The sequence below is a fragment of the Triticum aestivum genome, chromosome 7D (genome assembly GCF_018294505.1).
Source record: "Triticum aestivum cultivar Chinese Spring chromosome 7D, IWGSC CS RefSeq v2.1, whole genome shotgun sequence".
Classification (NCBI taxonomy): Eukaryota; Viridiplantae; Streptophyta; class Magnoliopsida; order Poales; family Poaceae; genus Triticum; species Triticum aestivum.
The window spans coordinates 522,226,081-522,294,882 of record NC_057814.1 but is presented as its reverse complement, the minus strand read 5'-3'; the positions used below and the strand labels follow the sequence as shown (position 1 = coordinate 522,294,882).

Below are 68,802 nucleotides of genomic sequence, written 5' to 3'. Positions count from 1 at the left end.
TTGGGATCATCCTCAGCTCCTGAGCCGGCACATGAGCCCGTCGCGAGAACCTCTGGCAACCATCACATTTACTGACCAAGTCCTCCGCATCAGCATGACCCGTCAGCCAATAAAAACCATGACGAAAAGCCTTGGCCACAAGGGATTTTGAGCCAGCATGATGGCCACAATCCCCTTCATGAATCTCACGCAAGATCTCTTGACCTTCCTCAGGGGAGACACAACACTGGAACGCTCTCGTAACACTGCGGCGATGCAGCTCACCATTGATAACAACCATTGACTTAGAACGCCGGGTTATTTGTCTAGCCAAAGTTTCATCCTCAGGTAAATCTCCCTGGGTCATGTAAGCCAGATAGGGCACTGTCCAGTCCGGGATGATGTGGAGAGCCGCCACCAGTCGTGCCTCCGGGTCAGGGACAGCCAAGTCTTCCTCTGTAGGCAACTTAATGGAAGGGTTATGCAGGACGTCCAGGAAAATATTAGGCGGCACCGGTTTTCGCTGAGAGCCCAGCCGGCTTAGAGCATCAGCCGCCTCGTTCTTCCTGCGATCGATGTGCTCTACTTGGTAACCTTGAAAGTGCCCAGCAATGGCATCAACTTCATGGCGATAAGCCGCCATGAGAGGGTCCTTGGAGTCCCACTTTCCTGATACTTGTTGAGCCACCAAGTCTGAGTCACCGAAGCACCTTACCCGGCTCAAGCTCATCTCCTTAGCCATCCGAAGACCGTGGAGCAAGGCCTCGTACTCAGCCGCATTGTTAGTGCAAGGAAACATCAACTGTAGCACATAATGGAACTTGTCACCCTTAGGGGAAGCCAACACGACTCCAGCCCCCGAGCCCTCCAATTGCCTGGACCCATCGAAGTGAATAGTCCAATATGTGTTATCCGGCTTTTGTTCGGGCACCTGTAGCTCTGTCCAATCGTTGATGAAATCCACTAAGGCTTGAGATTTAACAGCAGTGCGTGGTACATATTTCAGACCATGAGGTCCGAGCTCTATAGCCCACTTAGCCACTCTCCCTGTGGCCTCTCTGTTTTGAATGATATCTCCAAGGGGGGCAGAACTGACCACGGTGATAGGGTGACCCTGGAAATAATGCTTAAGCTTCCGGCTTGCCATGAACACACCATAAACAAGCTTCTGCCAATGTGGATACCGCTGTTTGGACTCGATGAGCACTTCGCTGACATAATAAACCGGCCGCTGAACCGGATGCTCTTTACCCTCTTCCTTGCGCTCCACCACCACAGCCACACTGACGGCTCGTGTGTTAGAAGCCACATACAGCAATAAAGGCTCCTTGTCAACCGGAGCAGCAAGGACTGGGGGCTCTGCCAGCTGCCTCTTCAAATCCTCAAAAGCAGTATTAGCTACATCATTCCAGACAAAGTCATCAGTTTTCTTCATCAACTGATATAATGGCATGGCCTTCTCACCCAAACGGCTTATAAACCGGCTTAAAGCAGCGATGCGACCCGCCAAGCGCTGGACGTCGTTTATACACGCCGGCTTAGCCAGGGAGGTGATGGCCTTGATCTTCTCCGGGTTAGCTTCAATGCCTCTGTTAGAAACCAAGAAACCCAAGAGCTTGCCTGCAGGAACACCAAAAACACACTTGGCCGGGTTAAGCATCATCTTGTAGACCCGGAGATTATCAAAGGTTTCCCTCAGATCATCTATCAAGGTTTCCTCCTTCCTGGATTTAACCACAATATCATCCACATAAGCATGAACATTGCGCTCAATCTGGTTATGAAGACAGTTCTGCACGCAACGCTGATAAGTCGCCTGTGCACTCTTGAGTCCAAAGGGCATAGACACATAGCAGAAGGCTCCAAAGGGAGTGATGAACGCCGTCTTCTCCTGGTCCTTAACTGCCATTTTAATCTGATGATATCCAGAATAAGCATCCAAGAAACTTAAGCGCTCACAACCCGCCGTAGCATCAATGATTTGATCAATACGGGGAAGGGCAAAAGGATCAGCCGGACACGCCTTGTTCAAGTCTGTGTAGTCCACACACATCCGCCAGGTGCCGTTCTTCTTGAGTACGAGCACCGGGTTAGCTAACCACTCTGGGTGAAAGACTTCAACAATAAACCCGGCCGCCAAGAGCCGGGCCACCTCTTCACCAATAGCTTTCCGCCTCTCCTCATTAAACCGCCGAAGGAATTGCCTGACCGGCTTAAATTTCGGATCAACATTGAGAGTGTGCTCAGCGAGTTCTCTAGGTACACCTGGCATGTCAGAAGGTTTCCATGCAAAAAATGTCCCTATTCTCACGGATGAACTCGATGAGCGCGCTTTCCTATTTTGGATCTAGATTGGCACTGATGCTAAACTGCTGAGATGAATCACCTGGAACGAAATCAACAAGTTTAGTCTCATCAGCCGACTTAAATTTCATTGCCGGCTCATGCTCCGTAGTCGGCTTTTTCAGAGAGGTCATATCTGTTGGGTCAACATTGTCCTTGTAAAATTTTAATTCCTCTGTTGCACAGACAGATTCTGCATAAGCTGCATCGCCTTCCTCACACTCCAAGGCCACCTTCCGGCTGCCATGAACCGTAATGGTCCCATTGAGACTCGGCATCTTGAGCTGTAAATACACGTAACACGGCCGTGCCATGAACTTGGCGTAAGCCGGTCGCCCGAATATGGCATGATACGGGCTTCTTATCTTGACCACCTCAAAGGTCATTTTTTCCACCCTGTAGTTGTGCTCGTCTCCAAAGGCCACTTCCAACTCGATCTTGCCGACTGGATAAGCCGACTTACCAGGTACCACACCATGGAAAATAGTGTTTGACTGGCTGAGGTTCTTATCAATCAACCCCATACGACGGAAAGTCTCATAATAGAGGATGTTGATGCTGCTGCCTCCATCCATGAGCACCTTAGTGAACTTATATCCTCCCACCTGAGGAGCCACCACCAAGGCCAAGTGACCCGGATTATCCACCCGGGGAGGGTGATCCTCCCTACTCCATACTATAGGCTGCTCAGACCATCGCAAATAGCGTGGAACCGCCGGCTCAACAGCATTCACAGCCCTCTTATGAAGCTTCTGATCTCGCTTACACAGACTGGTGGTAAATACATGATACTGTCCACCGCTTAGTTGCTTTGGATTGGTCTGATAACCCCCCTGCTGCTGCTGATGACCCTGACCAGACTGCTGATTAAAGCCCCCTTGACCGTTCTGAGGATTAGAATTTGAGCCGCCGCCCGGGCCATGAAAGCCGCCGGCGCCTGAGCCACCGCCCGGGCCATTGTTGCCGTTAAAGGCGTTGGAATTCTTAAAGGCCTTCATGATTGCACAATCCTTCCATAGATGAGTAGCTGGCTTCTCCCTAGAGCCATGCCTTGGACAGGGCTCATTCAACAGGTGCTCCAACGTCGGGCCTGACCCGCCGGCTCGGGGAGGGGGCCTCCCCTTGCGTCTCGGGCTAACACCCTGTGAGCTGGCGTTGGCCACAAACTCTAGGCTGCCGTCGGCCTTACGCTTGCCACCTCCTTGGTTCCCCGGGTTATGCTAAGGACCCTTGCCATTGTCGTTCTTCTTTCCCTTCCCTGTCCTTTCATCGTCTGAAGCGGGGTCCTTGGTACTATCAGAATCGGCGTACTTGACGAGAGCCGCCATCAGCGTACCCATATCATTGCAGTCGCGCTTAAGCCACCCGAGTTTCATCTTCAGGGGCAGAAAACGACAATTTTGCTCCAACATTAAGACTGCAGAGCCGGCATCCATCTTATCCGATGAATGTATGATCACTTTGACCCGACGAACCCAATGTGTCGTAGACTCACCCTCCTGTTGTTTATAGTTAGTCAAATCCACTATTGACATAGACTGCCTACAGGTGTCTTTGAAGTTTTGTATGAACCGGGCCTTCAGCTCAGCCCAAGATCCGATGGAATTCGGCGGTAGCCCTTTCAACCAAGTGCGGGCAGGCCCATCTAGCATCATGGTGAAGTACTTGGCCATCGCCGCTTCACTGACCTCCAGCAGTTCCATGGCCATCTCGTAACTTTCGATCCAGGCTCCGGGTTGTAAGTCAGCTGTGTAATTAGGCACCTTCCTAGGGCCTTTGAAGTCTTTGGGTAGACGTTCATTGCGGATAGCTGGCACTAAGCAAGGGACACCTCCAGTCCTTGTAGGGATACCCACGTCGACGGAAGTCGTCGGATAAGCCGGGGGGGTCTGGTAAGCCGTCAACTGAGGCACCTGCTCCGCCTCTTGCCGCGGTTCTCTGTCTTGGTCTGCTGCGTGAAAGGCTCCGTTATGAGACGGGCCATGGCCAGGGGGCGGGTCGGCGTCGGACATTACTTGAGCCGGTCGCTGAGGCCATGTGTCTGCTATAACTCGGACTCCGGCCTGGACGAGGGGTCGAGTGGATCCTGTCCCGGCTGTAAGAGTACGCCTCTTGCTGTGCCAGCGCTGTCTGAAGGAGTTCCCTGACCCGGCGGGTTTCAATAGCCGTTGGAGAGTCGCCGTCAATTGGGAGGGCCGCCAGCCGTGCTGCTGCGGCGACCATGTTCTCCAGCGGGTTAGCATAATGACCCGGTGGTATTGGCACATACTGAGGCGGGGCAGGGCTCACCCGGGGAGGCCCCATCACTTGTGGCTGAACAGGGGTCCCAGACCCGGGCACTATGATCCCTGGTGGGTTACTAGACCCTGCACCTGGTGTGTTGAAGAGGTTTCGAGGATCGTAGACCGGAGGGAGTCGAGATTGGGCCTTTTGGTGCCTCCTTCTCATGACCTCATTGGACGCGTTCTGATCCATCGTGAGCCGGAAGGACTGCGCCTGAATCAACTGAGTTTGGGCGTCGAGAGCCGCCCTCTCCGCAGCCATCCCGATCCCTTCCGCTGCCAGATCTTCCTTGGCTTTCACTAGATCTAACTTTAACTGCGCCACCTCCGCGTCATGCTGAGCTTGATCCGCCGGGTCAACCGCGGCGGTCAACAGGGCCGTCATCTTGTCTGTGAGATCCATCAGCACCTGAGCCGGCGAGGGCACCGGGTTTCCCGCCCCAGCAGCAGGGTTCTGAACAGGCTGCGCACCGGCCATGAAGATTCCAACCCGGCTCGGCGGCTCAAACGGGTCTGGAATACTGTCACCATCGAAACAACCCATGAGCCTGCCATCTTGAAGTTGATACAACGAGTTGGACTCATCTGTGGACGACTCGTCGTCAAAGCCGGCGGCCGTCTCATCACCGGGTCCATATCCATCAGAGAGCCCTCCATGGACACATCCCACAAAAGCATGCTTCAAGGCAGGCAGGGCCCGGGCGGGTCGTGCGCGCTGAGCCGTCTCGATGAGATCGGCGCAGAGATCCGGCTCGGGGCCCGGCTCACCAATCTTGCCAATGAAAACATGAATTCCGCCGAAGGGGACCCGGTATCCGTACTCAATTGAGCCGGCGTCGGGGCCCCAGTTTGCATCGTCGATGTAGAGCTTGCCGCGATGACTCTTGGTCATCCGGCCCACAACGTATCCCTTGAGCCCTTCGAAGCTGCCCTTCAAGAACTCAAATCCACCGTGCGTTGGCCCCACGGTGGGCGCCAACTGTCGTGGAATTGTCACGGCAGATGTCCTCAAACTAGGACTTAGTCGTGGAGCCATCGCCGCTAGGAAGCTTGAAGGGGTTAACGGGACAAGGAACACGAAGGTTTATACTGGTTCGGCCCCTTACGGTGAAGGTAAAAGCCTACGTCCAGTTGAGGTGGTATTGATTAGGGTTTCGATGACCAGGGAGCTTAACTGCTATGCCTGGCTCTCGACGAGATCTTTCTTACCCCTAAACCGCTGCCGGGTCGTCCCTTTATATAGAGAGGTTGACGCCCCGCAGCTTCTGAGAGTCCCGGCCGGCTCATAAGAGTGTCCGGCTCGGACTCTCAACTATTCTTGCCTTATACTACAAGTTCTACCTTAATGACGGTTGTAACTACGGGCCTTAAGCCATCTCCGGGTCTTAAGCCCATCTTTGGCCCACCGTCTTCAAGCTTGGCGCCGGGCTTCAGGTGATGATCCTTATGTGTAACCCGGGCCCGCCGGGCGGGTGACTCTAAGGGTTATATCCTCAACACCTTCCTTACCCATTAAGCTTTGCTAGTCTTGACACCCATGGTAATGGGATTGCTGAGTCCTCGTGGCTCACAGATTACTACGACAACAGTTGCAGGTACAGGTTTTGCGATGATCATGACGCAAGAGCGATGTTTCTTGTTTTGGAGTTCTTCTTCTGCTTCTTCTTCGATCAGGGGACAGGTTCCAGGTCGGCAGCCTGGGCTAGCAGGGTGGATGTCGTTTGAGCTTCTGTTTGTGTTCCATCCGTAGTCGGATGTTGATCTTATGTATGATGTATTGCTGTATTCTTGCGGCATGTGTATGCCTTGTATGTATCCCCATCTATTATGTAATGTTGATGTAATGATATCCACCTTGCAAAAGCGTGTCAATATGCGGTTCTATCCTTGGTGGGACCTTCGAGTCTCTTTAGGATAGTATCGCATATTGGGCGTGACAAACATCTACGCATAAACCTCGCTCGGATGCCACTGTTGGGAAACGTAGTAATTTCAAAAAAATTCCTACGCACACGCAGGATCATGGTGATGCATAGCAATGATAGGGGAGAGTGTTGTTCACTTACCCTTGTAGACCATAAGCGGAAGCGTTATGACAACGCGGTTGATGTAGTCGTACGTCTTCATGATCGACCGATCCTAGTACCAAACGTACGGCAGCTCCAGGATCCGCACACGTTCAGCTCGGTGACGTCCCACAAACTCACGATCCAGCAAAGTGTCGAGGGAGAGCTTCGTCAGCATGACGGCGTGATGACGGTGATGATGAAGCAACCGGCGCAGGGCTTCGCCTAAGCACTGCAACGATATGACCGAGGTGGAATATGGTGGAGGGGGGCACTGCACACGGCTTGGAACAATCAACTTGTGTGTTCTAGGGGTGCCCCCTGCCCCCGTATATAAAGGAGCAAGGGGGAGGCCAGCCGGCCCTTGTGGCGCGCCAGGAAAGGAGGAGTCCTCCTCCTAGTAGGAGTAGGACTCCCCTTTCCTACTCCTACTAGGAGGGGGAAAGGAAGGAGGAGAGGGAGAAGGAAAGGGGGGGCCTTCCGTAGTCCAATTCGGACCAGAGGGGGAGGGGGCGCGCGGCCTGCCCTGGCCGGCCCTCTCTCTCTCCACTAAGGCCCATGTGGCCCATTAGTTCTCCCGGGGGTTCCGGTAACCCTCCGGCACTCCGGTTTTCTCCGGAATCACCCGGAACACTTCTGTGTCCGAATATAGCCGTCCAATATATCAATCTTTATGTCTCGACCATTTAGAGACTCCTCGTCATGTCCGTGATCACATCCGGGACTCCGAACTATCTTCGGTACATCAAAACACATAAACTCATAATACCAATCGTCACCGAAGGTTAAGCGTGCGGACCCTACGGGTTCGAGAACTATGTAGACATGACCGAGACATGTCTCCGGTCAATAACCAGTAGCGGAACCTGGATGCTCATATTGGCTCCTACATATTCTACGAAGATCTTTATCGGTCAAACCGCATAACAACATACGTTGTTCCTTTTGTCATCGGTATGTTACTTGCCCGAGATTCGATCGTCGGTATCTTAATACCTAGTTCAATCTCGTTACCGGCAAGTCTCTTTACTCGTTCCGTAATGCATCATCCCGCAACTAACTCATTAGTCACATTGCTTGCAAGGCTTATAGTGATGTGCATTACCGAGAGGGCCCAGAGATACCTCTCCGACAATCGGAGTGACAAATCCAAATCTCGATCTATGCCAACTCAACAAGGACCATCGGAGGCACCTGTAGAGCACCTTTATAATCACCCAGTTACGTTGTGACGTTTGGTAGCACACAAAGTGTTCCTCCGGTATTCGGGAGTTGCATAATCTCATAGTCATAGGAACATGTATAAGTCCTGAAGAAAGCAATAGCAATGAAATTGTAACGATCATAATGCTAAGCTAACGAATGGGTCTTGTCCATCACATCATTCTCCTAATGATGTGATCCCGTTCATCAAATGACAACACATGTCTATGGTTAGGAAACATAACCATCTTTGATAAACGAGCTAGTCAAGTAGAGGCATACTAGGGACATTCTGTTTGTCTATGTATTCACACATGTACTAAGTTTCCGGTTAATACAATTCTAGCATGAATAATAAAAATTATCTTCTCGGTCATGTCTACATAGTTCTCGAACCCGTAGGGTCCGTCCGCACGCTTAACGTTCGATGACGATCGGTATTATGAGTTTATGTGTTTTGATGTACCGAAGGTTGTTCTGAGTCCCGGATGTGATCACGGACATGACGAGGAGTCTCGAAATGGTCAAGACATAAAGATCGATATATTGGAAGGCTATGTTTGGACACCGGAATGGTTTCGGATGAGTTCGGGCATTCTCCGGAATACTGGGAGGTTACCGGAACCCCCCGGGGGTTCAATGGGCCTTCATGGGCCTTAGTGGAAATAGAGGGCAGCAAGGGAAGTGTGGGGGCGCGCACCCCCTAGGCCCAAACCGAATTGGTTTAAGGCTTTGGGGGTCGGCCCCCTCTTTCCTTCTCCCCTCCTCCTCTTTCCTTCCCCTCCTAGTTGGACTAGGAAAGGGGGGACCTACTCCTAGTAGGAGTAGGATTCCCCCCTTGGGGCGCACCCTATGAGGCCGCCGGCCCCCTCCCCTTGCTCCTTTATATACGTGGCCAGGGGGCACCCCTAGAACACATAAGTTGGCAGTTGTCTTAGCCGTGTGCGGTGCCCCCCTCCACAGATTTCCACCTCGGTCATATCGTTGTAGTGCTTAGGCGAAGCCCTGCGTCGGTAACTTCATCATCACCGTCATCACGCCGTCGTGCTGAAGGAACTCTCCCTCGACCTCAGCTGGATCTAGAGTTCGTGGGACGTCACCGAGCTGAACGTGTGCAGACCGCGGAGGTGACGTACCTTCGGTGCTAGGATCGGCCGGATCGTCAAGACGTACGACTACATCAACCGCGTTGTCATAACGCTCACGCTTTCGGTCTACAAGGGTACGTAGACAACACTCTCCCCTCTCGTTGCTATGCATCACCTAGATAGATCTTGCGTGATCATAGAAATTTTTTGAAATTACTGCGTTCCCCAATAGGGTCCACCATGCAGCCGGAGGGGGTCTGTGTGGGCTGGTCATCTGGAGCCTGTGGGACTCCCCTTTGGTCCATCTTCTAGTTGTGGAAACTTTTTTTGGTTCATAAAAAAATCACACAAAAATTCAGCGCAATCCGACTCTGTGATTTTTTGACCTATATTTCAAAAGGCAATAGAAAATATGAACTGCCCTTTGACACTGGATTAATAGGCTAGTCCAAATAAAAATGAAATAAATTATTGCCAAAAGTATGTATAAATGATATAAATGTAGCATGAAACAAATAAAAAATACAATGCGTCGGAGTCACTCCACCTTCCCAGCGACACAACATCCATCGCTACCATAAAAAAACACCATCTCGCCCCGTCTCTGCAGTACCTACAACTTGCCCCTATCTCCTGGTTGGGCACACGACGCGATAGTAGAGAGAGGCCAGGTGTTGGTGTGGCTGAAGGGATTCAGGTGTGGGGTAGCTTGAAGGTGGAGTTATGGCGTGGTGGCGACAGGCCACCGGCGGTAGCAGAGGAAGCCGAGAAGAAGAAAAGGAGATAAGGAGATGAGCCGAGAGTGATTTTCTATGGCTGGCTTTGCTTTGGTCTTGAGAAGATAAGGTCAGCGAGATAACGATGGGGAGGCTGGAAAGCGATGACGCGTGGGACTACATGAAAAGCGAGTTGCTCGCGCAAAATGAGCGGCAAAAATCTTAGCCGCCCGTCAAGAGTCGTTTACCTTTTTAAATTTACTGTTTAAAACATGCGGATATGATAAGTACATGATCATCAGGTACGTATATATGGAAAACGAACATTTTTATGGCATTTTAGTTGATGCAAGGATGATGATATTTTTCATAAGCATAGCAATTTTCTGGCAAAAAATATACTAAGATGGATTTTGCCATTTCTTGCTCATTAAATTTGCCATCTCAAGAAATATTAATTGCTACTCCCTCCGTCCCAGCTAGTACAAAGTTGAGTCACTTATTTTAGGACGGAGGAAGTATAAAAAATGTTGATTTTGCTATGGTCACCTATCTGACGTTCGACGTTGGGTAGTTATCAGCATTCTAAAATACTCCCTCCGTTCCTAAATATAAGTCTTTGGAGAGATTCCATTATGGACCACATACGGAGCAAAATGAGTGAATCTATACTCTAAAATGCATTTAGATACATCTGTATGTTGTCCATAGTGAAAATCTCTGCAAAGACTTACATTTAGAAACAGAGGGAGTATATGTTACCTACTCTGTTTCATAATTTTTATCGTGGTTTTAGTTGTTTTCATGGTAATCAGATGTAACCTGCTAGATAGAAAAGGTCTGTGGCACCACTGATCCCATTTTCTATGTAGGCCCTTATACCTTGTCCCATATTACTATCGCGTGCCACCATCTCAGTCCCATACACTCGGGAAAAAGAGGCGGTGCGAACGTCGACGGCGGCAGAGCTCCGGCGAGCGGCGGCCGGCATTGTCCTTGCGATCCACGCGCTCACGGTAAAAATTTCATAACCCACGCCCTTCTGCTCCCCAGCAGCAGCGCGGCACCACAATTCACAAACCCCTACTCTACACCCCCAGAGCAGGCGGCGTCTTCCCCCTCCGCCTCCATGCCGTCCCCGTCCTCCTCCTCCTCCTCCCCACACCGGAAGCTCCTCTACTCCGTAATCCCGTCTCCCATCTCAAAATCCACCCCGGTTCCGCCCTTCTACTTCCTTCCTCACAGCTCGTCTCGCGTCTCCGTTTCAGTTGATTTGCTGGGCGGTGCAGCGGTGCCGGATGTCGGAGTCGCCGTGCCGGCTCGCAGTCTCCCTCAAGGGTCCCTCGGACCCCGCCGCGTCCTCGGCCCTGCGCGTCTCCGGTAACCTAGCAGCCCGAGGCACCGTTCCTTCCGCTTACATTTGGTTCGGTCCCCAATTGTGTGAACTGATGCAGTTTCGGACACTGGAGTCGGGAGCAAGCTGGAGGAGTTCCTGGAGCTGGATGCCCTGGCGCGCGAGACCCCCCTGGAGAAATGGGGTATGTGCTCACCTGCTCGTGCACAAGAATTTTGTTTCATGATGCTAATCTAATCAACTTGCATGAAAAGTTCGGTTCTAATGTATTGGAAATGTCCCTAGTTAGTAACAATGTCAGTAAGTTCTCTCCTAGGTTCCATCTTCAGTTATAGCCTGTCAGAGCATGCGTGAGAGATGTGTAGATGATCAGGTGCTCATGCGGTCATGCCATCAACATTAGTTTGTTAGACGCCACCTTTTCCTATAAAAATTATCACTACCTTTGAAATGAATTGACAGATGAGTCTAGAAATGAGCAGTGGCATCCACACTTCCAACTTTCAAAACAGTTTTCAGGTGTACCAACTGCGATGTGACATGTGATTTCTTTCAGATATTCATTTGGTTTAGTCTTGGCAATATTTCTTGTTCTTAGGTTCAGCTTTCTCTGTCTGACACAGCTTCTCTTTATCTGCAGATGGTACCCTCTTAATCACAACTACTGGTACGCTATCTGTTTCCTTGATGCATTACACTTCTTCACTGTTCCTTTTCACTTATACACCATTTCCTGCTGTATGTTAGAATCTCAGTTCTTTTGTGTACATTGGTGGTCAGTTGTTTTGTAAATACTGGTCGCACACGTTCTAAAATGGCTCCAAAAGGGAATGGAAGGGGCACAAATATGTTTGCAGAGAAGGTTTTATTTGGTTAGTGATATTGTGATATCAGGAAAGCCGCTGATGGGTTCTTGCCTTTCTCCATTTTGTAGGAATCAATGACAAAGCTATTTATCATTACCGATTTAATCTTCATGAGAACGCATCTTCAAGTACAAGATGCAGCAAGATGGCTACCACATACAAGAATAATGCAAAATTCAGGCAGGCCATCTCTTGTCAGTTTGATATCATCCATCATATACTGGGGTCAGTTGAATCATATATGCCTTTTGTCAAAGCAGTGGAACTGAAGTATGTCTTTGCCTTTCAAATGACGCTGATATTGATGACTTCATATTATGGCTGGTTGGTTTTGCACGCAAGGTATGTCTTGCTTAATGTTTATGTTTCTCTCTTTTTTACCACATTTATGGTCAATGTTAGCCAATAGTTTAGCCTTGTGATATGTAATCCCTGTCAATATTAGAATCCCGATCATGAATTTCTAATAAATACTTCCTGAAGAAAGTAACTCAAATATGGCATAATTGTTAACATGTGTGGTATTGTGATTAACATTTATTTCTTTGATGATGGCTCATATATTATCCGACTTACCCATTTTCACATTCACCTATGCAGGTACACGTGCTAAGAGCAGCTGTAAGTATTCTGTACTGCTATATTTTCACAACATATATTTATACATCATTTCATATGATTTCCTTGCCACTGTTAGTATCCATCTTCTCATCAATCACATCCCAATTCTTTTCCTTCCGCATTCCCTTTAATCTTAAGTCATTGCATCCACAACTCAAAGTGCCCAGTGCCTACATATCACAGTGACTATATGGATACATGTATATAGTAGCAGTAATAATGCTGTTTATTACCAAAATGCTGTTTATTATGGGCATGTTAAACTTTAGTCTTTCTTGTTCAAAGGACTATCTTACTCAAATTGCATTCTAGTTTATGAGTCATATGTGGTCTTTTATTTGTTGAAAATGTCATGTTCTATATGGTACAATGAGAAACACCAAAAGTACATAACCCTAGCATTAGGAGGTTCCTGTAGATGTAGAAAGTTCTCAACAGGCTTCAGGTGAAAAAGTATGGATACATTTGCCAAAATTCACATACGTTTGATCTTGGTAATGACAAGACATAATCAATGAAAATTGGATTGACCACACACAGATTTGTAAGGTGTATACTGATGTCCATGCTTTTTACATATGTGGAACCTGCTCATATGAAGATCTACTGATTTCTGCACTGAAACCAATATCCCTGCTGATTCAGTAGAGATATACTTATACCATTATTCCAGCAATGATTCCATTTTTTTCCAAGTATGTGTTCTTGTTTAACTGAAGAATAAGTTTATAATAGATAAGCATATGTGATGTCTTTAGCCTGACCTCTTGAGTGGTTGTGGCATACTTCCAGTTTTTATTGTTGAACATCCAGTAGGCATGAAATTGTAGCATCTCTCTGTTCTTGCCTCTTCCTTTCTTCTTAGCCTGGCCTCTTGATTGCTTGTTTGATTATCTTATGTGTACTTACTCAGAACTTAGCAATTGAGCTCTCTATTGAGCAAACAATAAGTTCTGGATCAAGAAATGTTCGTCTGCCAAATGAATCTGATGATACCCATCTTTCTATTGCCACATCAAGTATTGAGCAGCTAGTTTCTGGTCTTGAAGATTATGCACTCTCACATGGGAACACATGTGACAAGTGTGATGCATGTTGTATGAATAGGTAAAACTTTCACTGTTCAATTTGATATGGCTGCTAGACATATTTTCATGTAGGATGCCAACATTGTTTTGCTCAAACTGCCCATACATGATCCACAATTGGCATTCTGAAATCACCCTACTATTACCTAAACGCGTCTAGAGCAGAATTGTGCGATTTTTGTTCTTTTTCTCCTAAAAAGAGCATACCTCTGTTATATTCTGTTTGTAATTATTTTAAGACTCTTTCATCCTTTTTTCAGTTTCATAGTTAATATGTATATATGTGATATCTTGGCTTTCAGTAGTACTTATTTATCACTAGGGCACATCTTTATTTTTTTTTCTCGCACTTATATCTAGACTGAATGATATGCTTGGAGATCTTTCATTTGCTTTCTATTTGCATTTCGTAGTTGATCCACCTTGTTAACCAGATCACTCAGTTTCTTCATTGTGAATTCGTGCTCATGTACATTTTTTTTTCAGTGTCAGATAGAAATAGGAAAAACAATTGAGAATTGGTACTGAAAATTGTCTTACAGTAACTGATTCTTGCATGTATGTGTCAAACATATTTACAGTTGAAGGCATGGATATTTTTACACTGGAAGTCATCAAAACTTTGCGTTTGAGCTATATACTGATGTACGCCTTATCATTTTCAGTTGTGTATGAGAGAAAACCATTATGTTGGCCCATGTGACATTATTACAACTAGATGTATTATGAGCTATATACTGGATTATTACATTCGTTGCCCACACCCAAGCACGGTCACTTTCAGGCTTCTGCTATGCATGTGCTTGGCTCCTAATTCCAAGCTGTTATCTAGTCTGTAGTCATTATATTCAACCCCTGGCATACTAATGGATAGCACATGCATATTATATAATTCTGGTATGATGAATTCTTCATATTGCTGTTCTGACATATTAGACATAATCTCTAAGTTTATTCTTCTGCTTTCTGACTCTCATGTCAGAGATCGTCTGAAGGTTGGAACTGGATCTGCCAAGAATTCAGACAGAAGAAGAGATAAAGGGCTACTTGTTGAAATAGCCATAATGGTTGCGCATACTGCATCTGATTTGAGTTGTTGGATGGTTAATTGTTCATCTACTCAGGTTTACATCAAACCATTGAGTTACAGAATCTGTCTTTGCAGTTACATACTTGCATTTTACTACTCATATGATTCAACCGAGCTCATTGCTTCTGACGGATGGTGAATGGTCTATTGCAGGTTTTGCATTTTCAAGACTTCGTACCCTGCCCCATTTCACAGTCATCCTTCAATGTGCTCATGAGTATGGACTGGCAAAGCTTCGGTTTCAAGTTAAAAGGAGGTTTCATGGATGACGAAGGAAATGCTGTGCTTGAGTGGGATAACCTGACATTTGCTCGTGTTGATATTGCCATTCACACTTACCATGGAATATATCCAGCTCTCGTTTTGCGCATACTTTCATTTTCTATTGGTTGTTTGGGCGTGGATATTCAGCATGGGTTTTTCCCAATTGTTTTTCTCCAGTTATCCTTGACTTGCTTTAGCTACAGTACAAGAATGGCAGAGATCTGAACCAGATAAATATGTTGTGAGGAAGGCACTTAAGCTTGCATTGCATAACCTGAAAGCAAATCATGCAGGAGAGTTTATCAGTTGTCATGGAAAGAAGGTATGTGTTACTGTACATGTTTTCTGCTAACCAGCATATTTGTGAAGACTTTGTTGTGAATTGACTCCCCTTTCCATGAAAATAAGCGTAAGCACCAGTCTGGTTCATCTTGATAATGAGCTCTGTAAAATAGAACCACAACTTCCAAGTATGTCCTCAGCTACTCTTGCAGTAGGTATCACCAGGACATGGTTGGAAGTTTGGTTGGTTTACAGTGGCAGCTAACTACACTTCCTTTCATACTGATCCATTTCATTCATCCCCGAAAGAAATTGTTAATGCCATTCCAGTTCATCTTGGTAGTGAGCTCTGTATCATATTTACAGGCTACCTACAACTTCCTAGTACTGTTCACTAACCACTTCTGTTTGCTGCACCTTGCTACCTGAACTGACGACAAGCAAAGCATTGTGGTAACGCGCTGTTCATGCCATTCCAGATCCTCGAGTACGTCCCCGACCTCGCGCAGTCGATCGCCGGCCTGATCTCGTCGTCCAACGACCGGGAGTTCCGAGACGAATGCGCCGCGCTCCTCGGGCTGGGCTCCGGTCAAGACGTCTCGGAAGGGGCGGTCAGGTCCTGCATCGGCGACAGGATGGCCCGCATCATAGAGATGGGCGACGGCAAGGAGAAGGCCGAGGACGGCGCGCCGCCCTACCTGTTCGAGTGCGAGAAGCTGGATGAAGACAGCCCGCTGCTCGACGAGGAAGATGGAGACGACGACATGATTTTTGATTTCTAGCATCGTAGTCAACTAGGAGTATGATACGACAGCCGTGCTAGATAAGTTTATGTACGCTGACAAGCGTCGTTGCTTCCTTCTCCCGTAAATGTATAAACATCACATATATGTCGTACGAGATGTTACCATATTTTGTATGAATTTGGTTAAATTCAAACAGATTTGACCTAGATCCAAGCTAAAATTTGGTACAAATTTCCCATTGTTTTAGATGGAAAAACACGGGAACCTTCCCAGAAATTCCACGGAGATTATTCCCCCGTGGGACTGGGAGGGCAGCGGTGCACGGATGCGTGTGGGTGTGCCCGAGCCGAACCCGCGTTTCGCTTTACAGCATGTGAAGGCTCCGCTCGCGCACCGCTTGACCGGTCCTCCTCCCACACCCACGCACGCACGGAACCCAGCCCACCCCACCGACCGGCTCGCCCCCATCCCCCAGAAATCCCCAACCCAGGCGGCGAGCGACGACCATGGAGCCCGTCGGCGGCGGCGGCGGGGGCGCGTCCTCGGCGGCGGAGCGGTACCGCGCGGAGGCGGCGCGGGCGTTCCAGCACTACCTGGACCGGGCGGCGCCGCACACGGCGGGGCGGTGGGCGGGCACGCTGCTGGCCGCCGCCGTCTACGCGCTGCGGGTCTACTACGTCCAGGGCTTCTACGTCGTCTCCTACGGCCTCGGCATCTACCTCCTCAACCTCCTCATCGGCTTCCTCTCCCCCATGGTCGACCCGGAGCTGGAGGCGCTCGACCAGGCCGGCCCCGCGCTCCCCACCCGCGGCAACGACGAGTTCAAGCCCTTCATCCGCCGCCTCCCCGAGTTCAAGTTCTGGTAGTATATCCATCTCTTCTGCTGCCCCCTTCTCGTCTCCGGTCCCCTTTGATTCGATTGCGTGAAATTGGTGCTGAATTCGAGATCAGATGCAGTACCCTTCTCGAGACCCAGATTTGATCGAACAGCTCGCTTTTTTTTTTCCGGCAGTTTCGCAAGATTCGCCTGCCAGCAAGTGGGCTCACCAACAACCCATTTGTAAATGGGTGGATAGCTGGAACATTTATACAGCCTTGCTAATTCATGTGCCTTGCCAGCTCCTACGTTAGATGTGGTACACCCATTTTGTTGACCTGCTTGAGGGTTTTCCTTTCATAGTCGGAGCCACTTGCTGACAAAGTTTTCCAGTGCAATTGCTTAGGATTGCATATACTCTAGGTGAACTCTTGCACTTCTGTGCAATTGAACTTTTGTAGTGCAGCGACCTAAGGTTGCATATTCTGGAAAGGATATGTTGCGTTTTCTAGGTGAGCTCTTGCGCTTTTGTGCAAGTTCCATCTTGTTAACTGCTGTTGCTTCCCTATGAAGAGCTGTTAACCTTCCACTTTGTAAAGAAAAAGAACTCCTTGTTAAGTCATTGTAGTGTTCTTTCGGTGGTAGTCTCAGCGTTGTATGCATGGTTCAGAAGTTCAGATGGGATTCTACAATCAATCTCTTTCCAATTTGCAAGTAGTATATGTTAACTGCTCTGCCGCATTGCTTTTCTAGAGATTGTGATGTTCTTTCAGTGGTATTTATTCTGCTGTTGTATGGTTCAGAAGCTCAGATGGGATCGCACAGACAATCTCTTTCCAGTTACTTTGCTCACGTGCTACAGATTAAGTTCACAAACTGCTTCTGTAGCATCACTGCTTTTCCCCAGCAAGCTCAATGGAAACATACATTAGCTGCTTTTGGAGCACATGAAGTAACGTTTTTTCTATGGAATAACTATGTTGATGGTATGGAATAGGCACTAGTTTGAAAAGATTTTGTTTTCTGGTGTCTATGGGTTCGCGGCCTTTGTCCGTCTGTTATGCTGTGTGCAGTGCAAATGTACAAAAACTACACTAACCTACTGCTGCTCTTTTCAGGTATGCCATCACAAAAGCCTTCTGTGTTGCTTTTGTCATGACATTCTTCTCGGTATTTGATGTTCCAGTCTTCTGGCCAATACTACTCTGCTATTGGATTGTGCTCTTTGTCCTGACAATGAAGCGGCAGATTTTACATATGGTCAAATACAAGTATGTCCCATTCAGCATGGGGAAGCAGGTACGAGTTTGCTGCTAGTTGGAAGTTAATTAGTTTCTTCAGCTGCTTTAAACTTAAGTAGACCGTGCTTTCTGCAATATCTGCAAAGTTGTTTCCATGCCCGGTCAGTCATTACATGTTTAATGCCGATTGATCATTGATGCACAGTTGCCAGTGTCACTTGTACTACTTGGTGCCGTGAGGCAGTCAGAATAGAACCCTGTGAATGCTTCCCGATTGAATTTTCCATTTACTTTGATCTGGAGTAAACTATACTCCCTCCGTAAACTAATATAAGAGCGTTTAGATCACTACTTTAGTTTACAGAGGGAGTATATGTTTAGGAGCTCAGGAGCTAGCATGTCATTATTAACTGGTCATATGATGCATTATATTGGTCCACCATGGATTAGCAAGCTTTTTAACACCATACCAGCATATTCTCCCTGGGATATCCACTTCAAAAGTTAGCGAAGTTACCATATTTCGGCTTACTAATCTTCGCTTGCAATTTCCAATGCAGAAGTACGGAGGAAAGAAAGGCCCATCAACCAGTGGATCCAAAGATTGATGCGCAGATGCCAAATCCCTGTGTCGCTCTTCTGCGAGGCGACAGATAATCAGATGATGGTGCTGGCATGGTGGTTTTATTAGTACAACTACTGACAGTGAATGTACAAACTAGTAACTTTTTCATTGGTTGGTGATACCTTGTTCTGCGTAGTAGATCAGTAGTAGCTTCCGTACTCTGATCATTTGTCACGTATTCTGTTGTAGTACTGTGAGAGTGTGCAATGCAAATCAAAACCGTTGGGACTCGTGCAACTCTTGTTGCTACCACCTACTCCATTTCCTGTAGGATCTCTGCAATTTGCTTCTGCAACACATGATTTCAGTGACTTTTCTTATATGTTCATTTTTTGCCGTTCAAATATATGCAAAGTTCAGATTTGGTCCAATACTAGGCAACATTTTTTCTTTTCTTGAGGCCCAATACTAGACAACACCATCGATTGTTAAAAAACTGGGCAATGTTGGTCGCGCTCCCTGTGCAAAGTGATTTCATGGATGAAATTTGCCACGGCTCCTTTGATTCGAAGGCATTTAGTAGAATTTGTGGACGATTTGGATCCTTAGAACTTTCCCTATGTTGGTCGTTATTTGATTCGCTGGATTGAAATCCAAGGAACTCTTACTTGGGATTCTTTTGCACTCTATCTTGGAGGAAAATTGGTGGAATTTCTTTTGCTTTTCCCGTGCTATCAAACAATGGTTTATCTGAATTCATGTAGTTTTGTAATTTTGTACTCCCTCCGTTCCCAAATGTAAGTCTTTTTAGAGATTTCAACAAGTGACTACATACGGAGCAAAATGAGTGAATCTACACTATAAAATATGTCTACATGCATCCGTATGTTGTAGTCCATTTCAAATGTCTAAAAAGACTTGTATTTAGGAACGGAAGGAGTAGGATTAAAGAGGACACGGCACTCTAACCCTACTTTTTTCTTGTTCATGTGTTTTTGAGAATTTTTTGGAGCAAGTAGGCCCCTACTCTCTTTTCTTCCTCACGAGTCACTTGACAATCAGAACCGATGTGGCTTGTGCAACGATTGTTAGCACTTCTTCATTTCCCAGAGGTTTGGCTTTGTGCAGCAATCGTTGGTACTCCCGTCATTTCATAGAGTTTCTCTGCTACTATTCACATTTGTTACGCCTGACTACAATGACTTGTCGTTTTTCTTTTTGCGGCAATACAATGACTTGTCGTTGCAAAAACGCAGTATGTGTTGTAGTATATCTGAAAATTGTAGATCAACCACTCTGTATGGCATATTTGCTCTCATAACATACAAGAACATGAGATCATGAATAAAAGGAATCTGATGGAGTTACCGATTGGTTAGTAAACCAGAAGAAAATCCAGTTCCTTGTTTCTCAGAGCGCTTTTTTCCTAAGACACAGGCGGAGAAGTAACCCTGGCTGCCACGTCTATCCGTCTCGTCGCCGAGCAAAGCCCGTGCGACACCGACGGGGGCGGGGAGGCCTGGATCGGGGGCCTTCTCTGAGGCGTTGGAGGGTTGTTGTGAAACGGCAAATGAGATGTGTGCTCGAGTGTCAGCCTTTGTCAAGCGATGCACGACATTGGCGTTGGTGAAGCCAACGTCGACCGAAGGAATCCAGTGTGGAGGTCTTCATCGGTGACCCAACCTGGTCGGGCTTCTGTGCATTGTTTTGAACGGCGGCGAGTTCAGCATCAGATCCAAACCTATCGTACAACGGCATGGGTGTTTTGTTTCAGGTCTTCTTTAGAGAATCTTTGTATGTGGTTTGGGGCAGTGAAGTGACCGCGTTGCCCCAGAGTAGGAATGATATTCTCTATGCGGGTGGAGGGCATGTTTTTTCGCTGGTGGAGGGCCCTATTCCCCGTTTCATTTGTGTGTGTTTTCGTTGGTGGAGCACGAGTGGAGCTATATATTTGACGAGTCGTTTGGATTCCAGACGGTTTAGGTATCCGGTGGATCTTATCTAGATTTGGTCGGCTTTCGTGGTACTCAGAGATTGTACAACCCCTTATCGACATCCTTTTCTCCGGGTTGTCAGCATTTCCTAGTCTGCATCAACGACTTCCCGACCGTTGCTTCTACAAACTCATGGATTTCAAAAAGTTAGGATCGTCGATGCGAAGGCCTAGAAGCGGCATCAAGCTATGCCCACGACACGCCGCCGATGGATGCGGGACGAAGAAGACTTCGGCTCCCCTAAGATTTTGAATGTATTTCTATTTTTTCTGCAAGGGTGTCTTTTTATAAGGACCGATGATACTTAATAAGGAAGGGAGTAGTAATCACAACAAACGCGTGATACACCTACTTACTAGACCCAACATGATAGAGCTGTAACAAACCCAAGTTCTTAATTAACCGCAAGATCTAAATGTATTACTTTCATGAACATAATTCTTGTTTACCCCCATCCGTTTCAAAATAAGTGTTATGGTTTTAGTTCAATACCACGACACTTAGTTTTGAACGGTGGATCAACTCTCTAAAAAGAGTCAAAATACTTGTGTGCTTCTTTGTGAAGGGTGAAATAGTGTTAGAAGAGAGAGAAAGAGTTTTTTTGCATAACAGGGAAAAAGAGTTAGCAGTAGGGTTTATATTTTGGTACCCACTGAAATTACCGAAATTTCAGAAGTTTGGTGATTTTTTTAATCATATTTTGTAGTTATAAGAAGTTGATAGAATATAAAGTGAGTGGAATCTAGTGTTCCTTATGCGAGGAGGAGTGGAATTTGGTGCTAGGAGTTGCTGTTGCAAAGCAAAAGAGCAGTCATGGGTGCGGTCGGGGGCGAGCAGCTTGTGAGGCCGTGGTCTGACTGTTCGACCCCACCTGTCAGCCGAACGAGCAGCTCTGTTTATCTCGCCCGTGGACTCTCCCTCTCGGAGACTGCGTAGTGGAACGAGTAAACAGATCTGCTCTCTCCCTCTCTTTCTCTCTCGTCCGCGGCGATACGATCCGAGATGGCGATGAGGGCGTGGAGGCGGAGCGCGGCGGCGAGGGCCCCGGCGCACCTGTGCCTGTGGCTGGCGCTCGTCGCCGCCACCCTGGTGCTCGCCCAGGTGCTCATCCACCTCGTCCGTCTACCGCGAACCCATCCCCTTACTTTTCCGCTTGCCGATTTGTTCGCCGATCTGATCGTTTCTCTGATACGGTTAATCGTTGCCCTCGCGCTGATGTCTGAACCTGTCTGCCGCGGATCCGGACGGCTTATATGTGTTAGGGTTTGATGTGGTTGGTGTCTCTGTATGGGATGCGTACTTACGATTTTCTTCCTTGTTTTCAGGGCAAGAAATCCAACCTTTCTGAGGTGACGCACAAGGTCTACTTCGACATCGAGATCGACGGCAAGCCCGCAGGTCTGTGCTGAACCCCTGGCCGCAGATTTATTTTCAGATCAGCGCGATGTATCATCCCAGCATGGGGCAGACAGTAGACTGCTACTGATACAACCAATATCGCATGCCTGTTTCCTGGCCTAGAAAGCCCGGTTTGTAGTTAGACGTTGAGTGATTCCTTTTGCTTTGGATCGTTGAAAAAATTGTGAGATCGACATTGAAATTGAATTTTCATGTTTAGATGGCTGCACCGCGCCTAATTTTGTTTTATGTTTATAAGTGAGAAAAATATTCACTGGTGTGCTATTCATGTATGTTCTTATTGTGCATCTCTTTCCATTGTTTGATTGATCCGGTGGCATTTAAATTGATTCTGAATTGTCATAGGTCGGGTTGTCATGGGACTTTTCGGCAAGGCTGTTCCTAAAACCGCAGGTATCATCTCCTTACTGTTCGAGTTACAAACCATGTACTCATTTACTGGATGACAGAAATGCTAATGGCTCGATATCTTTTGTTCTACAGAGAACTTCAGAGCACTCTGCACAGGTATGCTTCCGTACTACTTGCGCTGTTACATTCTTTACGCCGTCTGCTTGTTGGAGTTTCCAGATGATTAGTCTGATGGCAAGGCTGGCGTTTGGAATAAAATCTGCTCTATCCAATTACTGTTACTTGTTATTTTGGCTAATCTTCAAGTTATTTAGCCAATCAAATATAATTGCCTTCCTCAGAAAGTCAAAACATAATTGCACAATGGAAATTATATAACTCATTTGATGCATGCTATGCTTGTAACATGGCAAAGCTGTGCTTACCTTTTTCCTTGAAGAGAAGGAATCTACCTGTATTGTTTCCTCATTATTTCAAATCCAAGTTTACCATTCTAGACACAAGAATGTAGAGAGAATGGTGGCAGCCTGTTTTCCTGCAAAGTTTTGGGGATCATCTGTTTAAATTCCAAACCCCCTCGAGCATAATTGAAGGTTCTATGTTGTAAGTTCTGCACGGTCTCAAGGAGTAGCCCTGTGTGCAGAATTTTGATTGTTCATCCCTTGCTCTACCATACAAGTGCCTAAATATGAATGTCAATATGAAAAAAGAGAAGAAATTAAGTAACTGGCTGAGTTCGTAGTTGTCTAGTGCCTAGTCTAAGTATATTTTACTTCATGAAAAGAAAGGTGGATAACTGTCGTTACACTCTTCATAAGTTCATATTCCAACATAGAGTATTACGAAAGCCTATCACTATTTACTGCATATTCATTATATTCAGAATATCTGCTTTATTAGTAATACAATCTGTATAGTAGCTTCTCTCTATGATGTCTGCTAGTGGTTGCTGACCATGCCCCACTTAATCGTCATACAGGAGAGAAAGGTATGGGCAACAGCGGCAAACCTCTCCACTACAAGGGGAGTTCGTTCCACAGAATTATCCCCAGCTTCATGATCCAAGGAGGCGACTTCACTCTTGGTGATGGAAGGGGTGGTGAATCAATCTACGGCACAAAGTTCGGCGATGAGAACTTCAAGCTCAAGCACACTGGACCAGGTAATGATCCTTGTTTCTTGAAATCCATTTTGCAACTGGAAGAGCTCCGTTAGAATGATAGCCCTGGTTAAGCCATCCTCCTTTTTCATTGACTGGTTGTCGGTGCAGGCTACCTTTCCATGGCCAATGCTGGGAGAGATACCAACGGATCCCAGTTCTTCATCACCACTGTAACTACGAGCTGGTAATTCTTCACGATGCTTTGTAATCGCAGTAATTTGTGCTAAACCTTTTGTTCTGTTGGGAGTTGGGACTTTGTTGTTGATGATATACACTCTGTATTCTAGGTTGGATGGCAAGCACGTCGTGTTCGGCAAGGTGTTGTCTGGAATGGACGTGGTCTACAAGGTCGAGGCCGAGGGCAAGCAGAACGGGACACCAAAGAGCAAAGTTGTCATTGCTGACAGCGGGGAAGTGCCGCTGTGATGACCTGAAACGGTCTCTGGTGGAAAGCTACGGTGACTAGTTTCCGTTGTAGAAGCGTTATTATCCGGACTGTTTTCGTGTACTTCCGTGTGAATTTAGACGGCAAGTTTTTTCCTCTTTACTATAAAAAAGTACAATGACTTGCTTACCCGTGATCTGGCTGGCAACTTTGAAGGTATCATACACCACCGTTCTGTTGTCAGTATCTCTTTTGCTGCATATTTGCTGGGGTTATTTACCTTAGAGACATTGCCGTTATGCGCCTTTTAATTTGAACGATAAATGATCATCAGCAAGCAAATATTCCCGCTTAGTTCTGCAAGATTGTTGGCCGATACCTTTGTTACAAACGCATGAGTCTCGTAGTAATTTTGTACTGTGAAAATCTCTAGAGGAACATCTCCTACCTTTATATAAAGAAACAGTTGAAGCACTGTCCCTATTGGTTTATGCAAATGCTGCGCCTTTCTGTAGACGAAGCTCCACCACTGCCCCGTAGAGGAATCTCCAACAAACCTCCACCACTACACAGTATACAGCAATATTCTCTTTTTTCCTTTGACGCGTGCTGCAGTATTCCCTTTCCCTCGCAGAAACAGAAATATTGTCCACCACTACGTTTCTCATACGATAGAATCCCGTTCCTTTTTCTCATACGATAATCTACAATCCTCCTTTTCTCGTACGAGAGACACTATAATGAATGAATACATCCCCTAAAAATAAATAAATAAATAAATAAATGAAAACATAAAAAACGAATAGAGCCCGTGGCTTAAATAAAGAATAGAAAAAAAAAAGAGTTATGCAAAGACACGGCGAGCAACCCTAGAAGCCGCATCTTCCATCCAACCAACATATTTTTCTTCCATCTTTCATAGTATAAAAAAAAAAGGAGGAATCCTAGAAGGGCCATCAGGGCCGCTGGCTCCAGATCGGACGGCGGAGCGGGCGGAGCAGCGCGCCCCAGGGGGCCTAATAATTGGCGCCCCCCATCCGCACCCGAGCCGCCCCCAACCCCCGTCCCGTCAAACGCAAAGAAGACAAGCGCAGCAAGTAGGGTTAGGAGAGCCGGCGGCGGCGGCGGCGGCGGAAAGCGAGAGCTCCAGCGGGCCGTCGGGAGGAACCGGCCTCCTCGTCGGAGATGACGGGCAAGGCGAAGCCGAAGAAGCACACGGCCAAGGAGATCGCGGCGAAGATCGACGCGGCGACGACCAACCGCGGCGGGGGCAAGGCCGGGCAGAAGGACCGGCTCGGGCAGGAGAAGGGCGGCCACGCCAAGATGGAGTGCCCGCTCTGCAAGGTGACGGCCCCCGACGTCAAGTCGATGCAGATCCACCACGAGGCGCGCCACCCCAAGCTCCCCTTCGACCCGGACAAGATCAACAACCTGCACGGCTCCACCGCCGCCGCGCCCGCCGCGGCCGCCGTCGCCTCCACCTCCAAGCCCAAGCCCGGCATCCGCGGCAGCCTCAAGAAGACGGGGTAATCTAAACCCCCCCTACCCTACCCTACCTTGCATCCAAACCCCTCTATGGTCGTCCGCTCCGATCTGCCGTGGTCGTCGCCTGCATCTGCTGTCTTAAGTTTAGTACTGCCGCTGATGCTGCCGTTGCTGCTGCTCTAAAATATTGATGCTGTTGCTGCTGCTGATGCGTGTGGTGTGTCGTCGTGTGATAGACGCGTGATTTCTTTTCCCTGTATACTTGAGGCCGTGTGGCCTCATCGCCATGTTTAATTACCTGTCGCTACTCTAAGATGCTGGCAAATTGTTTGCTGATGTTAATGTCTAGTGGCGCTCGAGCGATCTGAAAAGATCTGCTGCCGATCCAGTTCCTCCAATTGGCGGCTAAAGTGCGTGAATCGGGGATTTGCGCTTGTGTTAGTGTCCTCGGTGCGCCGTAAGAAGTATTTTACCTCGTTGATTCTCAGCTATTGATGAAGCTGCCCCTTTTTAGCAAGGGAGGGATGTCGATTTCATACACAAGTCCATGCTTTAGAATGCTCAACTCTCCTTTTTCTTCGTGCCATGTGGTTCCTTATGCCATGTTCATTATGCATCATCGATCGATCGGTCAGAATTGGTATCCTGGGAGTATGGTTGATACTCCTGGTGGTATCACTGGCAGCCTTGCTGCCCTTAGTTTGATGATGAATGAATCTGCCATTGCAGCGATGAACAGAAATGAGGCCTCCACAGCTTCAAGCGCCTCTTCTAAGTCTCTGTTTGCCGTAGCAATGGATTGTTATGACCACTGTCTCGTTTGGTCGGTCGTTTTAAGATATTTGGTTGTCTTGTAATCGGATATATTATGCGCTCCAGAACATCTGGGATGAGCTAAACTGAGCCTAAATAACTGGTTGCTGTCAATTTGCTTGGTACCTAGAAGTGTGGCAACTGATGTTGGGGGATAAACACCTCAACTGAACGCTGCCCTTTATAACAATGATGAATAGTCTGGCGTTGTCGATGCACTTTTGTTATTGCATTGCCCACTGAAGAGGCATTGCAATGATGTGATATTATGATATGCTTGAAGCACGCCTAGTGACTTTGATGGCATGGAATCTTTGATGCTTGAAGCAATGGTGAGAAGTACTTTCCTACCATTTTGATTGAATGGAATTGATGCTGAAATTATGTCAGCCATGAAAGTAGTAAATTGTTACCTGGAGGTCGAAGGTCCATTCACTGGTGTGACTTTTCGTCTCCACTTAAACCTGGTGGCAGCTTTTTAAAACGAGCTTAACATTCTGTGTTACCATCACTGTAACTGCATCATAGCTCGCTTGTGTTTTGCATGTAGCAACATAGTGGTATTTTAGTTTGTGCATTTAACTGGAATCAGCACGCCGGAGTTCCCTTGGCGTAACCAGTGCTGCTTAAGGGCGGTGTTTGGAGCGCATAAATGTTGTAGGAATTGTGTAAGGCCCTGGAGGGGATTGAGTGGGATTTTGACTGTATGGGATTTAATCCTCCCAATCCATTCCAATCCCCTTCAAATCCTGTTGCAACCGAACAAGCCCCAAGTGGGATTGCCTATGCTGCGCTTTCTTCTTCCTCACCACAGCCGCTGCGTCCTCTCACGCTAGCTGTGCTGTCCCCATTTCTGGTGAGGTCATGGCGAACCCTTGCTGGTGGGTGGTGGCGCCGCAGCCTGTCTCTAAAAACTGTAGGAAAAATAACATGGCCAAGAACTACCTCCGTTCACAAATGGCATACGGAAGAGCAAACACACGAAAATTTGACTATATACATATGAATCAGAAAAAAGTTGGAACATCTCATAATAGTGACGAAGGGAGTAAGGGTGTGTTTGGATTGTGGCCAAAGTGCACCTTATCAAAATTTTGGACCCAAAGATTGGTCTTTGTTTGGATGGTTGCCAAATTTTTGGCATGCCAAATGAACTCTAGCCAACTCTAGTTCATTTTTCTTACCAATGTTGCCAAATCATGGGCAACCAAAACCTCAACCAGCCAATGCTTTGGTGGGGCAACCTTGGGCACAAACTAAACATACCCTAAAACATAAGTTGGGCGACACAAGATGGTTTTGTAACCGTGCCAACAATTTACATAAGAGGGAGGCACATACAACAGAAGCAAAGTAAGAACACTCAAGCGGCCTGATGTGCCAAAGAATTTGGAGCTCCTACTTTGATTTTTCCAACTTATGCACTGAGCTCCAGACATAATTGCTTCGCAAGTATGGCATGACGGAAATTGGAAATCATAACAGAAGAACAGTTTGGCTTATACTGTATTGCAGCGTCGGTTCCCAGGCAGTAATAGAGGCTGCTGAAGCAGAAGATGAAATGCAAGTTAACAGCAGCAATCATGGCAGCCATATGCCAATTAAGCAATTACGATGATAACTAATGAACTATTAACAAGTTGGGTTGGATGAAGTAATTACCTTTGATCACTGAAGCTGTTCCTTGACCCGTGAAGACAACTGCTGAAACTGAACTATCATTGCACATTGTTAGCCAGTGCCAGTAGCATCTTCCGCGGCTGCTAGGAGAACGATAATTGCGACACATTTCCATTCCAGCTTATGTCGAGGGTATTTGGGTATGAGCCTTAATGATGCAACTTAATCCAATGGTAGAGAAGGTAACTACAAGCTTTCTGATACTAATATACAACGTAATTCTGCTGCTGCTGTTCTGGAAAAAAAACACAGTGGAGTCTTCGTCTGAGTATCAGGGATCAATTGAGCTGGAATTTTCCTGTCTCTTGGGAGCTGGCGCATCCTCCACCTCCACAAGAAGAGGATTCAGATAACCAGACATCAGTATTCTCTGCGCCTCATTGTAACGGGCCCAAGTAACCAGGTATAGACCAGCAATGATGAAGACTCCTCCAATGAGGCTGCAGGTAGTGCACAAGGTGGGTATTTAGTTCTGCATAAATTCGTGGGAATTCTGTAGCCTATAAGTGAGGCAAACTAACCAAGAAAAGTCAAATTTCAGTAATGGTATACATGGAAAACACCACCAGTTTACGCCAAGCACCATTGCCATTATATCATATCATTTTGCTTGAAAGAGCACCAAGCTCAACCGATAAACACAATGCAAAATGACCAATTCGAATGACCCGAAACTTGACAACTCATGATGTGACAATGTTCAAATAATTCAAATAACACATAGGGTAGAGTGTTGGTTGGTCCATACCTTCCTAGATAGATTGGGGTACCAAGAAAAATAGTTGAGAGGATGGTAGAGCATGCTGGTTGGAGCGGATTGTAGAGGGCGACCAGAGATGGTCCAAGAATTTTGTTCGCCCAAGTCATGATTGCGTAGTTGAGACAAGACGCAACAACTCCCTGTTGGTGCAAGCAAGAAATGTGGTTAGAACAAGCTCGGAGAGGTTAGCACATCATAGCATGGTCATACAAGTTCTAATGTAATCATAAAGGGCGGCCATAGATTATTGTTCAGATACTCACAGCATATAGAACGGCTATGATTTCTGTCCCTGTCAGCGCCCACTCATGGAGCCCGTTGGTTGCAAAAACCCCAGTCAACACCATGAAGATGGTGGCAAATGAGTAAGAGTAGGCTGTCAAGGATAAGCTCGCAGGATATTTTACTAACACCGGGGCCTGGAATCAGTCACAGCAGAAAAGGACACAAATTCAGATATATGTAATTCTCATTAAGAGCAAAAAACTATCATGAAGCTAAAAACAAATCCCATTCCGCATTACCTGTATGACAAGATAAGCCCCCATGAGGAAGCAGTTGCCTAAGAGGCACAGGACACCAAGGTTCCAGGTTCCAAAACTGAACTGGAGCACGGCTGGCGTCAGCCACTGAGCAGGATAGGAACTGCCGCTCCATGACGCGTCGGCGCCGGCCAGCGCATTGGCGCCTCCGAGGCCGATCAGGGAGGGGCCTCGGTAGAAGACCATGAGGAGGGCGCCGAAGACGCACACGGCCGTGCCGACGACCTTGAAGACGCCGTCTCTGGTGAAGACGTGGATGACTTCGACACTGGAATAAGAACATTTTGGTTCAGCATTTGATCAGAATCCAGAAGTGTATCCGCGGCAATGGGACATTTCGGGGTTTGTTACGGTTCAGTTTGGCATTTTGCATCCAAGGCGATGTCAGAACTCTGAAACGTGTATGTGCATCCGTTGATTGATTGGTTGATTGCTCAGTGCTCACCCGACGATTGCGGCGAGGAGGAAGGTGAAGACGGGTATGGCGGGCTGGAACGCGGCGGCGTAGGAGGCGTTGGTGAAGCCGAGGCCGAGCAGGAAGAGGAGCTGGTTCCCGAAGATCCTGCACGCCGTCAGAATGTGACTCTTATTGCTCCATCAGGCATCAGCAGCAGCATGAGGACGAGGGGGAAAATTACCCGGTGAATCCAAGGAGCGCGAAGGAGCCGAGCAGCTGCGGGGTGACGGGGCGCCGCACCCTCCTGCGGGATATTCAGAATCCGCAGCCGAAGAGTATCAAGTCAAATTCGATGTCAATTCGTCCAGATCAGAGCAGAGCAGCCATGGGGTGAGGCGCCTAGCACGACGTACCTCTCTCGGAAGTAGGCGGCGGGGGCGAGGAGGGCGAGCGCGACGAGGTCGCGGTAGACGCAGAAGACGATCTGGTTCATGCCGACGTTGAGGACGGACTTGGTGAGGACGTGGTAGCCGCCGTAGGCGAGCTGCGTGAAGGCCATGGCCGCGTGCGCCCGCCACGCCTTGTCCTCCCACAGCCGCAGCCGGTCGCCGCCGCTCATCCCCCACATCGACGACGACCACCGCTGCAGCATCGTCGGCTCCGTCCCCATCCCCTCTCTCTCTCCTCTGTCTCTCTCTCGCTCTCTCTGCGCGCCGGCCGCTAGCCACTACTCCAGCAGTCTTGCTGGGCTCCGACGAGGCGACGACTAGGAGAAGCAAAACTCCAGATTTTTCGCCTGCGTGCCGTCGTGGCGGATTTATTGGGGGAAGGTATGCGGCCGGTGGCTGCTGGCTCCACGCACGCAACCTGCCCGTATGCAGGGGTTAGGATCCTCTGCAGTAGCACATCACATGCTGCAGTACGGTCGCTGCCATGAGTAGCGTGAGCTGTTCCATTTGTCTTGGGGAACGACTGAACGAAATCTTTGGGCCGGGTAAGCATATTCCATCCACGCACGCAACTACGCACCCACCGTGTGCTGTTCGGTGTGAGGCCTCAACGGAGCTGTCGTAGTGAGAGTGGCAGGTTCTTCGGCGCGATGTTGTGTTCCAGATTGGATAGGCTCTTCCGCGTTGTAGGTTGCTTGGCCGTGTTGTTTGTCTTTCGTATGATGTTTGTCTATTCTGGTTGTTCATAGCGAGTGTAGTTTCTTATAGAGAAAAGTATACTTTTCATCCCTCAAGTCTGGGTGAAGTTTAGATTTAATCCCTCAATTAGGAAACTGGATAACTCTTGTAACCGGACAAGTCTCGTCCCTAATCTTGATTTTGACCGGTCCCCGGTTTTAACCGGTCCATGCCAACGTGGCAAAGAAGACCCCAAAATTGACCTGTCCCGGTTCCTCTCTCTCTACTCCACCGCTCTCTCATGCAGCGTGTGCAGGCAGGGAGCGCAAGGAGGAGCAAGCTATCGGCAGTGGTGATCTCAACAGCGTGAGCGCGGCCCCAGGAGATGGGAGATCACCGCTACTGACTTGCTCGTTGCCTTTGTGACCAGTTTGCTGGCCTGGGGCACCTCGTGGTATGGACCGTCTGTGGCGGCGCGTGAGCTACGGCGAGACCACGGCAGCGTTGAGTTGGTAGGCTCGGCGCTCTGGCATTCAGGGGAGCAGCCAACGGGAGTGAATTGCAAAAAACATCGACATTGAAGGCTAGGTTTGTAGGAATCACAATTCTACAGTTTTGTGCCGAAAACCACTAATTCTTAGGCTAATTTTTTGTAAAAACATTAGTCATCGGCTTAGGAGGTTTTGAGCACGATTATGACAGCGGGGTCCCACTTGACAGGGCGACGTGGCAAAGAAAAAGGCTACTTACACCCTGATACATTCGTGATTTGCAAAAGAACCCCTGCAAAAAAAAGCAACCAGGTCCTCCGTGACCAACGTCTCCCGCTGGTCCGGTGGTGGACGCCGCCGGCCACTCCCTCTCCGGGCTGCCACCATTGAGAGCCGGGGGAAACGTGGCGTGAGGTCGGGATGGGCGTTGAGCGTCGCCGACGCCACTGCTGCTCGCGCCCGTGCGGCGGGCATAGCTACTCGCGCCCCTACGTGGCCGGCGCAACGGCTGCTCCATCCGGTGTGCCTCCCCGTCACCTCGCCGGCGCCAATGCAGGTGAGCAGCAAGGGCGGCGGCGGCTTGAGCTCCGGCCGCGGCGTGGCGCCCTCCCTCACCAGTCACCACGCCAACGCGGGCCAAGGAGCGGGGAGTGGGAGCCGGCGCTGACGCCAGGGAGCGAGGAGGAGGAGGAAACGAGCTCCTTGCGGAAGAACTTGGCACCGACGAGCTTTTGCGCGCGGAGGCGTTGAACTCCATGGTCAACACGCAGCCACCGCGGAACTTGCGGGGCGGCGGCGCGCAGCGACAGGTCCGCGGCGAAGGACTTGGAGGTAGCGGCGGGCGGCGAAGGACTTGGAGGCAGCGACGGTCCGGGTACTCGCCGGTGGACGTCGGAGGCGCGGCTGGACGCCGGGAACAAACCGGATGTGCACGCCGGGGCCGAGCTTGGCGGCTGGGCAGCAGGAAGACGATGCCAGATTTTGTCCTTTTTCTTTACTGCACGAACCTTATCCTCTTTGATCCTTTTACAATTTAGTCCATACTATTTTTTCTATTTGTGATCTGTTATACTGTGCCATGTCGCCCTGTCCAGCGGGACCTCCTGTCATAATCGTGCTCAAAATGTCCTAAGCCGGCGACTAGTGTTTTTTAAAAAATTAGCCTCAGAATTAATGGTTTTGGGCACAAAACTGTAGAATTGTGATTCCTGCAAATTTAGCTTTCAATGTTGATGTTTTTTGCAATTCACTCCAGCCAACGGCATGGTGGCTAGCAAGACAATAGATGGCGGTTGCGTGCACAGATTGGCCACGGCGGGGCGCAGTTGGCGCGACAGCGCCAAGCATGGAGGCTACACAAGCAGGCGTGCCAAGTACGGTGAGCATGGCTTGAGCGAGCATGGCACGGTCATCGACGACGCGTGCTGGTGCTCACCAACCAGGCTCGGTCGTGCTTTGCTCTGGATGATTGCTCACCTCTAGGCTCTAGCTGATTGATTCACCCATCCGCCATAGACACGCACGTAAAGGACCTTTATCGCTTCGATCCATTCTGGCCACAACACACGTACGCATGTTACCAGTTGCACGAGTTGATGCATGCCCAAAAAAACGTATCGTCCATGTTCATGTTAAAGGGAGTGGCGATTGAGCCGTGCGCCAGTAGCGCTCGACGCGCGGCGCTGCAGCCTACAGACGGTGACGAAAGCGGCATGGTCACGGTCATTGTCGCCGACGTTCCGTGCAATGTACTCGAGTACATAACGCAGGACCGTGAGTCTGCCGACGCGTTTGCTGGAGTAAGACAAGGCCCCACGACAATGTGCGGACCAGCGACAAGAGGGCGACTAGCTAGCAGCGGCGAGACTGTCCAGATGGAGCACCGAGAGCGGCAACGGTTATGCTGGTGACGTGGATTTCGAAGCATTGTGGCACGGTTCCGGCTAGCAGTATAAGTGTCGGGAGCCATACGAGACCATATCGACGGCCTTGAGCATGGGAGCAGGCGCGCGCCAAATGTTCGATGGAATGCCCGGGTAGTAAGGAGGAACAAGAGCAACATAGGAGAGAAAAATAGCGCTGTGAATGAAAGACAGGTCAAAAACACGCTGAGTCGGCACCTATACTGGGTCAGCAGAGACAAGGGACTAAACTTGTCCGGTTTTATAGTTGAGGGACTAAATCTAGACTTCACCAAGAATTGAGGGATGAAAAATATACTTTTCTCTTTCTTATAACTGAAATTCTGCTTTCTATAATGGTATGGTACACCTAAGCGTACTCTCAGAAAAAAAGAAGAGTGGTAGGTTCGGACAGATTTAACAAACCGTCACCTTGCTTCTATCTCAGCCGTACACCAGCAAAGCAAGCTCTTGTCCCGGTTCCATGTCGTAGTCCGCGCTAGGAGCATCTTCATAGACGAGGTAGATGGAAAAAATAACGAACTTCTGCAACTTTGAGGCAAAAAATCCACCTTCAACAGATGATGTAGATGCCAAAATACTGACATCATCTTTTGCAAGAGATGTAAAATACAACATTCGAAGATGCAAAATTTGCATCTTCATCTCCATGTGATGTAAAACAGTCGGTCGCGCACCCACCGCCCAACCAACTGCCTTCATTTTCCTTCCTTCCGCCCACCCGCCTGGGCCATGGCCGACTTCGATGACCCAGCCGCCTCCTCTGCCGCAGCCCCAACCACCTTCTTCGGTCCCGCCTCCGCCTTCATGCCGCCGTCCCGGCTTTGTCCCAATTGGCCGGTCACAGTTGCGCCCCCGGCGAAGAAGCCGGCGGGGTGCGGCGACGAATCCATGGGCGAGCAAAAAGGCGAAGCCAGCCGCAGTTGCTTTGACCGATTCGCTGCCGCCAGCGGCCGTGACAGCTGCATCCGGTCAAGGAACTCCTCTTCCACCTCTGTCGTCGCCGCCGACCATGGAGGGAGACGCGGCCACGCCCACGGCTACCGCCTCCAACGTGCTTGACGAAATGTCGCAAAGGTAAAAAAAAATATTTTTCCTCGTGTTTGTTCTTTTAATTTCTGATAAGAATAGAATGTGAGGTTAATTATGACGGGAGGAGGAATGGGAAGTGCTACATGAACATGATGGGAGGTGCCATGAATGATGCATTTAATGGCAACATCGATGGTGACTTCGGTGACATGGGCGGTGGCTTTGGTGGAACATGAGCGGCATGAGTGGTGGCTTAGACGGCAACATGAGTGGCATGGGGCTGGCTTTGGTGACAACATGAGCGACATGGGAGGTGGCAATGAAGGTGCTTCCTGTGGAGGTCGCAACATCGAGACTTCAACACACGAAAACGTCGACAAAGAAGCCATTGATGATGATGATGCCACCGCTCACAATGTGACAAGTCACAACAGAGAGGACGAAAATTGAGTGATATGTTCGATGTTATGTTTATGTGCATTTTAATTTGTTGGACCAAGAACTTTTGTTTAAGATGATGCACTTTTGGTTGTAGGATTTCAAACTTTGATTGATATGATGCACTTTTGGTTGTAGAAATCTAAAAAGTATTGCTCTTTTATGTTCAACTGCGGCTGTACAGTGGTTGTACACAGCCGCGTGGTCGTCGGCCGGTTTTACATCTTCAATACGCATCATCTATTGTAGTTGGACTTTTACATCATCAATATACATCATCTGTTGGAGTTGACTCTTTTTTAAAGATGTAAAATGCATCTTTTTAAACCCACCATGTATTAGTTAACTTAAATTCATACAATCATTCATTACAAAATTAGCCACACAGGATGGAACAGAATTAAAAACAATTCCATCAGACCTATTATCAAAACTGAACTTAGCAATCTCATGAGCCACCAAATTAGCCCTCCTATTGGTCTTGGATATCTGAAACTTCACCAATAGCTTCGAGGCATTGACCGGCTCCTTCTTTAGGTCGACAAGGGGCGACCTGTCAAAGCAATCTCTTGCAAAAACAGAAGCCACAGAAGAAGAATCAGTTTCCAAAATGATGGGCATGTCAAGAGTGATACCGATATACAAGCCCGATAGAGCCGCCCTAAGTTCCGCTTCCTCAGCACTATAGTAAGCTCCAATATAATCCCACGATGAAATAATAACTTGTCCACAATGGTTTCCGACAATCACCCCCACACTCACAACTTTAACGGCCTCCACAAAACTTGCATCGACATTAATATTGAAGAACTCTGAGTTGGGAGGCTTCCAAGAGATAGAATTCCTCTCCATAATGGTGGTTGGCTGAACTTCCCCCACCACTTGCTTACCTTTGTTGCACATCTCCACCTGCATGTTTGCATGACAAGACGAGAAAGATGCCCAGTAATTTTCTACAAAGCTCACAGAGGCCGAGATGGATTCCTTTCCCTTTCCAAAGATCAAATCATTCCTCAAATGTCAAGCTCTCCAGAACATGAATAACGTTTGCTCACGCACCGTCGGATTTAAGTGACCCAATAAAATAAGAAACCAGTCGGGCCCAGAAAATTTGAAGGTCTCTTCAGCCGGTAAATTCCACACTTCCTTCAAAGCCATACGAAACGTCCGAGCCTTGGGGCAACTCACCAATGCGTGAAAAATACATTCATCTTCAATACCACAAATCGAGCACGTACCTAGAATAGCTTGATGGTGTTTAACCCTGTTAACTTGAACTGCCAAACTATTAGAAGCAGCCCTCCATGCAAATATTCTAATTTTCTGGGGGACGTTAGCCTTCCAAATTATATTCCAGAGCCTCCTTTCCTCATTCTTGGCACCACTAGAGTTACCTGGATCAACCTTTGATTCCTGTAGATTCAGTGCCAGCCTATACGCACTTTTCACAGAGAACAAACCACTTTTCTCATAATGCCAAGCAATAACATCACCTTCATTCAACCTGAGAATACGCAACTTTAGAATTTCCTCTGCATCATGAATATAGAAAAGATGCCTGATCAGGTTCTTATCCCAACTCCTAGACCCACTCATGAATAACCCGGACACCCATTTGATCCTAATTCTATTCTTTTTAGCAGATATTCGTAGGCCAGAATCCCTAGGGATCCAATTATCCCTCCAAATGTTTATACTAGAACCATCGACCACTCTTCATATGATGCCTTTTTTTAGCAGATCGAGTCCATGCATAATTCCTTGCCACGTAAGGGATGTTGCTTGAGGAAAAACCGTATCTATAAGATGCCCATAAGGATAATATTTAGCTTTCATCACCTTTGCACACAAAGAGTCCGTAAAAACCAATAAACGTCAAGCTTGTTTAGCCAAAAGCGTCTGACTAAAAATTCTGAGGTCACGAAAGCCCATGCCCCCTTCACTTTTTGGTCTCGTCATCTTATCCCAAGACACCCAATAAGTTCTCTTTCTATTCTCCTCATCGCCCCATCAAAAATTCCTGATAATCTGGTATAACTCATCACATAATGAAGCAGGAAATTTAAAGATACCCATTGCATAAACGGGAATAGCCTGAATAACAGACTTGATCTGGACACTTTTTGATGATGTATATTATACAATACCTAGTTTTACATCCCCAAATTTGCATCACCCTTATCCTCGACAATCATATTATGCAAAATGACATAACATGCCATCAGCTACCGCAAAGTTTCTGGTTCCAACATCATTGTAACTCCACGAACAATTCTTCAATGAGCTTGTTTTGACCGGTCAGTGATGATCCGCCGGTCGGGCCTTTGGGCCGGTCCGAGGCGCCTGACTCGACTGGAGATGCTCCTAACAGGGCATTTGTCGGATCGGTTGGTGTTGGCAAGCTTGCAAATAATGAGGAAGAATGATGAAGAGCGTTTGCTTCTTATCCGGTGAGATGGCATCTGGAAACGACGGCGCTTCATGGCAAATGCGTACGGCAGCAACCGGTGGGCCAATGGACTCTCTTCTCTACGAGTACCAACAGTCTGCTTCGTGTGAGAAAGAAAATAGATTCATGCAGTAGGCCCAGACGACGCCTTTCCCTTTTCGCATCATTTGGGTGCTGGATCCGATCATCTGAAAGCAAAGCACGAGGAGTGAATGGTGCAGCGACAAGGACACAGGCTGCTCGCCCCGTCGCATGCATGCACAGTACGATATTTTTCCTCATTATAATGGTTTTCCTTTTCGTAAGTACTCTCTTCGTGTCACAATACAAAAAGGTTTTCAACACTATATTAATGTAAAAAATGCTCTTATATTATGATGAATCCCAGAGATCAGCAGAAGAGACAGAAAAAAGAGCTCATCACAGGTACTCACTTCGTTTTTATTTAGTCCGTGTATTAAATTTGACCGAAGTCATTCCTTATAAAGTTTGGTCAAATTTACAGAAACAATATGAACATTTACAATAAAAAAATTGTATGATGTGAAATTATATTCAATGATGTATGTAATGGTATTGATTTGGTATTGTCTATGTTAATATTTTTCTTTATAAATTTTGTCAAAGTTTATATTCACTTCAGACAAAGCTAATATGCCGAGTAAGTGAAAAAGGAGGGAGTATGATCATGTCTTAATTAGGGTGTGTTTAACCACGCGGTACATCTGGCCAGCGACCTAAAAGCAAACAATGCAAATTCCGCAAAGAAAAAAGCGACCTAAAAGCAAACAATGCAAACATATGACATGGCCGAGCTAAAAAACTTCATAGGGGGTTGTAAGCTAGCCTTGCTATAGTTTTTCCTTTTGCGGGTAAAAAAAGTGTTGTCAATTTGTGATTAAAACCAAACACTGACTTAGCTTGAGGTGTGTTAATGCGTGACAAAATATGGCCGGAAGCACGAGGAGTGAAGGGTTGTTGGGTATGCATTTAGTACTGCCATATACTCCATTTGTATTAAATAAGTGTCGCTGATTTAGTACAAAGTTAATACAAAGTATCCATCTCAAATAAGTGTCGCTGATTTAGTACAAAGTTAGTACAAAATATACTAAATCAACGTCACTTATTTGAGACGGAAGGAATATATCCCTAGCAAAGATCAAGATCTCAACAATAAATTGAAGCTGGGCCTTCCAAGTCACCACACCAGGAACAACTAAGGCATGGTATAAGTTGTGACAGAAATCAAAATAGACATGTCATAAGGTTAAAACAGATAAATTGCATCACGAAACTGGGCCTTCCTGCATACCATTTTCTTTTCGGTATGTTATCATGTTATTAAGATATTTAATTTATTGAACAATATATAATACAACAAACACAACGATTAAAGGAGAAAACAGCGCATCAAAGCACATGTATGCTTCTAGTGCAGCCTGGCAGGGACAGTGGCTGGTGCTGTGAATCAACAGAAGATAGACATATCAAACACATAAAAGATTTTAAATGGATACCATTATATGGCACTCACTCCGTGCACTGTTATAAGATGTTCTGAATTGAATGTATATAGACGCATTCTAGTGTGTGCGTTCACTCGTTCCAATCCGTATGCAGTCTATATTGAAATATCCAAAACATTTTATAAGAATGAACAGAGAGAGTATACTGTAGCGATGACGGGAAGCACATGCCAATAAGTTTGGGATCGATCAATCGACTAGAGCTCGAAGCAGCAACACGTGCATATTTGATTTCCATAAAATTGATAATGTAGATAATTCAGAGTTTTGTGATGGGGAACTAGAATCACAATCATTACAATTTTCCCCAGATGTCTGAACTAAATTTGACAGCCACTTAATTGATGATAACTTGAAACAACTATCAAGTATCCAATATCTCATGCCCTAATGCTTTCATGGTCGAATAAAAAAAAATGAAACAAACTTTCATCTGTAACGGTCTTGTATCCCTCCTCGCCTAGTTCCATCAACAGTAAGAATTTTGAATTCTATGCAGTTATGCCCGATTTTATTTTTATGGTGTACACACAGGTGGAAGACCAATATGCTGCCTCATTTGGTGTAGAGGACATCCTCCCAAGGGTGACGGTACAGTGGTTGCTTGAGCCTCTTCTGGTCAAAGGTGTGCCTGTGAATCCAAGAAGCAGATTGGAAATGTGGAAAAAAAATAAAATGTAACTAGGGTAACAATAATGTACTACTACCTCCATCCTGGTTTATTGGTCCCCTTTGTATTTTGTGTAAAACTTTGACCAAAGATTTAACTAATAAGATATGAATGCATGTGACCAAAAATTATATCCTTGGATTCATATTTGTACATAGTTTTCAATGATGCTATTTTTGGTGACATGCATTAGCATTTTCATAGTTAAATCTAAGGTGAAAATTTGGCACAAAATACGAACGGGACCATTAAACCAGGACGGAGGTAGTATCTCCGTCCGGAATTACTTGTCACTCAAATGAATATATCTAGCACGCACTAAAATAGTGCTAGATGCATCCATTTGAGCGACAAGTAATTTGGGACGGAGGGAGTACTTAGCTACATTTATCATTGTAAAAGAGCGAGACTTACCCAATTAGGCCAATTGAACGTGCAAGCACAAAGAGTCCATTAAGATACCCAATCTCTATAATCTCGTCGATCTCTTGCTTGCTGAACATTCCACTCCCAGAAAGAAGATCCAAGAAAAGCGAGCCGATTGCGCCGTCAACATTCATAACCAAATTGTTGGCCTTTGACAGGGTGTAGGTCTCAACCTGAACAGCGTACTCCATGTACTTGACTGAAGGGAAGTGTGCGTGAGCATATTTCTGTAAAAGCTGCACTCGCTTGTCCCTGTTGTCTCTGCTTTTGATCCTAATAACGACATGCAAGTGAAATTTCAGAAAAGACAACAGCATAACTCAGAGCTTGTACATTAAAAACAATCAACTTATGTCTTAAGTCCATTTTCAGGTGCAAGTTTATTACGATGCCAAGGGGGTATTATACCTGTGACCAATCCCAGGGACACGGATTCCCTTCTTTTTCATGCCCTCAACAAATTCATAAGGCATAAGACCCTAGAATCAATTGATGTAGTTTATAAGATCAATTAAGAAACAAATGAAAACCAGAGCTGAGAATAAAAATAAAGGGATATGAAATAAGATGGCCCACCCTATCATATGCATCTTTGAAGTACCGAGCGGCGTCATCAATTGCACCACCAAATCGGGGGCCAATTGTCAACAATCCTGTGTTATTCCAACCATAAGTCTCAGAATGCTGTTATGTACATAATGGTACAGGTTCGCATGCATCAATTAAACAAGCTCACCAGATACCAGGCTGGAAACAAGGTCCTTTCCAGCCCTAGCAGTAACTATAGAATTGTGAGCACCGGATACACAAGGACCATGATCAGCGCAAAGCATCACGCATATCTGTCAGACATACGAAGAAACCTTATTAGGACCAAGTGAATCTCTAGATATAGAAGGGGGAAATTATCACAGCATGTTAGAGCTTTTGTAGGGAAGATAGACTATCCATGTTACATTTAACCCACAAATTACCTCAATAAATTGAGTACAATAACGAGGAAGGCTACGCTTGAACCACAAAAGAGAAATAACATCACCAACTCCATAACCCCTTTCAATAATAGTAGACATGGGCACACCAGCGTAGCAAGGTTCCTCACCTGCATCATACATATGCACATTTATTATTTTCGGGGAGAGAAAGCAGGGCAAAGGACAATTATCAAGCATATGTAGGATAACATGTTGACACCAATCTGACCTCTATCATCGGAGATAGTGGAGATAATGTGCGTGGGAGCTCGGACCTTCCCACTTTTGATGGCAGTGTTAAGATCCTCAGGAATGGGGGGAGGTGTAACCTCAGGGACAGGAGGAATATTTCCTTCCTCAACCTGCAAAAAATATATATAACCCCAAGCTTTGGTTCCCACTAAACATTCCCCAAAAAATACTTGCAAAAAACATCAGTCGTGAGGTACCAGCTTCTCGAATGTCTCCTTGATCACACTTTCAAGAGCTTCAAATGAAGTAGGGACAACTGCCCCAGCATCCCTTAGTGCCTGATTCTTAGATTGTGCGGATTCCAACTCACCACCGCTCTTCGCACCCTGTTATAATATCAAAATTAATAAATAAACTGCATCTGTGCATACTGAGTGTATTGTTCAGCTCACCGGAAAAGAGCACCAATTTGTTTACAACTTACAGCATGGCCAAACTGGACCTCAGATTTGAATAGACGTGCGCATGTCCCACTAACCCAAGCAACAACAGGTTTCTGAACCTTTCCTTGTTTCAAGGCCTCGACGAGCGAATACTCATCACTTCCTCCAAGCTCCCCAAGAACAACCATCATTTTAACCTAAAGCCAACAAATGAGATGTTGATACACCAGTGATCAGAATCCAGACTTGGGTTACAAGTAATGGAGGAATGGAATTATCATGAAAGCGTACTTGTGCGCCAAACAAACATTGTCCCAGAAATTTAAATGGGATAGCCCAAAGTTATCGTAAAGGAGTAGCCTCCGAAAGTTAGAAGACAAAAAGGATGTGACAAACGAACATGTAACAGTGACATCCTGTGGGTGTCCAATCATGCCAGAGAAGAAAAATATAATCGCAGGACACTTGTGTGACAAAGATGATGAATATTCATACACTACAGCAAGAAGGTTAACACTATCTATTTCTATATAGAGATGTTAAGTGTCAAACCTGAGGTATGTTATTAAAACGCAGAATGTGATCTGAAAGAGTTGAGCCAGGGAAAACATCTCCCCCAATTGCAATTCCTGAATGTGTTAAGAAAAAGTTAGCATGGGAGCATTATTCATGTGAATCAGTGAATGTGACATTTACATTTATTCACAAACAAGGTACCTTCATAAATACCATCAGTCACTCTTGCAATGGTGTTGTACAGCTCATTTGACATGCCACCCTATTGAAGTAATGGAAGTTCAGTTTGTAATGAGTATTCAAAATATACAGCTGAGAATATATACTAATCAGTCGTCAAATTAAAGAAGTGGAGTTCTGGAATGAAAACAAAGGGAAAGTCAGGAGCTCTCCACATTTTTCCAAATAAAAAGATAAAAGCTGAAGCATCATAATGCTGTTCTAAAGTTCGCTCCCCATATGTAAACAAAAAGTTGTCTTTACAGAAACAATGGACCGTTCTTTTTATTCTGTTACTTTATTTATGGACATGAATCATACAGAAATACATGTGATGAAGGAAGTAAGTTTATTAACAACGAATTGAAGCATACCGATTTAGACACAAAACCAACTGATCCGGGCCTGTACAGCTTGCATTGAATTATGTTATCAATGGTTCCAGCAGTATCACCAATCTTGAAAGCACCAGCCTGAACTCCTCCAACTGTTGCAGGTCCAATGATGACCTACAAATAACACTAAATCACTTAGCAAAAATAAACAATAAATATGCAGGCCACTGTCAGCCTGCATTACCAGAAAAAGCAAATGCTCTCAAGCTCACAAGCCATCATTTAGTTTACAAATGTATCTATAAGGATATACTCCTTCACTAATTAATACCCCCTCCATCCCAAAATATGTATCTATAAGGAGTACTAACTTTGTACTAAAGGTAGTACAAAGTTGAGTCGCTTATTTTGGGACGGAGGGAGTATGAAATTCTCTTACTCTAAGCACTTTATGATGAGAACCGGTGATCACACCCAAACTTAAAAGCAGTAATTCCATGTAAAATATAATCCATACCTTGTTGTTAGCACGTGCATAACTAATTAGCTGCTTTGCGTCTGATTCAGGAACTCCCTCTGCTATAATGGCTACAACTCGGAGAGTTGGCTGCTTCAAAGCTGACATTGAAGAAGCAGCCGCACTGCAGATTTAGAAAATACAGTGAAATTGTAGTTGCTCAAGATCATGCAGTATTTCTCAGACAGATTATCAATGCTATAACTAACCTCCGGAAGGATGCAAAGTTGATAAACACATCCGCAGTTGGGTGTGCATTGCAAGCAGCTTCAATTCTACAAAATATACATGAATAGATAAATTGTTCACACATGAATATTGAGCTAGCAAACTGCTAATGTAATATCCCTCCATCTGAAATAAGAACCGCACTCTTGTTCAATCAAACAAGATAAATGAGGGAGCAGAGAGCTCACGTAGGATGAACTGGAATAGCAATTTCTTCTTGTCCAAAAAACAGTTTCTGGAACCCATCAGAACCAGGATTGATGATTCCAGCAACAGAAGGTGTTTCTCTCCCTATCAGGCAGTGCAAGTTCAGTAAGAAAGAAGCCAAACAGAAACACTATACAATCCTTTTAAACCAATGATAGGGAGAATATATACCACAGAGGAAGTCAAAATCAAGCATCCGCTGGATAGGAAGTTGCTTATAATTATAGAATAGCGCTTGGGTGGTTTTCGAGAAAATTTGACCAGTCGCCATGATTTACTTCCCCTGAAAATTAACAGGTATTAGCCCATGATAACCACAGTAATAGCTACTATTCAGAAAACCATAAATCGTAAGCCCCCTACCCTACAAGTCATCAAAGTACCAGAATAGAATGAAAGAAATGTTGATATGATATGTCAAGCATAAGCCCAGCATCCAACACGATAACTAGACAAAAACTAGAAAAGCATAAACACCTAGCATAAAGTTCATATTCATGTCAAATTCACCCAAAAGTGACCAGGCACTTGGTCCAAGTGACATTTCATTCCCAAACCTAGTGTCAAATCACTGTTGTGAATACTGCTAAAACAGGACACTCCGAGAATCTAATCTAAGGGATTAGATTGCTTGATCCGGCTATAAGTATACCATAGAAGGAGGCTGGCATCTGCACACTGCACCTGATCTCAAACACGATGCACCAGCATATTCAGTTCACTACTTCTGGCGACTAAATCAGGATCAAGTTGTCTGATCCTCAAAACCAATAGGATATAAAGTTGTTGAGAAGATCTGAGAAGAAGACCGGATCTCAAGCAAACATGACGCACGAGCACATTTCATTCCACAATCGCCCAACTACTTGAATGTTTAAACTATGTTCGCCCCTCCAAGAGAAGATTCGAATCCACAGTAAAAACTAGAGTAGTATACTAAGTCCGCGCTTGCATCAAGATCCCTAAAGAGCAGTTTATAGCAGCGACTAAAAAAGGACCTTAACACCTGGACCTGGGCTGACCAAATGGATTTGCGCCAGAGCCCCAAACCGACAAAACACACACGACAAGGCAGCAACCTGCCAAATACGAAGCAAAACTCGCGCCACAGGGGGGGCATTTCTCGGTCGAATTCGGATCAAACGCAGCAAGCAAGCAGCAACCCGTTCCCACCCAAAAAACTCAAAACACGAGGCGCGAGACACCGCGGGATCCCGCTGGCTGAGCGGCAGATCCGCGGCGCCGGGGGCAACACCCACCAGCTGTTCGACGAAACTCCGCAGAGAGCAGAATGCTAGAGGAGGCAGTGCGTGGGAGTGGCAGTGGGTGCATTCATGTGTGAGCGACGGGCGAACCTTCCGAGGCGAGGCGAGGCGGGGGCGGAATTGCTCCGGGAGGGGAGGAGGGAGCTGAGGGGCAGCACAGGCAGAAGGATTTATGGTGGCGGGAAGCAGATGGGAGGTACGCCGCGTGCAGGTAGAGGTAGTTGGCTGTTCCGTTCTGGTCGCGCACATGGGCCTCCGGGTCTGTGGCAACTACCTCGAATGATGGATGCGGGAATCCGTCGCAATCTACTACTCTACTCTACTTCAGTCAGGTTTCGTCGTACTACTCAGCCATCGAATCCAACGCGAGACGCCACGGGATCCCGCCAGCCGCGGCGCCGGGAGGACGACCACACCCGACCCACCAGCTGTTCGACCAAACGCCGCAGAGGGCAGCAACAGCACAGGACTAGCCAGAGGCAGCGCGTGGGAGTGGGTGAGCAGACACGGTTGGCGTCGGCGAACCTTTCGAGGCAAGGCCAGGAGAAGCGGCGGCCGGAATTGCTCCGGGACGGGATTGATTTCCGGCCTCGGGGAAGACGGGCAAGACAGGGGAGGCGCAGGGATTTATGCGCGCGGGAAGGTGGGAAGTAGGCGGCGGCGCAACCGCACCGCACGCGCCTGGCGCTCTCCTCCCGCGACCCCGTCGGCGCCGCGCCGGCCGCGGCTTGCTCGCCTGCGCCGCCACCTCCGCAGCCCTGCACTGCCCCGGACTGCTCTACCGCCCCCCCGCCTCCCGACGCCCCGCGGACGCTGGCCGCTGGGCCGCTCGCCCCGTGCTCCGCCGCCCCCGTCGGGGAGTCCATGCCGCTGCGCTGGGCGACTTGGCGGAGGATGAGGACTCCACCGCTGGCCGTCCCACCGTCCGGCGCACACCTCCGGCTCGCCGGACTGTGCTGCGCCCGACGCTGGTCGACGTAGACGGGGAGCCCCCTCCCCACCCCATGCTCGCTGGCCGGTAGCGCCCCCCCTCCTCCCGAAGCCTGACCAAAGGGCCGACCTTGGCTCGCGTACCGCTCGCCGCCGCGGCGCTCCGGCGTGGGGCGTCGCGGGGCGGTCCGATCTGGGTCGTGCCCGGTCCTCTTGGCGCGCGGCGGCAGCCCCCTCTGGCTCTCGGCCTCCCTCCTCCCCGGCGGCGTCATCCCGGCCGGTGGTCACCCGCTCCTCGCCGTTTCGGCCGTTCATCGCAGCTTTTGACACCTCCTCGCTTCGTTTTTCGCCCAGCCACCCCCGTCGTTGCCCCATGGACACTGGAGCCCCTGCACCGGCGCCGGTCGCGGCTGCGGCGGTGGTCGCAGCACGAGGGGATACCCTAGCCGCTGCTGCCCCGTCTCGCGGGCTGGGACGCCTGGTCGTGGGCCGCCCTAGTGCTGGGCCGAGATTTGGGCCATGGGCATGGGCTGGCAGCTCCGCTTCTGGGCCCAGCTTTAGCTGCGGTATTGGTGGGCCGGCCTGCCCGGCCATCAGGCCTATCTGGCTACCTTCGGGCTTACCTCGCCCCCATCCCATTCCTCCCGTGCCCTAACCCTCGCTCTTCCGACCCCCGCCGCCAACTCCTCGCTCCCTCCCTCGTCACCGCCGAACTCGCCGCGGCCCCCATGACCCGCGAGTGGCACGACGCGGGGACGCGCCCCAAGCAGCGCGCCGACGACCGCCGCCCTGAATCCTCCCATGCGGAGGAGCCGTGACTCCTTCCGCCCGTCCCCCGACGCGGTGCGCCATGAGTCCGAGCTCCGCCGTTAGCTATCCTCCCGTGGCGACCGCCGGTCTCCCGCCTACGACGACCACCGGTCCCCCTCTCGCCGTTCTCCCCTCGCGCGGACCGCCGTGGCCGATCCCGCTCCCGCTCGCCTTCCCCAGCCGCGGACCAACGCGATGCTCGTCGCCGGTCGCCTCCCCCTCCGCCCCGTCGGGATGCCAGCCGCTCCCCGGCCCGGGGAGGCCACGCTCGTTCCCCTGGCCGCTCCCATGGGCAGCAGGCCCCTCCTCCCGCTGTCGCCGCGGTCCGCCGCTACCAGCCACCTCGGAGCGAGCCGAGTCTCCCCCCGGTCGGCAATGGGGCGGGACGGGGCCGGCCCGAGGGCAAGCGCAGGAAGAAGCGCGGGCTTGGGCGCGCAAACAGCTCTGCCCCGGCTAACGGCGCCCCCGGGATCTCGCCGCCTCAACTACGACCACTCTCCTCCCCGACGACCGCTCCTCCGACCTCGTCAAGTGCTTTAACTGTGGCCTCTCCGGCCACTCCCAGGTGGCATGTACTCGCCCTCAGTGTTGCTACCACTGCTCGGACCCGGACCACCCCGCCTTCCTTTGCCCTGACCGCCCGGTGGCGGAGGAGCTGATGATGTACGGGCACGGGATCGAGGGCCTTGGCTACTTCCACATCGAGGTGCCCGACATCCCCGCCCCCTCACCATCGCTCCTGGCCATTGTTACTGTGAAGGATGGGGTGGCCTCGCCGGAGATGATTGAGGCCGAGCTCAACCACCTCTACCTCTGCACCTGGGATTGGCAGGTCACCTTACTCTCTGGAGGTCAGTTCTCGGTCGTCTTCCCGGACGCGGTCAGCCATGGGTACGGCACCCGCAGCGGAGACATCACCCTAGCCCTCAACAAGTTAGTGGTGGACATCTCCGTGCCGGTGCGGGACCCCTTGGCGGTCGCGGTCTTGGACACGGCCTGGATCCTCATTGGTGGCCTCCCGGACATCGCCCGCTCGGAGCAGGTCATTCGGAACATGTCTCGCATCCTCGGCAAGGTGGTGGTGGTCGATGAGCTCTCCCTCCGTAAGGAGGAGGAGGTCCGGGTTAAGGTCAAATCTCTCGACTCCTCCAAGCTCCGTGCCACCATCCGAGTGTTCTTCAACGACCAGGGCTTTGACCTCCACATCTCCCCCGAGCCCCCCAACCACATTGGCCACCCTCGCATCGACGACAGCTTCCTAGGGGGCGGCCCAGATGGGGGTGGCGCCGGTGGCCACCGCAGCGACCACGACCCTCGTCACGGCCACCCCTCTGGCTCGGACGATGACGACGACGACTCCGAGGACAGCCCCCACCACGCCTAGCCGCCTGTGCCGGCCGCCAGGGGTGGGGGTGGGGCGGGTCGTACCCACGCGGTGGCCCCCCTGTCCACCGATGACGGACTCGATGCTTCTGATGTCAGCCTCCAGGTCTTTCCGGCTTCTTCGCCCCGCTCCCCCGACGACATCTCCCTCGGCATCTTCGCCTCCTCTCCAGCCAGGGCCAACCCGGCGCTGCCCGACCCGACCCCCACCGCGCTCGACCTTCACTTGGCGCTGCTGGGGGTCTCGGCCCCGGACCCGGCTTCGCCTCTTCCGGTGCCTCCGGCGGTCGCTCCTGGCTCTCCGGCTCGGCCGGTCAGTCCGCCCGTGGGGGATGACGCACATGCGGACCCTCCTCCCTCCCCTGGCGTTCCCTGCGTGACGACCCCTGCTCCTCTCCTGGCGCCTTCGAGCTCTACTTCCGCGGGCCTGGCGGTGGTAGTGACCACTCCAGTGGCCGGCCCCCCTCCCCCTCGGACCGCGGCCTACTCCAGGAGGGGACGTTCGACCTCGTCCTCGGTGTCCTCTTCGCGCCGCAGTGCTCGGATTGAGGCGGCCAGGCCGACGGGTGGCCCGGCCCTTCCCATCCCCGAGCTGGCCGCCCTCCGGGCCGCTGCCCGGAACCTCGAGTCAGGTACTTAATCATCCCGGCCACCTCTGCTACGTGCTCCTTTTCTGCTTTGGAGTCGGCTCCGCTTGGCCACCTCGCTAAGGTGGCAGCGGACTCGGCCATAGTCTTCCGCGGGGAGGTTGCCCCCTCGCTAGTCCAGATAGAAGCCATCCGTGCACGGGAGATCCTTGATGGTCGGCTCGCCGAGGCCCGTGCACGCCCTCCCCCCGCCGCTGGAGCACCGCTTGGGACCACCCCGAGCGCCTCTTCCTGCGCGTCGGCCGCCCCGGCTGAGATCCGGGGCCGCACTCGCTCCCGTACCGCCGCCCTCCGCGCCCAGAGCGCGTCACGTGTCTTGGGGTCAAGCAGCCCCCCGATGGATGCGTGATGCGAGCCTTATTCTGGAACATCCGCGGTTTCGGCCAAGATGGTCGGCGCCGCCAACTCATTGAGTACATGCGCACCGAGCGAATCGACATGGTAGCCATTCAAGAAACGATGCATACTGAATTCTCCCTGTCGGAGCTTGAGCATCTGAGCTCCGACCTGTTCGCCTGGCACTGGCTCCCTTCTAGTGGGAGTACAGGTCACTCGGGTGGCATCCTCCTAGGTGTGAAGGATGCCACCCTTGAGGTTGGGGGCATGGACCAGGGCGAGTTCTTTGTTAGCATGGAGATCTTCGAAAGGTCCCTAAATTTAAAATGGGAGATCATTGCGGTCTATGGTCCGGCCGACCACCGCAGGTTGGAGACCTTCCTCGCTGAGCTCCGAAGGAAGGTTGCATCGGCCCAGTTTCCGGTAGTAGTGTGCGGCGATTTCAACCTCATCCGGACGGAAGAAGACAAGAGCAATAATCTAGTGAACTTTCCTCGGATGCAATTATTCAATGATTGCATCGCTGATATGGGGCTGCGGGAACTCGATCGTGTCGGGGCCAGGTTCACGTGGACTAACCGCCAAGTTGATCCGACTCGCTCGGTCCTCGATCGAGTTTTCGCCTCCCCTGAGTGGGACATTAGGTGTCCCCTAGCATCGCTACGAGCAATCACGCGGATTGGTTCCGACCACGTGCCCCTTCTCCTCTGTTCGGAGAATGAGCGCCCCCCTCTGCCACCACGCTTCCGTTTCGAGACGTTCTGGTTGCGCCAACCAAGCTTCACCGTCGCGGTGGTCGCCAGGTGGCGTGAGGCGAGGGACGCCCCCCATAGGGCCCTGTTGGCCGTCGATTCTTGGCATTTCTGCGCCAAGCGGTCGCGACAATTCATGAAAGGATGGGGCGCTAACGTGGGTCGGGACATTCGCGAGCGGAAGAAGGCTCTCCTTGAGGGCATCCAGGCCCTCGACCTGTGGGCTGACACCGCTGGTCTTTCGGCAGACGAGTGGATGCTTAGGTACGACTTGGAAGATCAGCTCACGGTCATCTACACTTACGAGGAGGCTTACTAGCGCTTGCGAGGTACGCAGAATTGGGTCCTCAAGGGGGACGCTAATACTACCTACTTCCAGGCTATTGCTAATGGCCGTAGGCGCCGCAATTCCATCCCCCTCCTATGGGATGGTCCGACCCTTCTTCAGCGACCGGAGGACATCCGGGCGCATGTTGATGGCTTCTACCGAGACCTATTCTCTGCCTTCCCTCATGGAGGTCTTGCCCTTGCGCAAGATATTTGGCCTGCCCACTACTGCGTCTCGTCTGCGGATAACGCGGCCCTCACGGCCCCGTTCTCGGAGGAGGATGTTTGGGCGGCTATTAAGGGCATGAACCCCTCCTCGGCCCCAGGCCCGGATGGCCTCCCAGTGAAGTTCTTCCAGACCTTCTGGGAGGTGATCAAACCCGAGGTGATGGCCCTATTCGACGAGTTCATGGCTGGGACCATTGACCTCGGCCGGCTGAACTATGGGGTAATCACTCTCATCCCTAAGGTGACGGGTGCCTCGGACATCCGGCAATTCCGGCCGTTACAATGATTAACGTCATCTTCCGCATCCTAGCCAAGGGGTACGCCATTAGGGTGGCCCCTATAGCTGATCGGATCACTCACCCTGATCAGTCGGCCTTCATCCAGGGCCGCTATATCCTTGATGGAGTCCTAGTGTTCCACGAAGCTCTCCATGAGGTGCACTCCAAACACCTCAAGGCAGTCTTCCTGAAACTGGACTTCGACAAGGCTTATGACACGGTCAGCTGGACCTTCCTTCGGGAATGTTTGCTTCGGAAAGGCTTCGACGATCGGTGGGTGACCAGAGTAATGCAGATGGTATCTTCAGGCCGCACAACGGTGAACATTAATGGGGAGATCGGCCCATTCTTCCCCACGTTCTGTGGGGTCCGCCAGGGCGACCCCTTCTCCCCATTCCTGTTCAACATAGTTGTTGATGCGCTGGTGGCCATACTCGATAAGGCCAAGGCGGCGGGACACATTAAGGGGATTGTCCCGCACCTTGTTGGAGACAGTGGGGTCTCTCTCCTCCAATATGCAGACGACACCATTATCATGGTGGAGGGCTCTAAGAGTGATATCTCGAACCTCAAGTTCCTCTTATTGTGCTTCCAGCAGATGTCCGGCCTTAGAATCAACTTCGACAAGAGTGAGGTTATGATCTTGGGCTACGCCCAAGACGAGTGATAGAGCATAGCGGACTGGCTTAACTGCCAGCTTGGGTGCTTCCCCACGACTTATCTGGGGATACCCATTAGTGACATCAGGCTTACGGTGGCCGAGCTGCGCCCCACGGTGGGGAAGCTCCAACACCGGATCGAGCCCTGGCAGGGTCGGTGGCTCTCGAAAGTGGCCCGTTCGGTGCTCATTAACTCGTCCCTCTCTAGCCTCCTATTATTCATCATGAGCTTCTACAGCCTTCCGAAGACTCTTCATCACGAGATTGCCACCGTTCAGGGGCGCTTTTTCTGGGCCGGCGAGGGAGATAAGCAGAAATACCACATGGTCAGGTGGTCTGAGATCTGCAAACCTCGCGACCAAGGCGGCCTCGGGATCATGTCCTCCAAACGCATGAATATTGCCCTTCTGACTCGGTGGCTCTCGAGGATTAGCAACGGAGATGGTGGCCTGTGGCTGCGCATTATTCGGCAGAAATACCTCCGAGGCCAGCCTCTCGCCTTCTGTCAGCGATCTGGGGGCTCCTAGTTCTGGCAATTCATCATTTAGCTCCTCCCTGTCCTCCGGATCGGGACCTCGATCGAGATTGGTTCCGGCACCGCCACACTGTTCTGGTTCGATCGCTGGACTAGTGACACACCCCTGGCGGCCCGCTTTCCGGACCTGTTCTCCATCGCAGTTGCCCCTCAGATCTCCGTGGCGACCGCCCTTATTGACTTAGGGCGCCTTGCGTTCCGGAGGCCTTTTGGTCCTGCTGAGAATGCGGACTGGCAGGAGTTGCTTGACTGTATTGCTCTTCATGAGCCGGATCTCACGTCTGACGATGACCGCGCCAGGTGGCGCCTCGAGCCGTCCGGTCAATTCTCCACCAAATCCCTCTATCTAGCCATCGCCCCCTCGCTCGGCCATGAGGCTCTTTCCTCCATTTGGGAGATTCGCCTCCCCTTGAAAATTAGGATCTTCCTGCGGCAGTGGATTCGCGCCCGCCTCCCTTCTGGCGTTGAGGTTCTGAAGCGCAATGGCCCTGGTGATGGGCGTTGCCTGTTCTGTGGGCCTGAAGAATATTCGAACCATATCTTCTTCACCTGCGTGTCTGCGCAGTTCCTATGGAGCTGTTTCCGCGAGATTGTGGGTGGAAGCTGGGTTCATACCAACTTCCCCGCTCTCTTTGCCGAACTCCAGGCGACCCCCCCCCCCCCCCCGCGTTACGCCATATTAGGTGGCTGACCATTGGGGTCCTTGCCTGGACGCTGTGGACTGTTAGGAATAAACTTGTGATTCAGCGTATCCCTCTTCGTCGTGCTACTGACGCTTTGTTCAAATGGTCTGGTTACTTGCAGCTTTGGCGGCCGCTTAGCCGCCCCAGGGAGAGAGACGCATCACCTCCATCATCACACAGCTTCGCGATGGCTCTCCGGATGGCTCCGCCGCTCCCACCACCACCGCCTGAGCCAGATTAGCTCTTCTTCATCATCGTCGCCGCCGCCGTTTGTTGTCTGTGTGTCCCTTGTTGCTTTGTTGGGCTTGTTGTGATGTGCCCACAACTGAACCTGTGTTGTGTGTTGTGTTTCGTGCGTTTGTGTTGGACCTTCGTGCGGTGGCGTTGGGTGTGTGTGTTTCGGATGATATCTTGTGGACTTTGTGCTCGGTGTTGCTTTATTTATAAATCGGGGCGAAAGCCTTTTTGGTATCTACCCGTGAGAGCCCTCGGACGCCGTGAGGTGGCTGTTTCCATAGAGATAATTGAACGTGAGATTATAGACAGCGAATTTCCAGATGATTTTCGGAATACGGATTTGCTAATTCTCGTCTGGATGAGTTTGGACGTGAGTAATGAGCTGACGTTCACTTAGGAAGGTCGCTCGAGCGAACCATCGTTTTCAGCCAGGTAGACGAACGCTTTCGCTCGCACAGAAAGGTCACACCCAGGGAACGCTTCAGAATTACCATGCGAAAACAGGTAATTTATCATGTTGTTGCGTAAGGATTTGTCTTGTTTTTAAATAAAAATCTCATGTTGTATAAAAAAATTGTCAAGAAATTGCCATGCTTTAGCACAGTAATTGTTGTGCTTTTTCCCATATTTGCCATGATTGCAGCACGAAAATTGCCAGCCCAACAGTTGAGTATATGATTATTAGGAAGTACTTCCTCCGTCCCAAAATACTTGTCCCTTGAATGGGTGTATCTAGCACAAGTTAGTGCAAGATACATCCATTTAAGGGGCAAGGTTGAGACAAGATTTCTCGGATGGAGGGAGTATATGATAGACTAGGATTTGATCCTTGCTTGTCTTGTACTTCAAGTTAGTCATTGTACTCCTATATATATATAAGCAATACAACGAACTATTCCACCAATATCTCTCCCCCCTTCTAACATGGTATTGGCCTAACCGGTCTAACCTTAGCCGCCACCCGCCGCTTCCGCCCTGCACGCTGTCCCCGGGGCGGTCGGCTTCCATGACCGCCGCCGGGGGCCATGCCGCCCGTACCTAGGGTTCGTCCGCCGGCCGTGTTGACCGGCTGCCCTACAGAGTCTTTTTCCCGATCCTTTGATCCGGATTTCTCTCTCTTGCCGGTTGTCTTATCGGCGTTTCTTTTTGGTTTTCCGATCTAAGATCGGCTTGCGTCGCCCATCACCGCCATCAACACCCGCGCGCCTCTACTCCGACACCGGCGCGACCACCCGGCCTCCTCCCCGATCCGGCGGCCTCGCGCGATGCTGCGGCCCTTCCTAGTTGTCGTTTGCACGCAGGCCCTTCCCAATCGTCGTTTGCGCGCCGGCCCGCCCGACGATCTGCGTCGGCCTCGCCGCCCTGCTCCGACCGGAACTCCTGCGCGACCGCCCGGCCTCCGCCCCGACTCGGCGGCCTCGCGCCATGCAGCGGCCCATCATAGCCGTCGTTCGCGCATCAGCTTGCCCGTCGATCTAGGCCGGCTGTCGCCGCCCTGCTACGAACAGGACTCCGTGATACGTCTCCAACGTATCTATAATTTTTGACTGTTCCATGCTATTATATCATCTGTTTTGGATGTTTAATGGGCTTTATTATACACTTCTATATTATTTTTGGGACTAACCTACTAACCAAAGGCCCAGTGCAAATTGCTGTTTTTTTGCCTATTTCAGTGTTTCGCAGAAAAGGAATATCAAACGGAATCCAAACGGAATGAAACCTTCGGGAGAGTTATTTTTGGAACAAACATGATCCAGGAGACTTGGAGTGGACGTCAAGGTAGCAACGAGGCGGCCACAAGGCAGGGAGGCGCGCCCCCACCCTCGTGGTCCCCTCGTAGCTCCACCAACCTACTTCTTTCGCCTATATATACTCATATACCCCGAAAACATCCGAGAGCACCACGAAACCCAATTTCCACCGCCGCAACCTTCTATACCCGTGAGATCCCATCTTGGGGACTTTTTCGGCGCTCCGCCGGAGGGGGAATCGATCACGGAGGGCTTCTACATCAACACCATGGTCTCTCCTATGATATGTGAGTAGTTTACCACAGACCTTCGGGTCCATAGTTATTAGCTAGATGGCTTATTCTCTCTTTTTGGATCTCAATACAATGTTCTCCTCGATCTTCTTGGAGATCTATTCGATGTAATTCTTTTTGTGGTGTGTTTGTCGAGATCCGATGAATTGTGGGTTTATGATCAAGATTATCTATGAACAATATTTGGTTCTTCTCTGAATTATTATATGTATGATTTAAATATCTTTGCAAGTCTCTTCGAATTATCAGTTTGGTTTGGCCTACTAGATTGATCTTTCTTGCAATGGGAGAAGTGCTTAGCTTTGGGTTCAATCTTGCGGTGTCCTTTCCCAATGACAGCAGGGGCAGCAAGGCATGTATTGTATTGTTTCCATCGAGGATAAAAAGATAGGGTTTATATCATATCACTTGAGTTTATCCCTCTACATCATGTCATCTTGCCTAATGCGTTACTCTGTTCTTATGAACTTAATACTCTAGATGCATGCTGGATAGCGGTCGATGTGTGGAGTAATAGTAGTAGATGCAGAATCATTTCGGTCTACTTGTCGCGGACGTGATGCCTATATACATGATCATGCCTAGATATTCTCATAACTATGCGCTTTTTTATCAATTGCTCGACAGTAATTTGTTCACCCACCGTAGATTATGCTATCTTGAGAGAAGCCACTAGTGAAACCTATGGCCCCGGGTATATCTTCCATCATATTATTTTCCTATCAATTTACTATTTCTTCCGTCTTTTATTTTGCAATCTTTACTTTCCAATCTATATCATAAAAATACCAAAAATATTTATTATCTCTATCAGGTCTCACTTTTGCAAGTGGCCGTGAAGGGATTGACAACCCCTTTATCGCGTTGGTTGCAAGGTTCTTATTTGTTTGTGTAGGTACGAGGCGACTTGTGTGTAACCTCCTACTAGATTGATACCTTGGTTCTCAAAAACTGAGGGAAATACTTACGCTACTTTGCTGCATCACCCTTTCCTCTTTAAGGGAAAACCAACGCATGCTCAAGAGGTAGCAAGAAGGATTTCTGGTGCCGTTGCCGGGGAGGTTTACGCCAAGTCAAGTCAAGATTTGATCTCCCACCAACGTGCGGATTTCTGGCGCCATTGCCGGGGAGATCTACGCTCAAGTCAAGACATACCAAGTACCCATCATAAACTCTTATCCTTCGCATTACATTATTTGCCATTTGCCTCTCATTTTCCTCTCCCCCCTTCATCTTTGCCTTTTCTTCGCCCTCCTTCCGTTCGATCTTGTGTTACCATGTGCCTTCTTTTTGCTTGCATCTTCGCTTGCTAAAAGTTTATGGATCCGCATCCCCTTGCTAATATTTTTAAGAGATCCAATTATGATGAACCAATTTCTAGTGATTTGAGTGCACTAGATTATCTTTATGAGGTTTTGCTTGAAATTCGTGAATCTGAAAATTGTGATGAAGAAATTTATGAAGAGATTCACGATAGCTCCTTGAATAAAAAGCATGATTGCAATGATTTTACTATAAATTCTCTTGATGTCAATTGTGCTAATAATATGCAAAACCCTAAGCTTGGGGATGCTAGTTTTGCTATGTCTACTACTTGTTGCAATGATCATGATTGGGGTGATTCTTCTTATGATCTTGAAAATTTATTTAAGCCCCATGATGAATATGAGACTGATAATAGTGTTTGCAATAATATTGAAAGTGGGTTTGTAAGAGTGTCAACTTTAGATCCGACATATTTGGAGAATGTTCAATCTTATGTATTTTTGATAAAAGTGGGTTTGGAGAGGTCATGACTTTAGTTAATGATATTCCCACTATTTTGGAAGAGTGTCAACTTTGCATGCATGTGGATCATGCAGAGAAAATTTTATGTGATAGCTATATTGTTGAATTTGAATATGATCCAACATGTAATTATTATGAGAGAGGAAAATATGGTTGTAGAAAATTTCATGTTACTAAATTACCTCTCTTCATGTTGAGATCGCTATTGTTTCTTTCTTCTTCCTTGCATATGGTAGTTTTTGCTTGCCTTGATAATTTGTTTGCTTATAAAATGTCTATGCATAGGAAGTATGTTAGACTTAAGTGTGTTTGTCACATGTTTTATGATGCTCTCTTTGTGCTTCAATTCTTGTCTTTCATGTGAGCATCATCGAAACTATCAATGCCTAGCTAGGGGCGTTAAACGATAGCGCTTGTTGGGAGGCAACCCAATTTTACTTTTGTTCCTTGTTTTTTGTTCATGTTTAGTAATAAATAATTCATCTAGCCTCTGTTTAGATGTGGTTTTATGTTTTAATTAGTGTTTGTGCCAAGTAGAACCAATAGGATCTTCTTGGGTGATAATTATTTGATCTTGCTGAAAAAGTCAGAAACTTTCTGCTCACGAAAACATTTGTTAAAAATCACCAGAAAGTGATAAAATACTGATTCAAATTGCAGTAGTTTAATAATAAAATTATCTAGGTCTTCCTATTTTTTTAGAATTTTTGGAGTTCAGAAGTTTGCGTTTTCGCTAACGGAGCTCATGAGATTTTCTGTTGAGTTTTGTGTTGTGAAGTTTTCAAATTTTTGGGTAAAGATTTGATGGATTTTGGAACAAGGAGTGACAACAGCCTAAGCTTGGGGATGCCCAAGGCACCCCAAGGTAAAATTCAAGGACAACCAAAAGCCTAAGCTTGGGGATGCCCTGGAAGGCATCCCCCTCTTTCGTCTTCGTCTATCGGTAACTTTACTTGAGGCTATATTTTTATTCACCACATGATATGTGTTTTGCTTGGAGCGTCTTGTATGATTTGAGTCTTTGCTTTTTAGTTTACCACAATCATCCTTGCTGTACACACCTTTTGGAGAGACACACATGAATTGGAATTTATTAGAATACTCTATGTGCTTCACTTATATCTTTTGAGCTAGATAATTTTGCTCTAGTGCTTCGCTTATATCTTTTAGAGCACGGTGGTGGTTTATTTTATAGAAATTATTGATCTCTCATGCTTCACTTATATTATTTTGAGTGTCTTTTAGAACAGCATGGTAATTCGCTTTGGTTAAAATTAGTCCTAAAGTGATGAGCATCCAAGATAGGTATAATAAAACTATCATATAAAGTGCATTGAATACTATGAGAAGTTTGATTCTTTATAATTGTTTTGAGATATGAAGATGGTGATATTAGAGTCATGCTAGTTGAGTAGTTGTGAATTTGAGAAATACTTGTGTTAAAGTTTATGATTCCCGTAGCATGCACGTATGGTGAACCGTTATGTGATGAAGTCGGAGCATGATTGATTTATTGATTGTCTTCCTTATGAGTGGCGGTCGAGGACGAGCGATGGTCTTTTCCTACCAATCTATCCCCCTAGGAGCATGCGCGTAGTACTTCGTTTCGATAACTAATAGATTTTTGTAATAAGTATGTGAGTTCTTTATGACTAATGTTGAGTCCATGGACTATACGCACTCTCACCCTTCCACCATTGCTAGCCTCTCTAATACCGCGCACCCTTCGCCGGTATCATACACCCACCATATACCTTCCTCAAAACTGGCACCATACCTACCTGTTATGGCATTTCCATAGCCATTCTGAGATATATTGCCATGCAACTTACCACCGTTCCGTTGTTATGACACGTTTCATCATTGTCATACTGCTTTGCATGATCATGTAGTTAACATCACATTTGTGGCAAAGTCACCTTTATAATTCTTTCATACATGTCACTCTTGATTCATTGCATATCTCGGTACACCGTCGGAGGCATTCACATAGAGTCATATTTTGTTCTAAGTATTGAGTTGTAATTTTTGAGTTATAAGTAAATAAAAGTGTGATGATCATCATTATTAGAGCATTGTCCCACGTGAGGAAAGGATGATGGAGACTGTGATTCCCCCATAAGTCGGCATGAGACTCCGGATGAAAAAAAGAAAAAAAAGAGGCCAAAAAAAGAGAAAAGGCCCAAACAAAAAATAAGAGAAAAAAGAGAAGGGACAATGTTACTATCCTTTTACCACACTTGTGCTTTAAAATAGCACCATGATCCTCATGATAGAGAGTCTCCTATGTTGTCACTTTCATATACTAGTAGGAATTTTACATTATAGAACTTGGCTTGTATATTCCAATAATGGGCTTCCTCAAATTGCCCTAGGTCTTCGTGAGCAAGCAAGTTGGATGCACACCCACTTAGTTTTTTTTGTTGAGCTTTCATACACTTATAGCTCTAGTGCATCCGTTGCATGGCAATCCCTACTCACTCACATTGATATCTATTGATGGGCATCTCCATAGCCCGTTGATACGCCTAGTTGATGTGAGACTATCTTCTCCTTTTTGTCTTCTCCACAACCACCCTTCTATTCCACATATAGTGCTATGTCTATGGCTCACGCTCATGTATTACGTGAAGATTGAAAAAGTTTGAGAATATCAAAAGTATGAAACAATTGCTTGGCTTTTCATCGGGGTTGTGCATGATTTAAATATTTTGTGTGATGAATATAGAGCATAGCCAGACTATATGATTTTGTAGGGATAACTTTCTTTGGCCATGTTATTTTGAGAAAACATGATTGATTTGTTAGTATGGTTGAAGTATTATTATTTTTATGTCAATATTAAACTTTTATCTTGAATCTTTCGGATCTGAACATTCATGCCACAATAAAGAAAATTACATTGAGAATTATGCTAGGTAGCATTCCACATCAAAATTGTGTTTTTATCATTTACCTACTCGAGGACGAGCAGGAATTAAGCTTGGGGATGCTTGATATGTCTCCAACGTATCTATAATTTTTGATTGTTCCATGCTATTATATTATCTGTTTTGGATGTTTAATGGGCTTTATTATACACTTTTATATTATTTTTGGGACTAACCTACTAACCAAAGGCCTAGTGCAAATTGCTGTTTTTTTTTGCCTATTTCAGTGTTTCGCAGAAAAGGAATATCAAACTGACGGAGTAATTGACCACGGGTACCCCGAAGACGGCAAGACAATATTTCAAGACATCGGGGCTAGCAAAGCCCCTCAGTCCGACTGCCCGGCTGCTCCTGCCGGCTCCCCGCCGACTGCTCCACCCGGCCGGCTGCCAGCTGACCGACTGCGCCAACCAGCCGGCTGCCGACTGCAGCCCGCCCGACACCGACAAGACCCCGATGAGACGGCCATACCGCGGACGAGACAGCTGTACCGCGACGCCATCATGTACAATGTCACTTGTTCCTGGGCACTATTTATGAAATGACCCAGGGGACAAGTGTAACACCCCACCATGCCTTGCCCATACCATCACTTAGCTTACTTCCTAAGCTAGCCATGCCTATATATATGGGCACACATCCATCCATCTAGGATGGACTCACGCACACACCCACAAGCAAGCTAGCTAGCAAGAGAGCTAGCTAGCCATCCATCCGTCCATTCCCACGGGCAAGCATGCCCAAGCACATCCATACGGCCAGAGGCAATGACCACCAGGCCACGTACATATACAAAGCCAGATGCATATGACACTGAGCTTAGATACAGCTCCAGGAGCACTCTGTACCAGATATACATACCAGATATACTCAGACATGTAGGAGTAGGGGTATTATCTCTCCGGAGAGCCCCAAACCTGGGTAAACTAGCGCGTGCTACTCGCATACCCGCTCCCGGGCCTATCAGCAGCAGTCTTACCCTCACACTAAGCCCTTGTGGCATCTGTCGACTCGCAAGCCCCCCGTGAGAATACCACGACAGTTGGCGCCCACCGTGGGGCGGTACTATGCTACCACGCTGCTGCTGGTTTCGCAGTCCGGGCGGGACCCTTTTTTCATCATCATCGCCACGGCGTCGCGTCGTCTCCTCGGTAGCGCTCGGGGGCTCGACATCGACCCGTCCCGGGAGTGACCGCGCGGGGCGGCGTGTCCTCGTCGTCGGCCTCGCCATCTTCGTCACCTCCGCCAAGGCGTCGCCGTCGCCTTTCCGGCGCGCCTGGGAGCTCAACATTGACTCGCCCCCAGGGCGGCCGTGCGGCATGTCGCGTCGTCGCCGTCTGCCTCCGCCTTCCTCGGACACGCCGTTCGTCTCGTCGCCGGCTTCGCTCTCTGCTCCTCGAGCCTCCCCTCCATGCGCAGGCAGGCTGGCCGCATCCGTCCCTATGCGTACACGCGCCTACGCCTAGCTAGCTAAGGCAATCGACTTGGCTGCATGCATGCTAGCTTAGCTAGCTAGCACATCTCGTGTGCACGCAGGCGGCTGGACGTCCGCCGCGCCCTCGTCCATCCCGTTGCACGCATCCAACATGAGCTCGCGCAGCCATGCTCCTCCGATGGCCTCCAGGCCGCCAGCTCTGCGCCCCTCTGCTCCGCTCCGCCGAGCACTGCCGCTACCTTCACCTGCCGCTGCTCCTACTATTTGCCGCCGCGCCCGCTGCAAATGTTCTGGCTCCTCACTGCTTGTACAGTGGCTGGACGCCCCCATACTCTGCTCACACAGTGGTTGGACACTGCTCATACGTCCCTCGTACAGTGGCCAGACACAACACAGACAACGCATGCGTGCACCCATGCCTACAGGTCCTGCTCGCCCACTGCTCTGCACGCCCGCGTACGCCCCGCCGCTCAGCCCCCGTGTGCCTGTGCACCGCGTCCTGGCCGCATGGTCCTGCTCGCACGTCGCTTGGCCTCCGTGTGCCCGCGCGCGTTGCTGGCCCGCGCTGCTCCCTGCCTTCCCTCCCCCGTTTCACCGCTCCGCGAGCGCGCGCTCCTCCGTGCCGTCCCGCCGCCCGGTGTTCGTCAGGTCCTACGCGCCTGGGTCTCCGCCTGGCCTCAGCGCCTTCATCGCCCGTCCGCTTCTTGTGCCCCTCGCGCCAGCTCGCCACCTCCGGCTGCGCTCCGTGCGCTCGGGCCGCCTGCCCCGCCCTTCCCAGCAGCGGCCGGCTTCACATCCGCACGCGGCCGGGTGCTCGGCACCCGCTAGCTCGGCCCCCGCGGCCGCCCGCCGCTTGGTCTGGCCGCTCCCGGCCAGCGCACGCGCCGACTCCGGTCCGCCCCGTCGCTGGCTCCCGCGCCCGGCCTCCTCCCTGGCGCCCGTCGCGCTCCCGCTGCCATGGCCGAGCCCCCGCCTGCCGGCTGCCGCCCTGTTCCGCGCCGGCTCCGGTCCACGGACGCGGCCAAGCCCCCGCCGCTGCGGCCGCCTGCTTCGATCGGGTGCTCATTGACAGGAGATGCCGGTCCGGCTGGGAAAAGAAGTGAGATGCCGGCTGCCCCACGCAAGGAAAAGAAGAAGCGGGGGCCGGCTGCTCGCTTGGGGCCGACTGAAAAAGTCAAAGGCCGAGTGTCAAAGGCCGGCTGACAAAAAAAAGGGGGAGAGAGGCCGGCTGCCGAGGAAGAAAAGAAACAGAACAGCATCCAGCCGGCTGCTCGTGTAGAAGAACGGTCGGGTGCCAGCATCCGGCATAAAAAAAGGCCGACTGCCTACTAGCCGTCTGAAGAAAAAAGATTTTGTCCAGTTGCCACCAGACCGCCGAAGAGACAAAGAAAAATTTCCGTTCGACTGGCAGCAGCCGGCCGAAGAGAAAAAATATCCGTCCACCGGCCGCAGAAAGAAAAGATTTTGTCCGGCTGCCAGAAGCCGGCCGAACAGAAAAAGAAAAAACGTTCGTCTGTTTGTCCGCCTGCTTCGCCATTTGGATGGCCAGACGCGACCCGGCTCGACCGCGTCCCACTCGCCGACTAGCCGGTCAAGCCCAACCGGCTGGACCCTCCTCGAGCGCCCGGAGGCTCGAGGGCTACACCCAGCGGGTGCGCCGGCGCGCTCCGCAAGCGCCGAGCCGCGCCGGCTGTCTTCGGCAACCTCCGCCTCGTCTGCGCCAAAAGCAATGTGAGCTCCTCACCCGCGTATTTTTGCACCACGCAAACACGGATAACCCCGAGCGACGCTCGGGGACCACCTCCACTTTTATTACAGTTGCACCACTGTTCGTCCCGGCGCCAGCTAGAGTTGGCCCGGAGGCTGGCCGCTTGGCCTGAGACGTTTGTTCCCGCAGACGGCTTAGTAGCATGCGCGGTACCAAAGGCTCACTCTTAGTCACAGACCGCAGAGCGGCTGTCCGGCTAGCAAGAGCGAACGCTGGAGGCCACCCACGCGAAAAACGTACGGGAAGAAAAACGGTTCGGGTGACCCGACTGTTTGCTTTATGAGTATCTGCTCGATTAAATTCGCTCCCGGAGTCTAAGTATTATACACCCCACTCCGCGGCCCACTCTCAGCCATAGACCACAGAGTGGCTGTCCGGCTAGCGGGAGCACAAGCCAAAGAGTGGAGGGAACATGAAAAAGATTGAAGGGGGCTCGGACGAAACCAAGTCGGCACCCTCCGCATAAAACTTGCAATGCTAAAAGCAAACATTTGATATATCTGCGCGGACTAACTTGGATTTTTGCATGATCATTTCCGTGGGGAACCCGCCTCCTCACTCGGAGGCTCGGAGGCTATGCCCAGTGGGTAAGCTGGCGCGCCCCCACTGGAAGCAAACCGCGCCGGCTGCAGCCCGCAGCCGTCTGTCAGCAACAGCATCAGTTGGCGGGTCCCGCATCCGCGCCCGACAGCTTCAGTCGGCGGACCCCACATCCGCGCCCGACAGCACCAGCCGGCGGATTTCGTGTCCGCGCCCGGCACCCTCGATGCCATCATCTGCACCAACAAACGCGAAAAGCCTCTGCCCAACTTTTCCAAGTTGGCCGGAGGCTCGGAGGCTAAACCCAGCGGGTGCGCTGGCGCGCCCCCGCCCGAAGCAAGCTACGCCGGCTGCGGCCTGCAGCCGGCTGTCACCGACATTTTCTACATCAACACCCGCCAAAAAACCTCCGTGCAACTTTGCCAAGTTGCCCGGAGGCTTGGAGGCTACTGACGGAGTAATTGACCATGGGTACCCCGAAGACGGCAAGACAATATTTCAAGACATCGGGGCTAGCAAAGCCCCTCAGTCCGACTGCCCGGCTGCTCCTGCCGGCTCCCCGTCTGACTGCTCCACCCGGCCGGCTGCCCGCTGACCGACTGCGCCAACCAGCCGGCTGCCGACTGCAGCCCGCCCGACACCGACAAGACCCTGACGAGACGGCCATACCGCGGACGAGACAGCTGTACCGCGACGCCATCATGTACAGTGTCACTTGTCCCTGGGCACTATTTATGAAGTGACCCAGGGGACAAGTGTGACACCCCACCATGCCTTGCCCATACCACCACTTAGCTTACTTCCTAAGCTAGCCATGCCTATATATATGGGCACACATCCATCCATCTAGGATGGACTCACGCACACACCCACAAGCAAGCTAGCTAGCCATCCATTCGCCCACTCCCACGGGCAAGCATGCCCAAGCACATCCATACGGCCAGAGGCAACGGCCACCAGGCCACGTACATATACAAAGCCAGATGCATATGGCACTGAGCTTAGATACAGCTCCAGGAGCACTCTGTACCAGATATAGATACCAGATATACTCATACATGCAGGAGTAGGGGTATTCTCTCTCCGGAGAGCCCCGAACCTGGGTAAACTAGCGCGTGCTACTCGCATACCCGCTCCCGGGCCTATCAGCAGCAGTCTTACCCTCACACTAAGCCCTTGTGGCATCTGTCGACTCGCAAGCCCCCCGTGAGAATACCACGACACAAACGGAATCCAAATGGAATGAAACCTTCGGGAGAGTTATTTTTGGAACAAACGTGATCCAGGAGACTTGGAGTGGACGTCAAGGATGCAACGAGCTGGCCACGAGGCAGGGAGGCGCGCCCCCCACCCTCGTGGGCCCCTCGTAGCTCCACCGACCTACTTCTTTCGCCTATATATACTCATATACTCCGAAAACATCCGAGAGCACCACGAAACCCTATTTCTACCGCCGCAACCTTCTGTACCCATGAGATCCCATCTTGGGGCCTTTTCCGGTGCTCCGCCAGAGCGGGAATCGATCATGGAGGGATTCTACATCAACACCATGGCCTCTCCGATGATGTGTGAGTAGTTTACCACAGACCTTCGGGTTCATAGTTATTAGCTAGATGACTTCTTCTCTCTCTCTTTGGATCTCAATACAAAGTTCTCCTCGATCTTCTTGGAGATCTATTCGATGTAAATTTTTTGCGATGTGTTTGTCGAGATCTGATGAATTGTGGGTTTATGATCAAGATTATCTATGAACAATATTTGGTTCTTCTCGGAATTCTTATATGTGTGATTTAAATATCTTTGCAAGTCTCTTCGAATTATCAGTTTGGTTTGGCCTACTAGATTGATCTTTCTTGCAATGGGAGAAGTGCTTAGCTTTGGGTTCAATCTTGCGGTGTCCTTTCCCAGTGACAGCAGGGGCAGCAAGGCACGTATTGTATTGTTTCCATCAAGGATAAAAAGATGGGGTTTATATCATATTGTTGGGGAACGTAGTAATTTCAAAAAAATTCCTACGCACACGCAAGATCATGGTGATGCATAGCAACGAGAGGGGAGAGTGTTGTCCACGTACCCTCGTAGACCGACAGCGGAAGCGTTATCACAACGCGGTTGATCTAGTCGTACGTCTTCACGATCCGACCGATCAAGTACCGAACGTACGGCATCTCCGAGTTCTACACACGTTCAGCTCGATGACGTCCCTCGAACTCCGATCCAGCCGAGTGTTGAGGGAGAGTTTCGTCAGCACGACGGCGTGGTGACGATGATGATGTTCCACCGACGCAGGGCTTCGCTTAAGCTCCGCAACGGTATTATCGAGGTGTAATATGGTGGAGGGGGGCACCGCACACGGCTAAGAGATCTCAAGGATCAATTGTTGTGTCTCTGGGGTGCCCCTGCCCCCGTATATAAAGGAGCAAGGGAGGAGGAGGCCGGCCCTAGGAGGGGGCGCACCAAGTGTGGAGTCCTACTAGGACTCCCTAGTCCTAGTAGGATTCCACCTCCCATATGGAATAGGAAAAGAGGAAGGGAAAAAGAGAAGGAAGGAAGGGGGCGCCCGCTTTCCCTAGTCCAATTCGGACCAGACCAAGGGGAGGGGTGCGGCCACCCTTGAGGCCCTTTTCCTTCTTTCCCGTATGGCCCAATAAGGCCCAATACGTATTCCCGTAACTCTCCGGTACTCCGAAAAATACCCGAATCATTCGGAACCTTTCCGAAGTCCGAATATAGTCGTCCAATATATCGATCTTTACGTCTCGGCCATTTCGAGACTCCTCGTCATGTCCCCGATCTCATCCGGGACTCCGAACTCCTTCGGTACATCAAAACTCAATAAAACTGTCATCGTAACGTTAAGCATGCGGACCCTACGGGTTCGAGAACTATGTAGACATGACCGAGACACGTCTCCGGTCAATAATCAATAGCGGGACCTGGATGCCCATATTGGCTCCCACATATTCTACGAAGATCTTTATCGGTCAGACCGCATAACAACATACGTTGTTCCCTTTGTCACCGGTATGTTACTTGCCCGAGATTTGATCGTCGGTATCTCGATACCTAGTTCAATCTCGTTACTGGCAAGTCTCTTTACTCGTTCCGTAACACATCATCCCGCAACTAACTCATTAGTCACAATGCTTGCAAGGCTTATAGTGATGTGCATTACCGAGTGGGCCCAGAGATACCTCTCCGACAATTGGAGCGACAAATCTTAATCTCGAAATACGCCAACCCAACAAGTACCTTTGGAGACACCTGTAGAGCATCTTTATAATCACCCATTTACGTTGTGACGTTTGGTAGCACACAAAGTGTTCCTCCGGTAAATGGGAGTTGCATAATCTCATAGTCATAGGAACATGTATAAGTCATGAAGAAAGCAATAGCAACATACTAAACGATCGAGTGCTAAGCTAACGGAATGGGTCAAGTCAATCACGTCATTCTCCTAATGAGGTGATCTCGTTAATCAAATGACAACTTATGTCTATGGCTAGGAAACATAACCATCTTTGATTAACGAGCTAGTCAAGTAGAGGCATACTAGTGACACTCTGTTTGTCTATGTATTCACACATGTATTATGTTTCCGGTTAATACAATTCTAGCATGAATAATAAACATTTATCATGATATAAGGAAATAAATAATAACTTTATTATTGCCTCTAGGGTATATTTCCTTCAGTCTCCCACTTGCACTAGAGTCAATAATCTAGTTCACATCGCCATGTGATTTAACATGAATAGTTCGCATCACCATGTGATTAACACCCATAGTTCACATCGTCATGTGACCATCACCCAAAGGGTTTACTAGAGTCAGTAATCTAGTTCACATCGCTATGTGATTAACACCCAAAGAGTACTAAGGTGTGATCATGTTTTGCTTGTGAGATAATTTTAGTCAGCGGGTCTGTCACATTCAGATCCGTAAGTATTTTGCAAATTTCTATGTCTACAATGCTCTGTATGGAGCTACTCTAGCTAATTGCTCCCACTTTCAATATGTATCTAGACCGAGACTTAGAGTCATCTAGATTAGTGTCAAAACTTGCATCGACGTAACCTTTTACGACGAGCCTTTTGTCACTTCCATAATCGAGAAACATATCCTTATTCCAGTAAGGATAATTTTGACCGCTGTCCAGTGATCTACTCCTAGATCACTATTGTACTCCCTTGCCAAAATCAGTGTAGGGTATACAATAGATCTGGTACACAGCATGGCATACTTTATAGAACCTATGGTTGAGGCATAGGGAATGATTTTCATTATTTTTCTATCTTCTGCCGTGGGTTTTGAGTCTTACTCAATTTCACACCTTGTAACACAGGCAAGAAACTCTTTCTTTGACTGTTCCATTTTGAACCACTTCAAAATCGGTATGTACTCATTGAAAAAACTTATCAAGCGTCTTGATCTATCTCTATAGATCTTGATGCTCAATATGTAAGCAGCTTCACCGAGGTCTTTCTTTGAAAAACTCCTTTATGCTTTGCAGAATAATTCTACATTATTTCCGATCAACAATATGTCACTTACGTATACTTATCAGAAGGTTGTAGTGCTCCCACTCACTTTCTTGTAAATACAGGCTTCACCGCAAGTCTGTATAAAACTATATCCTTTGATCAACTTATCAAAGCGTATATTCCTACTCCGAGATGCTTGCACCAGTCCATAGATGGATCGCTGGAGCTTGCATATTTTGTTAGCACCTTTAGGATTGACAAAACCTTCTGGTTGCATCATATACAACTCTTCTTTAATAAATCCATTAAGGAATGCAGTTTTGTTTATCCATTTTCCAGATTTCATAAAATGCGACAATTGCTAACATGGTTCGGACAGACTTAAGCATCGCTGCGAGTGAGAAAATCTCATCGTAGTCAACACCTTGAACTTTGTCAAAAACCTTTTTCCGACAAGTCTAGCTTTGTAGATAGTAACACTACTATCAGCGTCCGTCTTCCTCTTGAAGATCCATTTATTTTCTATGGCTTGCCGATCATCGGGCAAGTCAACCAAAGTCCACACTTTGTTCTCATACATGGATCTCATCTCAGATTTCATGGCCTCAAGCCATTTTGCGGAATCTGGCCTCACCATCGCTTCTTCATAGTTCGTAGGTTCGTCATGGTCTAGTAACATAACCTCCAGAATAGGATTACCGTACCACTCTGGTGCGGATCTTACTCTGGTTTACCTACGAGGTTTGGTAGTAACTTGATCTGAAGTTTACATGATCATCATCATTAACTTCCTCACTAACTGGTGTAGAAGTCACAGGAACAGATTTCTGTGATCCAATAAGGGAGCAGGTACAGTTACCTCATCAAGTTCTACTTTCCTCCTACTCACATCTTTCGAGAGAAAACTCCTTCTCTAGAAAGGATCCATACTTAGCAACGAATGTCTTGCCTTCGGATCTGTGATAGAAGGTGTACCCAATTGTCTCCTTTGGGTATCCTATGAAGACACATTTCTCCGATTTGGGTTTGAGCTTATCAGGATGAAACTTTTTCACATAAGCATCGCAACCCCAAACTTTAAGAAACGACAACTTTGGTTTCTTGCCAAACCACAGTTCATAAGGCGTCGTCTCAACGGATTTTGATGGTGCCCTATTTAACGTGAATGTAGCTGTCTCTAATGCATAACCCCAAAACGATAGTGGTAAATTGGTAAGGGACATCATAGATTGCACTATATCCAATAAAGTACGGTTATGATGTTCGGACACACCATTATGCTGTGGTGTTCCAGGTGGCGTGAGTAGTGAAACTATTTCACATTGTTTTAACTGAAGGCCAAACTCGTAACTAAAATACTCTTCTCCACGATCAAATCGTAGAAACTTTATTTTCTTGTTACGATGATTTTTGCTTCATTCTGAAA

General features: G+C 48.8%; 6 protein-coding genes across 11 annotated transcripts; 4 read left to right on the top strand and 2 right to left on the bottom strand.

The window, feature by feature from the left end:
* The first annotated feature begins 10,574 nt into the window (after nt 1–10,574).
* LOC123164451 (type 2 DNA topoisomerase 6 subunit B-like) lies at nt 10,575–16,197 on the top strand. Of its 2 annotated transcripts, none has more exons than XM_044581957.1 (13): nt 10,575–10,693; nt 10,778–10,860; nt 10,946–11,057; nt 11,132–11,215; nt 11,672–11,698; nt 11,966–12,077; nt 12,158–12,239; nt 12,498–12,518; nt 13,432–13,625; nt 14,589–14,730; nt 14,850–15,043; nt 15,162–15,282; nt 15,722–16,197. In XM_044581957.1, the coding sequence occupies exons 2-13, from the start codon at nt 10,807–10,809 to the stop codon at nt 16,022–16,024; spliced, it is 1,446 nt and encodes a 481-aa protein (XP_044437892.1). In that variant the 5' UTR covers nt 10,575–10,693; nt 10,778–10,806; the 3' UTR covers nt 16,025–16,197. The 2 variants fall into 2 exon arrangements, with proteins under 2 accessions (XP_044437892.1, XP_044437893.1); XM_044581958.1 differs by having other exon boundaries at nt 10,606–10,693; nt 10,783–10,860.
* A 136-nt stretch (nt 16,198–16,333) lies between these two features.
* On the top strand, nt 16,334–18,993 carry LOC123164452 (protein RER1A). Its single transcript, XM_044581959.1, has 3 exons — nt 16,334–16,850; nt 17,924–18,104; nt 18,607–18,993. The coding sequence occupies exons 1-3, from the start codon at nt 16,495–16,497 to the stop codon at nt 18,652–18,654; spliced, it is 585 nt and encodes a 194-aa protein (XP_044437894.1). The 5' UTR covers nt 16,334–16,494; the 3' UTR covers nt 18,655–18,993.
* A 2,440-nt stretch (nt 18,994–21,433) lies between these two features.
* On the top strand, nt 21,434–24,168 carry LOC542967 (peptidyl-prolyl cis-trans isomerase CYP19-4). Of its 2 annotated transcripts, none has more exons than XM_044581955.1 (7): nt 21,434–21,706; nt 21,931–22,003; nt 22,370–22,417; nt 22,508–22,531; nt 23,355–23,537; nt 23,646–23,721; nt 23,825–24,168. In XM_044581955.1, exons 1-7 carry the CDS (start codon nt 21,608–21,610, stop codon nt 23,961–23,963), a joined length of 642 nt encoding a protein of 213 aa, XP_044437890.1. In that variant the 5' UTR covers nt 21,434–21,607; the 3' UTR covers nt 23,964–24,168. The 2 variants fall into 2 exon arrangements, with proteins under 2 accessions (XP_044437890.1, XP_044437889.1); XM_044581954.1 differs by having other exon boundaries at nt 21,519–21,721.
* A 797-nt stretch (nt 24,169–24,965) lies between these two features.
* On the top strand, nt 24,966–26,526 carry LOC123164450 (protein METHYLENE BLUE SENSITIVITY 1). The gene is made up of 2 exons (XM_044581956.1): nt 24,966–25,448; nt 26,137–26,526. The coding sequence occupies exons 1-2, from the start codon at nt 25,108–25,110 to the stop codon at nt 26,150–26,152; spliced, it is 357 nt and encodes a 118-aa protein (XP_044437891.1). The 5' UTR covers nt 24,966–25,107; the 3' UTR covers nt 26,153–26,526.
* Nucleotides 26,527–27,223: 697 nt separating this feature from the next.
* Nucleotides 27,224–30,546, bottom strand: LOC123164449 (WAT1-related protein At3g45870). 2 transcript variants are annotated; one of them, XM_044581952.1, is made up of 8 exons: nt 30,013–30,546; nt 29,841–29,903; nt 29,648–29,764; nt 29,185–29,470; nt 28,924–29,079; nt 28,649–28,800; nt 27,883–28,340; nt 27,224–27,764 (listed from the first exon to the last, which is right to left on the bottom strand). In XM_044581952.1, the coding sequence occupies exons 1-7, from the start codon at nt 30,267–30,269 to the stop codon at nt 28,172–28,174; spliced, it is 1,200 nt and encodes a 399-aa protein (XP_044437887.1). In that variant the 5' UTR covers nt 30,270–30,546; the 3' UTR covers nt 27,224–27,764; nt 27,883–28,171. The 2 variants fall into 2 exon arrangements, with proteins under 2 accessions (XP_044437887.1, XP_044437886.1); XM_044581951.1 differs by having other exon boundaries at nt 27,224–27,761; nt 30,013–30,544.
* Nucleotides 30,547–38,785: 8,239 nt separating this feature from the next.
* LOC123164448 (ATP-citrate synthase beta chain protein 1) lies at nt 38,786–45,214 on the bottom strand. Of its 3 annotated transcripts, none has more exons than XM_044581950.1 (17): nt 45,105–45,214; nt 43,486–43,597; nt 43,296–43,398; nt 43,089–43,154; nt 42,880–43,003; nt 42,402–42,536; nt 42,010–42,070; nt 41,845–41,921; nt 41,334–41,489; nt 41,107–41,235; nt 40,887–41,019; nt 40,658–40,785; nt 40,420–40,525; nt 40,260–40,336; nt 40,092–40,162; nt 39,672–39,956; nt 38,786–39,218 (listed from the first exon to the last, which is right to left on the bottom strand). In XM_044581950.1, the coding sequence occupies exons 2-17, from the start codon at nt 43,583–43,585 to the stop codon at nt 39,143–39,145; spliced, it is 1,827 nt and encodes a 608-aa protein (XP_044437885.1). In that variant the 5' UTR covers nt 43,586–43,597; nt 45,105–45,214; the 3' UTR covers nt 38,786–39,142. The 3 variants fall into 3 exon arrangements, with proteins under 3 accessions (XP_044437885.1, XP_044437883.1, XP_044437884.1); XM_044581948.1 differs by lacking the exon at nt 45,105–45,214 and adding an exon at nt 44,670–44,875; XM_044581949.1 differs by lacking the exon at nt 45,105–45,214 and adding an exon at nt 44,574–44,714.
* Between the last annotated feature and the right edge of the window lie 23,588 nt (nt 45,215–68,802).

Bases quoted from the DNA above. Each gene is read 5' to 3' on its own strand.
- LOC123164448 (XM_044581950.1), bottom strand. From the start codon at position 43,585: ATGGCGACTGGTCAAATTTTCTCGAAAACCACCCAAGCGCTATTCTAT. The intron at 41,922-42,009 runs GTACCTTGTTTG...TAACACATTCAG, and splicing joins GACTGATGGTATTTATGAAG to GAATTGCAATTGGGGGAGAT. The intron at 41,236-41,333 runs GTAAGTTGTAAA...ATATTATAACAG, and splicing joins AGGTCCAGTTTGGCCATGCT to GGTGCGAAGAGCGGTGGTGA.
- LOC123164452 (XM_044581959.1), top strand. From the start codon at position 16,495: ATGGAGCCCGTCGGCGGCGGCGGCGGGGGCGCGTCCTCGGCGGCGGAG. The intron at 16,851-17,923 runs GTAGTATATCCA...TGCTCTTTTCAG, and splicing joins CTCCCCGAGTTCAAGTTCTG to GTATGCCATCACAAAAGCCT. The intron at 18,105-18,606 runs GTACGAGTTTGC...TTTCCAATGCAG, and splicing joins CATTCAGCATGGGGAAGCAG to AAGTACGGAGGAAAGAAAGG.
- LOC542967 (XM_044581954.1), top strand. From the start codon at position 21,608: ATGGCGATGAGGGCGTGGAGGCGGAGCGCGGCGGCGAGGGCCCCGGCG. The intron at 22,532-23,354 runs GTATGCTTCCGT...ATCGTCATACAG, and splicing joins CTTCAGAGCACTCTGCACAG to GAGAGAAAGGTATGGGCAAC. The intron at 23,538-23,645 runs GTAATGATCCTT...TTGTCGGTGCAG, and splicing joins GCTCAAGCACACTGGACCAG to GCTACCTTTCCATGGCCAAT.
- LOC123164449 (XM_044581952.1), bottom strand. From the start codon at position 30,269: ATGGGGACGGAGCCGACGATGCTGCAGCGGTGGTCGTCGTCGATGTGG. The intron at 29,765-29,840 runs GTAATTTTCCCC...GACGGCGTGCAG, and splicing joins GCGCTCCTTGGATTCACCGG to GATCTTCGGGAACCAGCTCC. The intron at 28,801-28,923 runs GTGAGTATCTGA...TTGCACCAACAG, and splicing joins TCATAGCCGTTCTATATGCT to GGAGTTGTTGCGTCTTGTCT.
- LOC123164450 (XM_044581956.1), top strand. From the start codon at position 25,108: ATGACGGGCAAGGCGAAGCCGAAGAAGCACACGGCCAAGGAGATCGCG.
- LOC123164451 (XM_044581957.1), top strand. From the start codon at position 10,807: ATGCCGTCCCCGTCCTCCTCCTCCTCCTCCCCACACCGGAAGCTCCTC. The intron at 12,519-13,431 runs GTAAGTATTCTG...GTACTTACTCAG, and splicing joins TACACGTGCTAAGAGCAGCT to AACTTAGCAATTGAGCTCTC. The intron at 13,626-14,588 runs GTAAAACTTTCA...CTCTCATGTCAG, and splicing joins GATGCATGTTGTATGAATAG to AGATCGTCTGAAGGTTGGAA.